The sequence below is a fragment of the Ananas comosus genome, linkage group 1, assembly GCF_001540865.1.
Source record: "Ananas comosus cultivar F153 linkage group 1, ASM154086v1, whole genome shotgun sequence".
In the NCBI taxonomy this organism is placed as follows: Eukaryota; Viridiplantae; Streptophyta; class Magnoliopsida; order Poales; family Bromeliaceae; genus Ananas; species Ananas comosus.
This window is the reverse complement of record NC_033621.1, coordinates 2,817,447-2,889,535: the sequence shown is the minus strand read 5'-3', so window position 1 is coordinate 2,889,535 and position 72,089 is coordinate 2,817,447. Positions and strand designations below refer to the sequence as shown.

The 72,089-nt window shown below is 33.5% G+C and overlaps 7 protein-coding genes across 14 annotated transcripts; 3 read left to right on the top strand and 4 right to left on the bottom strand.

Moving 5' to 3' along the window:
* On the bottom strand, positions 48 to 4,362 carry LOC109718924 (arabinosyltransferase RRA2-like). Its single transcript, XM_020245414.1, has 2 exons — positions 3,945 to 4,362; positions 48 to 1,501 (listed from the first exon to the last, which is right to left on the bottom strand). The coding sequence occupies exons 1-2, from the start codon at positions 4,125 to 4,127 to the stop codon at positions 425 to 427; spliced, it is 1,260 nt and encodes a 419-aa protein (XP_020101003.1). The 5' UTR covers positions 4,128 to 4,362; the 3' UTR covers positions 48 to 424.
* On the bottom strand, positions 16,437 to 21,565 carry LOC109707326 (adenylyl-sulfate kinase 3-like). Of its 7 annotated transcripts, none has more exons than XM_020228511.1 (9): positions 21,124 to 21,565; positions 19,362 to 19,508; positions 18,244 to 18,378; positions 18,013 to 18,090; positions 17,674 to 17,751; positions 17,396 to 17,514; positions 17,229 to 17,313; positions 16,994 to 17,040; positions 16,437 to 16,826 (listed from the first exon to the last, which is right to left on the bottom strand). In XM_020228511.1, exons 2-9 carry the CDS (start codon positions 19,366 to 19,368, stop codon positions 16,728 to 16,730), a joined length of 648 nt encoding a protein of 215 aa, XP_020084100.1. In that variant the 5' UTR covers positions 19,369 to 19,508; positions 21,124 to 21,565; the 3' UTR covers positions 16,437 to 16,727. The 7 variants fall into 7 exon arrangements, with proteins under 7 accessions (XP_020084100.1, XP_020084137.1, XP_020084107.1 ...); XM_020228548.1 differs by having other exon boundaries at positions 16,994 to 17,045; positions 17,246 to 17,313; positions 18,013 to 18,084; positions 18,238 to 18,378; positions 21,124 to 21,564; XM_020228518.1 differs by having other exon boundaries at positions 17,396 to 17,508; positions 18,013 to 18,084; positions 18,238 to 18,378; positions 21,124 to 21,564.
* On the bottom strand, positions 23,224 to 30,802 carry LOC109718340 (BTB/POZ domain-containing protein At3g49900). The gene is given in 6 exon segments (XM_020244530.1): positions 23,224 to 24,289; positions 27,648 to 27,849; positions 27,851 to 28,004; positions 28,007 to 28,166; positions 29,979 to 30,048; positions 30,320 to 30,802. Coding segments are annotated over 6 exon segments (1,515 nt in total). The 5' UTR covers positions 30,529 to 30,802; the 3' UTR covers positions 23,224 to 23,569.
* On the top strand, positions 36,905 to 38,747 carry LOC109716144 (F-box/kelch-repeat protein At5g43190). Its single transcript, XM_020241469.1, has 2 exons — positions 36,905 to 37,249; positions 37,312 to 38,747. Exons 1-2 carry the CDS (start codon positions 36,905 to 36,907, stop codon positions 38,140 to 38,142), a joined length of 1,176 nt encoding a protein of 391 aa, XP_020097058.1. The 3' UTR covers positions 38,143 to 38,747.
* On the top strand, positions 44,313 to 46,798 carry LOC109728161. 2 transcript variants are annotated; one of them, XM_020258620.1, is made up of 2 exons: positions 44,313 to 44,886; positions 46,355 to 46,487. In XM_020258620.1, exons 1-2 carry the CDS (start codon positions 44,425 to 44,427, stop codon positions 46,379 to 46,381), a joined length of 489 nt encoding a protein of 162 aa, XP_020114209.1. In that variant the 5' UTR covers positions 44,313 to 44,424; the 3' UTR covers positions 46,382 to 46,487. The 2 variants fall into 2 exon arrangements, with proteins under 2 accessions (XP_020114209.1, XP_020114133.1); XM_020258544.1 differs by having other exon boundaries at positions 44,323 to 44,886; positions 46,398 to 46,798.
* On the top strand, positions 47,770 to 52,660 carry LOC109722076 (mitochondrial outer membrane protein porin 5-like). The gene is made up of 6 exons (XM_020249963.1): positions 47,770 to 47,994; positions 48,111 to 48,178; positions 49,634 to 49,744; positions 49,832 to 49,918; positions 50,006 to 50,214; positions 52,099 to 52,660. Exons 1-6 carry the CDS (start codon positions 47,949 to 47,951, stop codon positions 52,400 to 52,402), a joined length of 825 nt encoding a protein of 274 aa, XP_020105552.1. The 5' UTR covers positions 47,770 to 47,948; the 3' UTR covers positions 52,403 to 52,660.
* LOC109708729 lies at positions 55,465 to 56,232 on the bottom strand. The gene has a single exon (XM_020230551.1). It carries the CDS (start codon positions 56,005 to 56,007, stop codon positions 55,669 to 55,671), a length of 339 nt encoding a protein of 112 aa, XP_020086140.1. The 5' UTR covers positions 56,008 to 56,232; the 3' UTR covers positions 55,465 to 55,668.

The window sequence follows — 72,089 nt, the reverse complement described above, 5'->3', positions numbered from 1 at the left end:
TCCATTTCAGGCACAAAGGACATTTGCTTCATCAGAAGATCATTTCCTTCTATCGAAAGAGAATTTCATTAGCATCCAAATCCACGTAACATTCATTTCTGTCAAAAAGTCCCAAAATACCACAAAATAGCATAAAAGTTACAATCGAAATCGCTATGCTACTTTTAAATACAATTTAAGCTCAAGGACAAAATTAAATTCGCCAAGTTGACATATAGAAAAGAACACTTCTGAGTGGTAATTCAAACATGCAGTTACTACTACAAAGCGGTTTGGGTGAAAGGCCCAGTAAATATACGGTCAACAATTGTAACTTCACGGAGATTGGTATCAACTCACATGATTCTTTCTTCGGTGCTCGTTGAATCTCAGTATTAAGTTAAGATGTGTTGCTGCGACTGCTGCAATTGAAGAATAAAGTTTATCATGCTGACCCATCTGGGAAGTTTTCGAGCGCGTTTTTCTTTCCATTGACATAAAACTCCACGACAGCTTTCATCCTCTCTAACTTATCCGGATGGTAATTCAAATGAACAATCACTGGTTTCAACGTGCGCAGCTTAGGATCCTTCCTAACGGTTTTAAACAGAACTTTGCTGTTCATGAAGAGATATATATCCATTGTTCTCCTTGCTGCATAAAGGCCATCACGTCCTGGACGGGAGGGGAAAGCGAGCTCTTCGTTAAACACCGCTTGATCCCATGATTTCGGCTCATGAGATAACCGATAAGCTACTCGGTCCAAAAGCTCGATTGAGGGGATGGTGGGTCTTATGTAGAAAAATCCGGAATTGTAAACCCAAATCCGCATAGTATGAGCATATCTTGACCAACCCATCGAAGGCTCATCAAAGACGTCATTATAACCATAGGCTGTCATATTATCGTGACCGTCACTCATCGATTCCACATCAGAATCCCTGTAAAGGTGATCGAATGGGTTTTGCAAGTAAACTATATCGATATCAGAGAGAAGAACACTGTACCCAAGCTGCAAAAATTCCCTCAGAATGTGAAATTTTAATGCAGAAACTGCATGGTTTTGACCTGTCTTTGCAATGGAGTCGATGCCCTCATCTGGATCCCTTCTATAAACAGGAACCTTATTTGATCTACAAAAGTTTTCTATATTCTCATCCAGCGCCACGACTAGGTAATTTGGTATACCGACTCTTTTTATATTGGTAAACCAAAATTCAAGCATTTCTCTCACGTTGGAATTTGCGAGGGCAACTATAAGCTCCTTCTTCACGGCTACCTCTTTGAGTATTTTGGCCAGTCTGGGGTTCACAGATTCATCAGGAGTTACGGTCGGGTTTGTTCTAATAGCCTTCACAGTACCAAATGGACCCGCCTTGATGGGAAGTGTATCTATTCCAGCTGATTGAAGCCTCAAAGTAAGCTCCTTAATCTGCTTTTTCAATTCTGAATTCTTTTCTGATAATGATGCCAACTCGGACTTTAAGGAATTAACTCTCTCTGATGATTCACAACTACCAACCTAAAGATACAAAATAGTAAAAGAAAGCATTTAAAATGACTTAATGACAGATAAGTTTTAACTAAAGCCTTTTATGTAGGTAGAATAGAGGAAAAAGGTAATACCATAATAAAAGAACAAAATAACTAGTAAATGCAAGCAGGATGTCTACTTTGGTACAGGTTTCTTTAGTGCAAAGAAATCTTCAATGTAGCTGTGATTTATTGCCTATAGTGCCAAGAAGCCTTCAATGTAGCTGAGATTAGTTGCAAATTTAAACAGAAAGACTAGGTTGTCTTGCTTTGCAATCTCCAATGCTATATAGATTTGGTGACTCATCTATTTCAAACAGTTAAGCCAGGTTATAAAATGCAAAGCACCAAAAGTTTGATTGATTTGGAATTCTAAAAAAAAAAAAGGTAAAAAAAAAACAAAAAATATTTTGTGGTGCAAAGTCTTAAATTTTGATCGGCAGTTCACTTTTGATTAGAAAAAATTCTGATTGCCAGTTCACTTTTGATTAGAACTCTAACTTTCATAACATCAACAGTTAAAAAAGTTTTGACAAAAAGAAAATACTAAAAAATTATTGGACGCATGGTTTTACAAAATTGCAGGATGAGATATAAAATATTTCGCAAGAAATGATGCTGCTTTACAATATTGAAATTGATACAAGAACCATTATAGAAGAAAGAACAGCATACACTCAGAGGAGTGTAGCAAAGTCAGATGAGTTAACTCTCTATAATGCTCAGATTTTCATTGTTTCCTAATTCGAAAAGAAGAGGAGGTGGTTTTCAATAACCCAATATCACACTTAAATGATCCCAAGTAATGTGGGCACTGCGCAATGTGCTTGACTCAAATGACTCAAACTTATACCGCCAAGGGTGACGATAAACTTCTAATGATGAGATACCCATGAATATTCATGTAACAAATGCTTTATATTCAAACCTTACAAGCATGTTTTCTTGAGTGGCATACGATGACATGCCATATAGTTTAGTATACTCAGCGTCACATTTTTCATGTAATAATTTCCTAATAATACTAACCCCCATTCAACAATATATGTTTCTCTAGAAACGACAGGCTGGCACCCCTGTACCATAGACCCAACGATCACTATAATGGCAATCTTAACACTTCATTAGAAAGTCTCACTAATTTGTTCAGCATCAAAGTTTCATATGTCGTTCCAAATAAATGCCTTTTGAAGATTCCCAAATTGTATGTCTACGTCAACAGATTTTCCCCCTTAATAATGTGCATGTACTAAACTAGCTTGTCATTACTTCACTACTAAACTACGGGCCGTTAACTCCATCACCACAACAAGTAGTCCAAGAGCTGCATTGAGAACAAAATGAAGTAGCGAAGTTTGGCCAACAAAAAGCAATTAAGTCAAACTTGAGACATCATACAATCTATATCGCCAGTAAATAGTAACAACTAGTAAAAGCTCCAAACAACAGCAAACTCCTAACACAATGAGGAAAGTAATTGGAGGTGATACATTGGATGAATTAAGGCTCAATTCATTTGGTTCAGGGTTGATTCTCGGATTGAGTTTTGGTTCTTCTTAATTGACCCATCATCCCATCGGGACGTAGGTTTGAATGACGTCAAATCTGATTTAGGTTCAACTAAGGCTGACCATTCTACTAAAAAAATTTCATGATACCATTATTATTTCAGACTCTACGAGCTTGTTCCGCTTAACTAGAACTTTCACAAAAGTGCTAGATAAGAAGCTATTTCCAAAGCGAACGAATATGTTTTGCTGAAAATATTTCTCAAAAAGAGTCTGTTTAGAGTAGAATATCCAAGTTTTCTAGCAGGATATTTGTAGCCGAAAAAAGCATATATCTCTAGCAAAACATCCAAGTTTTCCAGAGGGTACCTGATTTGAAGGCTAAAAATTACCACTTCAACATTTCAAAGGCACTTGATGCCTCGTTTCAACTGTTCGTAGAAATGCACTACAGTTTTGGTAAATAATTTCTCTCTTACCATATCCTAGTCCACTATCAGGTATTGAATTTAGATCTATAGTTCTATACTTCACAATTGCACTGAATCTTTCTGATACAGAGATCAAAATAAAAGTAGTTCGTGCAGCAACAATCTCCACCAACATGCAGCTCAATGAGCCACACTGAATCAAACAACTCAACACAATACCTGTACATCACACTACTACACCTACATCTCGTTACATCACTATGAGACATACTGCAAAAACCCTAGCAATCCGCGGATCTTAAGAGACGAAATTCATCGTATTCCGCTCAAAAATTCCAAATTTACATCGAATTAGCTCATAAAATCGACAATGGAAGGGAAAAGAGGGATCGAATCAAAGTTATTCATCATATTCCCCTCAAAGATTTCAATTTTACACTCAAAATCAACAATGGAAAGCGGAAAGGATTGGATCGAAGCTGCATATACGTACCTTGATGGTGCGGAGGTAGGAGGAAGCGGAACCAGAGGAGTGGAGGAAGAAACCATCGGGGTAGAGGAAGGCGAAGACGCAGCCGAGGAGGATCCCCACGGCGATGGCCATGGCGATGCGGGATCCGCGCGAGGGCGGCGGCGCGCCCCCCCGCATCAGCGGGCCCTCCCGCCGCCCCGCCATGTTCGTCGCCCCCCCGATCTCGCCGAAGACGAAGACGAAGACGAAGACGAAGACGCAGAGGAGGAGGAGGAGGAGGAGGAGCTTTTACTTCTCTATGCGAAGGATTCAACGGAGGAGGAGGGGGAGAAGGAGGAGGAGGAGGTGACAAAGTAGGGAAAGTGGGGAACAGAGGAGGGTGTGAAAATAAAGGTTACAAATTTGGGAACGATGATCCACGATCAATTTTTTTTATTAGCTTTTTTTTTGCTTTTTTAAAATTTATTTTTTAGTAACTTTGGTTTTTTGATTTGGTAAGAATGTACGAAGAACCCTTCAATTGTAGGTCATTGTGAAAGATTCCCCTCTACTTTTTTTTTTTTTCTTTTTGTATTGAGATACTTCAAAGTTCAAACTCCTAATTACATAGAATTAAGTAATTTTAGTTAAACAATTTGAAAATTTTATTAAATATATTTATAATTTTATAAAATTTAATAATTTGAATTATTTTTTTATAAATAAAATTAGATTAATTAATAATTTATAACTAATGGGGTCATTAATATTTATAAAATTTGTAATTTAATTAAATTAAAAAAATTAGAAGTTGAGAAGATCTCAATAAAAATGAAAAAAAGTTCAAATATACTCATTTTTTCGTTATATCAATGATAAAATTAAAATCACAGGATACTAAAATAAAAACTCTATAACCACATAGTACTAAAATGAATATTCAATAAATCATATGTGAGCTATTTAAAATTTTTTATTTATGATTTGACGGAGAGTTAATGAAGGTGCTTATATAAAAAGTGAAATAAAATTATAGAGTACTAAAGTGTTACACTTTAAATTATAAAATATTGAAATAAAAAAAGTATTAACTTATAGAAGTGGTATTTGAAATTTATTTTTTTTAAAAAAAAAGAGTTGAGAAGGCAATTTCATAATTGTATATAGTTGAGGGGTTCTCCATATATTTAAACCTTTTGATTTGCGAAAGCCTTTGCTCTTTTTTAGAGGTTACATGAAAAGACAGGTTAGACCAGCTTAATTGGTTTGGAATTATTTAGTAGCGTATTATACTTGCTACTTATTGGAAATTAATATTTAGCCAAAGCGATTTGGACTTCAATAAAATTATTGGCGAATATTTGTTCACAATATGTATCTACATTTTAGAATAGTTTTAATTTTCTGGGTCCCAAAATCAGAATTACTAAAACATACTTTTGAAATATGATTTGATTTAGACTTAATTACCACATTGGTTATTTTAATTTTTTAAATTTAATAAATATTATTAGTTTAATTTTAATTTTATGTAATTAATTTCTAAATATTAGATTGCATAAATAAATTCAATTTTTAAAATTTAAAATTAATAATATAAATTCAAATTTTAAATTAATTAAAATTTAAACATAAAATTTAAAATTAAATTTGGAATTTTTAAATTAAGATAAAATTTAAATTATGAATTTATAATTAAAATTTAATTACAAATTTAAAAAATTAAAAATTATAAGTATAATATTTCAAATTACCAAATTACAATTTTAAAATTCACAATTATATACTTTAAATTTTAAATTTAATTAAATTTTAAATTTTATTTTTAAAATTATATATTTAAATTATAAATTTGAAATTTTTAAATATTAATTTTTAAATTTTATATTTTTATTTTATATTTCACATTTAAATTTAAAAATTTAATTTTTAAATGTAAATTTTAAATTAGATTTTAAATTTGAAATTAAAAACTTGCTACTTAACTTTAAAATTCAAATTGTAAATTTTTAATTTTTAATTTCAAATTTATTTTTTAAATTAAATATTAAATTATAAATTTTGCACAAATTTTACATTTTAATTCAAATTTTTAATTATTTTAAAATAAAAGTTAGTAAAAATATTACTATATGTTAACATCAAAATATTTTTGCCAAATAATTTTACAAAATCACTTTAGAAAAATTATTTTTATCTAAATTCGGCCAAACGTTCTATAGTTTTTAGCTCAAATCATTTTTCCAAACCAAAATCAATTTTGTATAAATTATTTTTTCAGGATTTAGGCCAAACAGGCCCGTACTAACTCTACAACTCACACGCGTTATAATGCCTATAGCCTTTAATTCCAGGGTTGAAGATGGCCAATTTGCATAAAAAAATTTATAGATTTTGTATTTTTATAGAAAAAAAGCTAATATTTTAGATTTTACAAATTTAACCTGAATTTTTTATAAACCGAGTAAAGCATCATTACTCATTTTTCTTTCTTTCTTTTGCTCTTGTCCGTCTAAGCAAATTGTCTTCTGCCTTCTCGTTTATTTCTTTTCTTCTCCTCTTGCTTTCTTTGCATTCTTCTCCTCTTCCAACTAGTATAAAATAGTACAATTTAAGTTTTAAATAGTATAATTTAGTCTTAAATAGTATAACTTTGTTCTATATATTATAATTTAGTCTTAAATAATTTTAAATAATATAATTTTCTTTTCAAACAGTGCAACTTTAGTCTCAAACATTGTAACTTTTAGATCAAAGAATGCCATTTTTGTCTTAAAGAGTATAATTTTGATGTTTTTATTTTTTCATCTCTACTTCTTAATTTTTTCTGTAGTTGCTACGATACATGATAATTTTTATAGAAGAAAAAATAATTTTTCTTTATTTTTTCTTTTTATTATTTTTTCTTATTATTTTTTTTAATCTTCACATCTTTATATGCTAGCGCGCCTCCTCCCTTGCCCTATCACAGCAACCACTCTGACTCGCTCTCTTTCCCCACTGACCTCAAATCCGTTGGCGCTCTTGTCTTCATCGCAATCGCCATCACCATCCGCGGCCATGCGCACTCCCGTAGCCTTACCTTAGCGATCTATATCATATTGAAGCCAGTGTCACAAAAGTGTGTTTAAGGTAAAAAAGTAGAACACGATAACAATGTAGAGGCGGTAGAGGAGAAGGAGAAGGGAGAGAAAACATGAGAAGAAGAAACGACGAAGAGGAGAGAAACAAATCGAGAGCGAGAAGTAAAACAAACAAGAGAAAAAAAAAAACAAAAAGAAAAAAAAAATAGTACTATAGTCAGTTTACTAAAAATTTCAAAATAGTGTTTCGTTTCTNAAAAAAAAAAAAAAAAAAAAAAAAAAAAAAAAAAAAAAAAAAAAAATCAGTGATTTTTTAATGCAAAAAGGCCTTTTAAGATGTACCAACCTCTTAAAGTTTTCAGATACAAAAAAAAGTAAAGGTGATGACAAGTAAAAGATATTAAGGTATTTGATAGAAGAAGGTATAGAATTGCTCTCCTTAATCGACTCCTTTATACGGTAAGTGTTATTTTTGTTATTTGTTTGCATAGCTGCGGAACTTAAGTTTTTTCAATTCTACTTTTTTTTTTTTTTTGGATAGAAAGTAAATAACATAAAAATCAAAAGTGTGAGAGACTAATATTTTATTATTTATTATTATTTTTTTTTATCGTAATAGACTTCGGCCTGGAATATGTTGAAGTCAATTACGATAATTTGAAAAGTTTGCATTTTGACCGAAAGTGAAACTATATATGATGAATCATATAACGGAAGTGGATCTTTACGATCTAAACCACTTCACCCCTCCACTTTCGGTTAAACAAATATTTTACGATAAAATCATGTCTATTGTGGTTTTTCTCCTTTTTTTTAAAATTTTATTTGGAATCTTTAATATCACTGTTTAGTGCAATTTGTTGTTATATATGCAGCATTTCTAAAAAAAAAACTTTTAGTGTAAGACGCCCTCAGAAACCTAAAAATACAAAACACAAAAAAAAAAACACTCAATTTAGAACCCATTTTTATCAATAAAAAGTCTTTATATTATATACACCAATACATTATCAAATTATAAAGACAATATTATAAAAAGCTGTTATAGTGCTCTAAATTAAGTTAAATTTATTGAGAACTAAAAATTTTTGTTTGGAATAAATCAGATCCCATATTTTATTTTGTTATTTAGTAAAGATAAAAAATTATTTTAATATCATTACTTTTCAATTTCATCCTTATTGATACAGGAAGAAAGATGATGAAATTAATTTTAGAAAAAAAAAAAAAAAAAGGGGCAGAAGAGAGTTGTTTGTACTACGAAAAATCTCATCAAATCTTTCCAAGTCAATTAAAATCTCCTAAATTACCAATTTGGAGTATTAATATCATATTACAAATAAAATCAAATATGTTGTAAATTTAGATAACAAAATATTCATAGTTGATGCTCCAATTTTTCCTGGGTTCTCTGTAGTTTTTTCTTTGAATGTGTTTATTTATAAGTTGCAACTTTTTAATAAGATACATAACTTGATAATTATCATTATCATAATAATAATGTGTTTTAATAGCAGGTTAATTCTAAGCGAAGACAAAAACAGCAATAATATAAAATAGTGAAGTTTGAGTCCCTTCTGTGAGAGTATATATTCGACTAATATAAAAATTAGGATAATTGTTGGAAATAATAATCCAAACTTAATTATTATTTAATTAGAGATAAGTCTAAATCTTTTATTTGATTCTGGTTAGGATTTCTAGTTATCCAAAGTAAAAGTTGAATAACTCATCTGTTATGATTTGATGGCTATATATAGTTAGCATGGATTAATTAGATGAATAAGCCATAATAGACATGGCCAAGGATGTCGTCCCGAATGTAATTAATTGCTTATTATTTTAGTTATCTTAATTCTTTCTCCTCCAATCTCTCTTTTCTATATTATTTTGTTCTATTTTAGACCTTGGGTTATATAATCGGTATCGGTATAAATACCAGTCCCAACAATTGGTATCTGAGAAAATCACGCTTCTACAATTGGTATCAGAGCCGGAAAGAGCCAGAAAGTATTGTGCAATTCATAAACCAGATGATAGCATATTCGAAAAGTATATAGATCCAATGTACCGGATAGCTAGGTCAAAGACAAGCGACTCGTAGCTCATCAACGAAGGTGACGTTCAGGTGAAACCAAAGCGAAGGAATTGCTTTGAAGAAATTGGCCTCCGCACAACACACGACAGCAGGTGGTTGTGACGCTTGAAGAAAAAAGAGCGAGGAGAGCCCATGAAGAGATCCAAGAAAACTTGACTAGATGGCCAGGAGGGCTAGGCAAGCAAGCCGAAGTACAGAAAATTCGGCGAGATCTAGATGAATTAAGGACCTCATCCAAACAGAGAGATACAAATCTGAAACTTATTTTTCGGATTTCAAGTTTCGTTATGGATTTAGACAATTGGTTTATTCAATCTGGCTGACCAAAATTTGATGGAACAAACTTTAAACGATGGAAAATCATCATTCGATGTTTTTTAGAATCCCAAGATTTGTGGGATGTGGTGGAGAATTGTAATTATGAAAAACAATTTGGTAAAGAAGAATTTAGAAAAAGATATAGAAAAGTTCTATCATATATTTTTCGAGCAATGGATCTATCGTTGGTTAGAAAAATTTCAACGATAATGACGGTACAAGAAACGTAGAGAATGCTATCGAAAATTGGAGGAGAAGATTTGCAGGAAGAGAATGAAATTCAAGAAGAAGAAGAAATTAAACCCAATAGTGAAGATACTGAAGCCCCAATTTGGAAAGAAAAATCTGATCAAAATCACGAAGAAGATCATATATGTGAAAAGTATGTTGATGATCAAAACGATGTGATTCAGGCCGACGAGAAAGTTCACAATGATAATATGATTGAAGAAATTTCTGTTGATGAAAATATAATGCAGCAAAGCAAGAAGAAAATTTACCATTATTTTGAAGTGATCAAATATGCAAATCACAAATTAGATTTACGAAAGCAGAAAGCACATGAAAATTCACACGAGATCAATGTACTGAACAAACATTCGTGTCGATCAGACTTTCCTCGACTACCACAAAATTACAAAATTTATATCAATCCAATTTTTTTCAAAATTATATTTTTCCAAGATATTTGCAGGAATTCACAGATCTTTAAGGATAATGTGAATAATCAAAACTACAGATGGCAAAGATTTTGTGCATGGCAACATCATTGGACAGGCGTCATGCTGCATAACTCGAACACGACGACAACAACAGCAACAGAGATTGCAAAATCAAAGTGCGCGTTTCATGGAGTTCGCGGCATGAAGATGAAGTTTGGATTAAGGGAGGATGTTGGAAATAATAATCCAAACTTAATTATTATTTGATTAGAGATAAGTCTAAATCTTTTATTTGATTATGGTTAGAATTTGTAGTTATCCAAAGTAAAAGTTGGATAACTCACTTGTCATGATTTGATGGCTATATATAGTTAGGCATGGATTAATTAGATGAATAAGCCATAATAGACATGGCCGAGAATGTCGTCCCGAATGTAATTAATTGCTTATTATTTTAGTTATCTTCTTTCTCCTCCAATCTCTCTTCTCTATATTATTTTGTTCTATTTTAGACCTTGGGTTATATAATCGGTATCAGTATAAATACCGGTCCCAACAATTGGTAGTTGAGAAAATCACACTTCTACAATAATTTCATCAATACCCCCTCTAGAAGACGTACTATAATTTCACGATAACCGTCTAAACAAGAAAAGATCATCAATAGATTCAATACACCTCTTAAAATCAAAAATATTTACAGATAGTTAGATACCCTGTAGGTTAACTTTCCGTCAAAAAGTTATCCAATATTTTATAAATACTAATTTTACCCCTAACACGAATTTAACTGTGTAATAATTTTAATTCAAAATTCGATACTTGATATTTGATATTCAAAATTTTAAAATTTTAAAATTTAAATTTAAAATATAAAAATTTAAAAATATAAATTTAAATTTGAAAATTTTAAATTTAAAATTTAAAATTTTCAAATTTAAAACCTAAGTTTAAATTTTGAAATTTAAAATTTAATACTTAGGTTAAATTTTGAAATTTATAATTTAAATTTTAAAATATAAAAATTTTAAATTTTAAAATTTAGAAATCTACATTTAAATTTTAAATTTTAAATTTTAAATTTTATATTTTATATTTTAAATTTAAATCTCGATTCCCGAATATCGAATATTGAAATTTGAAATTAAAATTATTACACAGTTAAATCAGTGCTAAAGGTAAAATTGATATTTATAATATATTGGATGACTTTTTGATGGAAAGTTAATCTAAGGAATATCTGTAAATATTTTTGATTTTAAGAGGGGTATTGATGATATTTTCTAGTTTAGAAGGTTATTCATGAAATTACGTTCTTTCAGCGAGGTATTAATGAAATTATCCCTATAAAATTTATCTTTACGGATTTTAATTTTTTAAACTATCTTTTTATTTTCCTATTCAACGCCGGAATTTTTTTGACTTTGCATGAATCCCACGTTTTCGAGTGTTTTGGTTGCGACAAAACGCGTCAGTTCCTATTAAATTTAAATATTAAATATTATATTTAAGTTTTAATTTTTTTCAAAAAAAAATTTTTCATATAATATTAGAACAGTAAATTCTAAATCCAAATCTAACTAAACTTGTCCTGTTATATAATTTCTTCTCATTTAATTTAAATTCATGCTTTGAATATATTAAAATATTTTAAGTCTAGACACATCAAAAAGTATACTATGCGAACTACAAACTTCCGATTTTAAGCAAATAATACCGAAAAGCTATAAATATTGGTTTCTAAATGTTTCCTACAGTGTAGATCATATCTAACAATAATGATCGTCGATTTAGATATTCGATCATTTATGAACAATTTCGTAGCGCAAAGGTTTTCTTGCTTCTAAAAATTTTGGCCCGATCTCCTCCTACTATGCATAATCCAAGAGCTAAAAGGCTAAAGCATTTAAAACTTCGTGATTCTGGTAGTTTTCCGAGCTAGATTTTCTCATCATGTATATTATTAAAATACCCACCGTCTCAAGCGCAAGTGGTAAAGAATTTGATAATTGGTATCTGAGGTCTTAAATCTGAATCCTAATTTATTTATATTTTCAACTAAGTTTAAAGAAATAAACGAAGCGAATAGTATACTATCTTTTTCTCGAAAAAAAAAAGAGTATATATATTATTAAAATTGAACCGATCTAAATCATGCTCTAAAATGCGGCTGTAACGTCATGTCACTCAAATTTCTAAATAATCTTTTTTTAAAAAAATAAATTATCTATTTCATCATTTTTAAAAAAAAATTATTATATTTTTTTCTTAAAAAGATTTAATTTACTTGAAACCTAATGATATAGTGTTATCGAAAGTATGAAGACTTTCATGCTTATAAATTATTTTTGATGATGAGAAATTCGATTCGATGATAGATTTCATTAGACATGATATATGCTATTAGTACTATTTGTAAACTAAGTTTTATAATTTTTCAATATCATTTTACCAAATGATTAAAATGTCTTAAAAATATCTATTTTAATGATCGATGTGACATGTTTACAAGTTCGACGGTATAGAACAATTAAAATTATGTGAAACTTTAATAGAAAAATCTATTTAACATAAAAGCAAGATTAATACTTCCGGTATTAAATTTAAGTCTTCTAATATTATTTTTTATAAAATTTTTAATTTCAATCGTTTATTTTGAGACTGCTCGTTTATTAGGCAAAAAAAAAAACAAATATTTAGTTTCTATAGAGTTTCAATCATATAGATTATGTCTTATAGAACCGATCGTCGAATTGAATGCCTATTATCAAAAATAATTTATAAACACGAAAAACTTCTTATTTTCGAAAGCACACGAGTCTAGCTCATAGCGGTGGAGAGGGATGCAAATGGATCTAGATTGGTGACGCTCCCGCTCCAATGCACCCCGAATGGAACGATAAGTGAGAACAAAAAAAATAAAAAAATATAATCTATCCCGATCCGCCAAATAAATGAAGCAGAAGACGGAAGACCCTTTTCTTGCTTCAATCCATCCAGATTCATTAAAAATCTGTCAAAAATTCGCTCCCGTCCGATCCGCTCTGAATGGGACAGTAAGTTAGAGCCAAAAATAACAAAAAATAATTCATCTCAAATCAGTCCCGCTCTGATAAAAAATAAAGTAAAAGGTGAGAATCCTCCCGTCTTCAGATCCGCCCCGTTTACATCTCCATCTCCCGACGTAGAGATAAAGCAACGGGTCTATCGAGATTCGCGTTTTCCTTGCTCCCCTTCGTAATTCCCGTAAATACATTTTAAGTCCATGTGCTTTTCCAAGACGACGATTCTCCCCTTTTTTTAATTTTTCATTTATTCCACTCATGGGCTCAACCCATAATTATGAGAAGCAGATATGGCAGGGTCAAAACCTCATCTTCAAGTAATTATGAGAAGAAGATTAGACAATCTTCGGATTTCCGTACTGAAACAAATGCCGATGCCATCGACTTTTTCAGAATCGCGAGTTCAATCTCTATAAAATCCACGCAAACAAACAAACAAACAAACACCGCAGGCGTTGGCCCATATTTGTACAGCCAAAATGAGGCCTCTTGCGGCGGTGGCGGCGCAGCACGTCGGCGTGTGGGTGTCGACAATCTGGGGGCTGCAGGAGCGGCGGTTTCGCATCGTCTACAACGCAGCCGCCTCCGCCGCGCGCTCCCTCGCAGTCTCCCTTATCCACTGCCTCTTGGTGATTACAAGATGATCCCCCCCCCTAAAAATTTTCATTTAATTTCTCTGGTTTTATTGATATATAAGTGCATTGATTGAGTACAATCGGTTGTAGTTTCTGGAGATTCAACTATTGGGTTTGCATTTTATTGTTATTTAAATAATATTATCTGCATAGTGAAAAAAAGGTGAGATCAATAATTTTTCATCAGTTTTATCATTTTCGTTAATATTAAAATTCCAAAAGATATTTCTAAGTCACTGTTGTTATTTTGGAGTGTGGTGAAAGTGAAGCAGGAGAAAATATTATTGCCTAGACTTGGTACACCATGTCTCTTTTTTTTTTGAAAAACTTCAAATATCACCTCCCGTGGTTTCGCACTTTTTTATTTTTGTATCCTATAGTTTAAAGTGTATCAATTTAGTAGCCTATAGTTTCATACTCTCTCATTTTAGTATCCCGTGGTTTAAAGTGCATCAATTTAGTACCATGTGGTTTCATTTTTCTCTTTTCATCGGATCCTCTATTAATATTTCGTTAAATTATATACAAAAAACTTCATATACCCTATCTAGGTTTATCGAATATTTACTTTAGTATCCTTTAGTTTTAATTTTGTGACTGATTTTTTTTCCTTCGTTAATATTTCGTTAAATTATATACAAAAAACTTCAGATACCCTACCTAGGTTTATCGAATATTTACTTTAGTATACTTTAGTTTTAATTTTGTCATTGATTTATTTTTACTCTGTTAATATTCCGTTAAATTATATACAAAAAATTTTAGATACCCTACTTAGGTTTATCGAATATTTACTTTAGTACACTTTAGTTTTAATTTTGTGAGTGATTTATTTTTCCTCCGTTAATATTTCGTTAAATTATATACAAAAAACTTCAGATACCCTACCTAGGTTTATCGAATTTTTTTTATTATTCATTTCACTAATTTTTTCATTAAATCAATGACAATGTTAAAATTAAAGGGTACTAAATTATATACTTCAGATACCCTACCTAGGTTTATCGAATATTTACTTTAGTACCCTTTAGTTTTAATTTTGTGACTGATTTTTTGTCCTCCGTTAATATTTCGTTAAATTATATACAAAAAACTTCAGATACCCTACCTAGGTTTATCGAATATTTACTTTAGTACCCTTTAATTTTAACATTGTCATTGATTTAATGAAAAAATTAGTGAAATGAATAATAAAAAAAGAAAAATGAAACCAAACGGTTCTAACTTGATATACGTTAAACCACAGGGTACTAAAGTGAGAAAGTGCGAAACCACAGGAGCTAACTTTGTGCACTTTAAACCATAGGGTACTAAAGTGAGAAAGAGTGATAAAATTTACTTATTTTTTTATAAGTTACTGGTTGGCCATATGAGTTTTAAAAAGATAATAATTTTCAAAATTTAGAAGTAGTGAAATTTCTCAAATGGTGTTCATTTTAAAGGAGGGATGTAATATAATATAATATAATAATAATAATAATAGAAGGTAAATGACGTGGACGGTCTATGAATGACGTGGTGCACCAAGTCCATGCACTAATTTTCCTTTTAGAGAGAGAGAGAGAGAGAGAGAGAGAGAGAGGGGTGTGTTACATGTTCGGAACCGCCGCGGCCCATGATTGGTGGGTGGGTGGCAACTACTAGGGGTGGCAATTCAGCTCGGTGTTCGCGAGTCAGCTCGTGTTCGGCTCGAAATGAGCTCGAGATCGGCTCTCTCGTTTAGTAAACGATAAACGAGCTGAACACGAGCTGGATTTTTCAGCTCGTGTTCGGCTCGATACAGCTGAATACATATATTTTATATTTATATAATTTATTTAATTATATTTTTATATATAAATAAATAATTATACATAATATATATTTTATTATTTAATTTTTAGTAAAATAAAAATATAATGCAAGTTTAATTATAAAAAGACTCATTTATACATAAAGTTTCAACTATTAGATCAAAGTCTAATGGATAAGATTTTATAAATTTATTTTTTATATATATTCAATCTAATTCGTTTTAACTAATTGTTCTTTAGCTAGCTCGTGAGCCACACGAGCTGAATTTTTCGGCTCGATACTTTAATGAGCCAGCTCGTGTTTGGCTCGTTTAATAAACGATCCGAACACGAGCCGACCCCAGCTCGCTCGTGTTCAGCTCGTTTACACCCCTAGCAACTACCACCTCTTGGGTTGGTGGGTACATTTTTTGATACGCATACGCCGGGCCTTGGGCCCTGGTTGTACCATTATGAAAGATATATACACAGGGATTTGGTTTTTAGGATGAAATTGGACCAGTTCATCACAACTGATTTGGTGCAACGAATCCAAAGGACAATTTGGATATCTTTTGCAATTTGTACACAGTTATCATCACAAGTTTGTAAGAATTAAATTTATTCGAAATAATTCGATGGATTTTCTTATAATACAAATAACTTTCCTTCAATTCCAATGATTTGAAGTCTGATTGTATCAATATTATGATTGATGATTAAGAAGCCGCATCGTTGTCACATCAATGACACATCGCCATTCGGTCAACTAAATTAGACATTAAAGAGCAAACTCTCCTTACATTCATGATCTAACTAACGAAAGCCAAATGCCATAACGTACGGTCCCACAATTACATGCTCGAAGACGACAGAATCAAATGTTGATCCTTAATCTATCTTAAAACCATCAAATGCTACATTGTCATATTATTATTGTACATAAAACAAGACATTACTCTGCTACAATCTGATAACTGCACAATTTAACATATACAAATAAGACCGATGTATGCGTGTGTATGTACGTATGTATGTTAACTTTGAAGGAAGGATTCAACAGATAGTGCAGCAAAAGAAGACGCACCGAAACTGGTTGTTTCTTGTGCTCTACTGTACTCTAATACTTACTGAGTCACTGATTGTATGCGATTAGTGAGTTCACACGTTGCAAAACGAATTCAAAATGATGCTATGCCTTCAAATATCCATTCTCTTCGAGGTAAGTGACTACTTGTTCAGCCATAGCTTTAGGGGTCTGGTATTTTCCGTCTTTCAACTGTATTACTATCTGCAGAAGCCAATTGAAACTCTCAATTTGTAGGTATTTAATCCGCACAAGAAGACGAAATACAACACACAGACATAAGAAACATAAGTAGAATACAGTAATGTGTATATATGGAAACTTGAAACATATATTAACCACAATAGTGTCTCCTCACAATTGTAACTCACCTCACAATCCATGGGTGGCTCATATGGATCATCTATTCCAGTAAAACCTGCGAGAACATCAATTTAGTTTCAATATGAAATGCTCTCAGGAAGCTGATCGATACGAGTATGCATTACTAAACTTAGAAGGTTATAACTGAAAAAACAAATACTTAATGCAAAAGTGACTAGGCAGCATACAAAATTATAATTTTTCTAGGGGAAAAACGAACAATGATGAGATCCTAGAAAAGACCTTTGATCTTTCCTGCGCGTGCTAGTTTATACAAGCCTTTTGGATCCCTTTCTTCACAAACCTTCAGGGGCACATCCATGAAAACCTTAAAAACTCTCTTGTTAGAATACTCATACCAGAGGGTTCTGCTAATTATTTGGGTTTCAAAAACGTAGAAATGTAGTTACTTCAATAAACATAGAATCGGGCACTAGAGCACGGCAAGCATCTCGGTCTCTTCTGTATGGAGAGATCAAACTGGCCGTGCATATTACACCAGCATCCGCAAAAAGCTTTGCTACTTCCCGTACAAAAAATTACACAAAATATACAGAAATTAAAAAGAAAACAAAACACAATAGAATTAGTTCTTTCTCCAAAAGTTCTTTCATAGAACAAAAATGATAAAATCAAGGAAACTAACTTGTAAGAGGAGCTTAATAGAGTACAAGATATCAAATCATACCAACTCTGCATATGTTTTCTGCACGATCCTCTGCTTTGAAACTCAGATCTTTGTTTAGACCATGTCTAAGATTGTCACCATCTGCAACCTCTGCTTTGCCGGTTGCCTTTTGCCTTTTGCCTTTTGCTTGCTGCTTCTCTCGATCCTGTTCTCGATCCTGTTTTGTTTACTCATTTGGAGCTCTGTATTGGGTACTGTTTGTTCACTTCAGTTTGGGGGAAGTTTAGGGGATCTTTTGTTGGCTGTCCATTGTCCTTTGTGGGCTCGAGTGTTTTGAACCACCCTGTAATCTATGTAAAATAGGGTTTACCCCTGTTTAATCAAAAAAAAGATTGTCACCATCAAGGACATAAGAAACATGTCCTCTGCAATGCAACTGTCGGTTAAGCATGGATGCAAGAGTGCTTTTTCCTGAAACTCGCACAGATGGTTAGAGTAAGGAAACCTGATAAGACATTACAATAAGTAAAATAACTAAGAGTTAGAATTTATACTTACAAATCAGTAAATATTGCCCCAGCTGAAAAGTTAAATAACAGAGAATTAGAGTTTTCACCCACAAACCTGAACCACTGAAACCTGTGATCCATATGACACATCCTTTTTGCATCAATAGATTTTGCCTCTCAAGTTTACCAATCGAACACTCATGCCATACGATGTTTGTTGACATTCCAACAGTAGTCCTTACAAGGTTCTCCATCACTGATAAAATGAAATCCACAACCAGGCAAGAATTGATGAAAGTAATATATGAAAGTGAAAATTCTTGCCAATGTTAAGTGCTGACTACACAACCAAAATGCCAAGGAAATTTAGAACTAGAAATCCGACTTTGTCATTTAGGTCCATCCAACTTTGCGTCTTTAGAAATTCAAACCAAATGTAATAGCTACATGAGTAGCTTAACAAGCCTTCCTCACTGACTAGATCATGTAAAATAATGCAAGTCAGGTATGAAATGTGACAATATTCTTTTTTTTTATGCAGTGAGTAAAAACTTAAAACTCCAAATCCTATCTACGCTTCATCAACCATTGTATATATAAATTCTACTTTACATGGTTAGGGAATTGACTGTGTGTCTCAAGTAATCGAAACCTTCTTGATTGATGTCTTGCCAACAGAATCCATTCAAGATATATTCTATCAGTTTACTAGATAATGAAGGCACTCATTTATTGTTTGCAAGACATTAAAGAAAACAATCAGAATATACAACGGTCTTTGTGAACACCTCCTGATTGCTTAATATTCAGATCACACTTTCATATATCACATCTTCCTGTATTAGTATTTGTGATACATGAGTGGAACACATGTAAACTGTTTTAGCAAGGGACTTCCCTGAGGATCCCATTCCATAAAGTGTCATAGAAAGAAATGCAGAATTTGACTGCAGTTACCATTGCCTCACAGCAGCAACCGAAAATTTCCGTCAGAAAAAGATGCCCAACATAGTATGGAGACAATGTCTTAAATTCTATGCCCATGTCATTTGCTGCTTTTCCTGGCCCTTTAATCACCTTCAACATATTTCTTTGTACAATAATGACCCCTATGGCCCTACCTAACTACCATGCTTTACTTAAATCATTGCTCCGTACCATTTCTCAATGTCAAGGTCCTAAATAATTAAAATTTTGATCGATGACTTGCCGACAAACAAAAATTTTCCATGACGATACCTTGCATTAAAGAGCTGAACTATCATACAATAACGGATATCACCAGTATTTGTTCTCAAGATGGCAGACAATTTCCGTTATCACCAATCCTATCTCTCCAACCAGAAAGCGACTTAAGCTCCTTCATATGTACCCTTCATCGCTGGCCTACAGAGTGCACATGGTCAGTTGGGTCTTTTTCTTGAGAAAAGCTAAACAAGCAAGATATTTAATTTTCTATTTTCTAAAATCAAACAGATCGAAATATCCATATCGCATCGAAAAGAGCAGTTAGCCGTTTTAAGTATGCCACATTTTCCAATTTCCCCCTTGACAATTAAATCACTAATCAATAAGTTAATTTGTTTAAGCAGTAGACCGATAAGATTGATTTCTAATGGTTATATCTCAAATCTACCCTTTAAGCATATAAAAATACAACTTGTATAACAAATTAAGAACACAATAACATATACCAATTTATTCAGTTTGTTTAACTCTTTTCAAGAACCAAATTAATAATAGAGAACTGAATGGTAAAATAGAATTGTCTCACATTTTGAGAACCGTCTTACTGTCCCCACCAAATTTTTGTTCCCGAACAAGGCCCTTGTCGCAGCCAAACCCGACTTCTTCCGAAACCAAAATGACAAAGTCAAATGACTAAGTCGGATTGGTTCAGTCCGTACCATTTGGTTTACTGGTTTGGACCAAATAGTCCGAGCCAGTAGTAGAGATGTCAACGGGTCGGGTTCGGAGCGGATTTTCAAAAACCCAAACCCGAACCCGACTCCAAACCCGAACCCAAACCCGAACCCGAACCCGAACCCGAAATTTGAATCCGAAACAATTATTTCTTTTTTCAATATTTCAAAATACATTATATTAAATCTAAATTTTTAAAATACAAGTTCAAATATAACATCAAATTTATATATATATATATTATATAATACAAAATAAATTCGGGTTCGGGTCGGGTACAATCAAAATCTATGTTCGAATCCATATCCGCCGGGTCGGGTACAGTCAAAAACTTATTAGTAACTTTTTTTTGTCATGTCTTTGTTTGTTTTGAAGGAGAAGTCCATCAGCATTTGCCCGAATTGCATTGCAAACTAACCAATGACGACAAGAAAAGACATGTCTGCGGACCCGGCACATCCAACCACATATTATTTTGGAAAGTAAAATATATATAAAAATATGAGTTTTTTTGCATTTAGCCCCCTCTTTATTTATTTATTTATTTTTTGTAAATGATCTATGCAAATTTATATTTGCTGCAATGATTCTCTTCTTGCCACACGAACTATATGATCCACAGGCAATTTGGATACAATAATTTATTTACCATGCTAAATGAATTACCTTATTCTTTATGACTTACGCCCACATGTTTATAAAGGCAAAAAGAATAAGGAAGCTCACGTGCAGCTAAAACAAAGAAAAGACGGTAATTTATTTATAGTATTTAAATTATTATATTCAACTTGAAATTTTAATATAATGCTCGTACGACATTTCAAATATAAATTATATAAAATTGCAGGAGCTATTTGCTAAAAAAAATGAGGGGGCTGAATGCGAAAAAAAAAAATATATATATATATATATATATATATATATATATATATATAGCTAGCACGAGATCTCAAGAACTACTTCTCTCAAACAAAGACACAAACACCTTACACTCAGAAAAAATAAAATAAAATAAAATAAATCTCACATCTCATTCAGTAGTAACTCATCCGAAAACACAGAGGAATCGACCCTATACCTGTCTCGGCCGCATCCCCGCCGCGCCCCCCCCGGCTCCATTGCGACGCTCTCGCTCCGCCGACTCCTCGACCTCGCCACCTCCCCACCCCCGCTCCTCCCCCACCCCCGCAACCCTAACCCCGGCGGCGCCGCCCCGGGAACGGATGCGGCGGCGCACCTCCTCGCCGCCGCCGCCGCCGCCGCCGGCGCTAGGGCAAACGCGAGCATCTCCTTCCCCCGGCACCCGCACTACTACGTTAAGAAGCGGCGAGGAGAGAGGCGGTGGAGGGGGTGATGAGGAGTACGCTAAGGTCGTCGATCTATGCTGGGGCGATATATATATATATAGAGAGAGAGCGAGAGAGAGGAATTGTGGAGGGGGAGGGGTGAGCGGGGGGTGTTGGGTTTCTCTGCATTGAGGTTTTCAAATAATTGTTGATTAGTTAGTATTTAAAGGATAACAAGTTTCATCTGTAATGGATTACAAAGAAAAAAAAAAAACTATCCCTCTAAAAATGAATTATTCTTACATAAACTCTTAGTATGGTTGAAAATTCAATTCTCTGTTCGAAATGAGCTCCAGGCCAATCGCTAGTTTAATAAATGAGTCAAATACGAACTGAAATTTTTTAGCTTGATGTAATTTGAATATATGTGTATATATATGTTATAAAAAATTTTCCTATTTGAATTTCAGGCCAACGCAAATATAAAAAAAATTATATTGTATAAATTTTAATTATTAGATTTAGATTTTAATTTTTTAATTTTTTTTCAACTTTTCATCCTATAGTAAAACTGGCAATTTAGCTTACTGTTTGCAAGTCAAGCCGTATTTAGCTTTTTAATAAAAAAAAGTTGACCATGAGCTGTATTTTTTATCTAGATATTTTAATGAACAAACTTTTGTTCAAATCGACTGTTCCTGATGCAAATGATAAAGAACTTAATAATTGACATCCGAGATCTTAAATTCCAATCTTAGTCCATTCACATTTCAGTACGTGACTGTGATTTTGAGACTTGATAATGTCGTCACATAAGATGAATATCCAATGGAATTAATAATGTCACGTTTTAAGCGTTGGATTTGTGACTTTTCTGCATTGATGGTTGAGGTTGATTATGCAACGGTAAACGTGGGTAAATTAAGAATTAGATACTCTCTAAGCTCCACATACTCATCAAATAATGAGATTGCTTTAGTTAAATCGATTAATGTGGCCTTTTTTTTTTCCCGTGGAATATGAAGTGGCATTCTCTTGTGGTGGTTGAATTGGAATGTTCATGGAATTAACAGTACAGTGTTTTAATTGACCCACTCCATCTGAAATATGGCATATCTTTCAATATATACACTAGGAATTAAAGTCGATACATTAGATCATCAATTACAATTACAACTATGTTGACTCAAATGACTCACAGTACCTAGCATAATTCGAAGCTAATTATTTTATATTACTAACTGAGTTTCTTTCTAAAAAATAAAATAAATAAATAATTGTTGTTTTTCTTTAAATAATAATAATAATAATATTGGTTCAAACAACGTTGAAATACATATTATATATTTTATGAACAAAAAAGTGGAGAAACATTGTTCCAAAATCATTTTAATTAGTACAATAGAAAACCAAACACTATATTTTCCAATAATAATGGGTCATGATTTGAATATAATTAACTTGCCCGTGAATTTGACTGATTACTTACTTTCATTCGGGAGACAGATAAAAGTAGAATTTCAATTTGAATATTAATTACTTTGAACAACATATTGAGCTCATCATTTTCCATGGTCATTTGTAAATTCTGAAATTCTAATATGGCCCAAATTTATATGCAGATAGAGAGTCAGACTTCTTTTGAAGTTAAAATAAATTATGAACCATCAATAGGCTGTGTGAAGGGCAGTCAATGAGCCGAACACATACTATCTCGTTAAAATATCAAACTAAAAAATTCTTTTCAGCTCATTCTTTTAACAACACTGAACATGTGTTGAGCAAACAGTAAACTAGATTGCCAACCCAACTATTAGGTGCAAAATTAAAAGAAAATTAGAAAATTGAAATCTTACTCTAATAATTAAAATTTACAAAATATAAATCTCTTTACATTTAAGTTGGCATAAAATCCAAATAATAAAATTATTTAATATATAGGTATATATATTATTCAAGTTATATCGAGTCGAATACAAGCAAGTCAACCTAAATTCTTGTTTGGCTCGTTTGTTAAACAAGCATATCTGTCTTGAGCTTGTTTTTGAGTCGAATATGTGAGTTGACTTACGAACAGCGAACTGAATTGCCATATCGATCTCGAGCTAACTTTCGAGCTGACTCGTGAACAGCGAACTGGATTACTAGCCCTAGCTAGCTGTGTAGTATTAACATTACTCTAATGTAAATTTGGTACCAAACAAATCACGAGCTAATTAAACTAAAATTATACTAACATCACACCAAAGACCTATTCCTCCTGTGGCCCTTTGGCCTCCTCTCTATCTCCACCACCTCCTTCCCTACAACACCGCCTCCACCATCACACCCACCTCCGCCGCGGAAACCGCTTCTTCCGGCAGCTGCCGCACTCCCCGGCTTCTTGAAGAAGCTCTTCAACCCCCTCACCAGCTTCGCCCCGAAGCTCCACCTATCCCTCCCGCCGGCACCGGAGCACTCCGCGCCTCCGCCGTCTTCCGCGTCGTCCGGCAGTATCCGGAAGCTGGCCGACGACCCCTGCAGCCCCGGCTCGCCATCCTCGACCGACTGCAGGCACCGCCGCAGCGCGGCGATCTCGCGCTCGAGCCCCTCGATGCGGAAGCTGGTGGCCTGCATGGAGGACCGGAGCTGCGCCGACTGGCGGAGCGCCGCGTCGCGGTTGAGGATCGCGCCGAGGGTGGTGGCCACGCCGCCGCCACTGCCGCTGCCGTTGTTGTTGTTGTTGTTGTTGTGCGACGGCTTGACGGCCGAGGACGCTGCGGCGGCGGTGGCGGCAGTGCGGGGGAAGAAGGAGCGGTGGGTGTTGAGCTGCTCGACGAGCATGGCCTGGACGACGAAGCGGAGCGGCAGGCGGGGGTTCTGCACGAGGTGCATGAACAGGCTGTGGGAGAGCTTCGTGCAGTTTACGCTGTAGCAGAGCCGGGACTTCTCTTCCTCCGTTAGCTTGTCTTCGTGGTTCTGTCGTATAATGCAAATATGCATACATTCCGTAGAATATATAGTAAGTAACGCTAGAATATTCTTAAAAGTAAATAATGTAAAATTTTAAATTTCACGTCTCCGTGAACCTATTGCACTACCACTGATTATCTTCTAATTTGTAGAAGACTATCAGATTTATAAGCAGAGAAAAAAAAAAAAACAAAGGAAATGCATTTCAATGAATTGCAGGGAGACAGTATTTAAGTAAAACATTTTGAAAAATCTGAGCTTGATATTGAATGCAACTCCAGGTGAGAAAAAGGAAGTTAAACTTGAACAAGTTTCCAGACAAGTAGCAGCAGAAAAGCAAAAGAACTTTCGTGGGGAGCTCTCCAACAACGCCTCATTGAAGAGTCCCCATTAGCTGTTGCGTCTCAGTTTTTTCTTTATCTAAAAATTATAATTTTTTCTCCAAATTTATTTTTTTTTTTTAGTTTTAGTATTAAAAAGTACCTAATGAATTCTTGATTAGAAGGCAGATCAGAAACTCCCCAACAAAGCATCGTTGAGAAGCTTTCAATTTAGGGTTTAGTAAGTAAGTAAGAAAGAAAAGATAAAAAAAAAAGTGAAAAAAATAAAAAATAAAAATAAAAATCTGAATGCTTTATAAAGAGTGCACATCTAATTATATATTTTATTTATTAAATGTAAAAAAAATTAAATTCATAAAGTTATATTTGACTGATATATTTTAAACTAAAGAATAACATTTTAAAAACTGTCAAAATATATGACTTAGTTACAATCTAAGAAAAGATTAATTATTAACTTCAGAGAAAGATAAACTATTTTAATTTTGAAAAATTAAAAGGAACATATAGCATAATATTTTATATAGTTTTTTGAAGAAAAAATATGTGAAATGCAAAAATGAAAAAATCAAATGCAATCTAAATATAACAAAAATCCCAAACAAAATACTATATATAATACATAAGAAAGTAAATATAAATTAGTTTTACAACAACTTGTAGTCTAATATAATTTTATTTGAAAAAAATTTCATGATCTGCTCCAAAGCAAATGACGACAGAATTCGAATTTACATTATTTTGTTAAATTTATCTTTTTTTATTTCGCATTCACATTTTTTATTATTTGAAAGACGAAATGGATGTTTTTTTTTTCTTTTTTGAACAAAAAAGTATGAGCAATGTAAAGTAAAAAAATTAATTAAGTGTAATCCAAATATACCAAAAGGCTCAAAAAAACCTATATAACATATAAGAAAATAAACATATATACTACGTAAGTCATGTTATAGTGACAGATACTCCACAATAAGCTTTTTTTTTAAAAAAAAAAAATGCATGTTGTTGTGTTCACAGAATATATACAAAAATAGACAAGGGATTTTTTGTTTTTTGTTGTTAAATTTACCATTTTTTAACTCAATCTTTAACCTAACTTTTTCTTATTTATATTTTTAACTATTTTTTTAAAAAAAAACTTTTTTTTTTAAGAGATAGGTAGCACACTACCCACTTCGTTTATTTCATTTAGAAATAAACTTAGCTGGAAATATGAATCAACTAGGATTCGAACTTAACTTGGGTCTCAGATACCAGCCACCAAACCATTTACCACTTGCTCTAGGGACGGTCGGTATTACAAATTAGATTGTTGCCCACTACTTTCTCAGAATCAGATTTTGAAATGCTTATTGTGTTTCGAGTAATACTAAGACCTAGTATGGTTATAAGATGGTTAAAAATATTATTTTTATTTTATAAGAAATCGAAAAATAATTAAAGTGTTATAATTTTTATTTTTTAATGCTTTAAAATTACTATTGTAACAGACATCGAAGAAGGATGCGGTTATATATATATATTTTTTCTTTTGCAGTGGTTGCAACCATAATTTTATAGTATAAAAAAAATAAAGAGTAAAAATATTTTTATAATTTTTAGACTTTATATAGTATAAAAATAATATTTTTAATTGGACATTATATTTTAAAACTATGTCTAAGCTTTAAAGATGTCCGTGAACCGGGTCTGGTCTAAGTAATTAATATACTGTACCTATACCCTAAAAAGAAATGATTACAAAAAAATATATATACCCTACCCATTTAACTTCAGGTCGGATTCGGATTTGGGTACTAAAGTTACTAATACACCCATCGGGTCTATTTGAGCGGGTCTGGGTAGTGACTACCCGTATACTACCCGTTCAAGACCGGATATGGATCGGGTCTAGATTGGATACGGATATCCGTATAAATATATTTTTTTTATAAACTTTATTAAATTGTCAATAGACAAACTATAAAGCCCACCATAAAAAAACTCGCATTCTAATAAGTTGTACCGTCCAATAAAATTTATTCAAAAGAAATATTGTCGCTGATGATGATGATGACACTGATGATGATGACGACAATGAAATATTGTTGGCGGAGATGAAATGAAAAAAATGAGTAGAAAACAAAGAGTAAAAAAATTAGAAAAAAGTAATGAGTAAAAGAGACGGCTAGGGTTTCATTAGGATGAAAATACGTAGTGACTCAACATCTATAAGTCATATTAAAATTGATCCTTCAACTTTAAAAGTTTATTTTTTTTTTATTTACTATCGGATATTTCATCGGATCCGGGTCCGGGTCCGGATTTGAAAACTATTCCAGACCCTACCCATTTAAAAGTTAAGTTTGGGTCGGGTCCAAATCGGATATGGGTATAAAATATCCGGACCCATACCCGAAACTTTAATGGGTAATTTTTTTTATCCGTATACTATTCATTTTTTATCGGGTCCGGTTCGTGTCCGGTTCGGGTCCGGATAGGGTCCGGGTCGGGTGTGAGATATCGGATATTTTGGACACCTTTACTAAGCTTACTTTAATATTGTAGTGGCTAAAAATAGCTATTTCAGTTTTTTTTTTTTTAATGCTTTAAATGTTCACGAATTTTAAAGTACTTTTTTTTTTTTTTCTCATCAACTTTTTTGATGGCATCGCCGACCGTAAGTTTATAATTTATAATATAACATAAAACAAACTAAAAAGATAATGAGGAAAAAATTTAGGAAGCTCTCCAACATCTCTTTTCGAGGAGTCCTAATTTGTCATCCCATATCATTTTTATCTTAATTTAAAAATTATAATTTTTTCCTAAAAAATTAAATTTATTTTTAAATTTTAATATTACAAATATATAACGAACTATTAAATGGAGACTAATACGTGACCACAAATCGAGAGCTCTCAATCAGCTCAAGTTCTATCTCAATAATAAAAGCGATTCACCACATTTCCTTTCTGATATCGTAATTTTAATTTAAAAAATTAAAAAAAATAATGGCGAATATAGAAATTAAATAAAATTACCTCAAGATAGTGATCGACGATCCGATAGAGCAGGTCGTGGTCGTGCGCGCACCGCGCCCGCATCGCCTCCGCCACCGCCCCAAACTCCTCCGGGGGCAGCGCCGCCACCTCCTCGAGCCACCCCCCGCCCCCTCCGTCCCGTCCCGTCTCCGGCGCCGGCGCCGCCGCACCCGCGAGCGCCTCCACGCACCGCGCGAGGAGCGGCGCCGCGGGGGGCGGCGCCGCCGCCGAGGAGCGCCGCGCACGATCGGAGCGCCGCCGCCGCGCGCGCGCGCGTCCGTCGCCACCTCCCGGAAGAAGTATCCTCCGTGCGCGCCACCAGATCGCCGGCGAGGTCGAGCCACTCCGCGGCGGCGCGCACGCGGGGAGGGTGGAGGGGGTGAGGGCGACGCCGGGGCCGTAGCCGGAGATAACGGCGGCGGCGAAGGCCTCGCCGTCAGCCCTGACGGCGGGATCACGGCGACGTCGAGGACTCCGTTAGCAGGCGTCGCAGGTAACGCTATGCGTTACAATCGGATCCTGCCCATTAAAAATTTTCAGGTATTTGCGTAAAAAACAAAGCATCATTTTTTGAATAAAAAATATTTCAAAATTTTAAATTACTATTCTACCGTATGATTTTTTATTTAATTTTAAAATTTATATTAATTCTTATTTTTAATAAATTTATTATAAGAATTATATGAAATATACTAAATTAAATCTATAAAATTAACGACACATTCAAATTTTAAAATCAATTCAGAATGAATATAGTTCAAACAAGTTATATACACTTTACCAATGTTCTTTAAAAAATTACAAAAAATTAGCACATATTTCTGAAAAAAGAGCATAAAAAAAACAAAAAATTCTGCTCAACATAAAAACTTTTTTTTTTTTCCATACTATGTGCAATTGTAAGCAAACGCTTTATTTTAAAACTAAATTCAATAAGAAATATTAAATAATCAAACTCTGAACTTGAAATCTCGAGAACTAATCATCAAACAATTATAATTAACAACTATTACATTTGTGTAGAATAAAAGTTTGGCGTCCAATTTATAGAAATAGCAATTTCAACTTAGTAATTATTCGATCATGCATTGTCTTGTAATAGTTATTATTATTATATACATGTTGGAACATTTAACATTTTTAACATTTAAAAGAAAATACCAAAAAGAAAGGTATTACACTGTTCCTGATATTTTTTTACCCTGAATTTTTAATAATTAAAATGAGTAAATAGCTCAGAAAAAGGAGAAAATTATTATATAATACTAAACTTAAAGTAACGGAAAAAAGGCCATTAAATGAGGGAAATAAATGAGTTTGGGATTCATCATAAATTGTTGTCCAAAAAAGAATTTCCTGTCACTGTTAGAAGTAAAGAGAAGTGTCGGGTACTTTATGTGGTAAACGGGGCCCGATAGAATATGAACCGTTGGATCTCGAATCAACGGTGATTAGCTCCTCTGCTACATTTCGGGAGGTGGACCCCCGTGCCCTTCTTTAATTGGGAATTAATTAATTAATTACTTAGTTAATTAAATTTGCTTTTATTATGTAACTGCAGAGGTGGAATTTTATTGGACCAAAATAGGAAGGTGATGTGGTGTGACATGTAAGAGGTAAAAATGTGCGGAGACCCCTCAATTTTTGTTTTTTTTAAATTGACAATTACTTAACTTCAAAAAAAAAAAATTTCATTTGAGTTTTTTATTGTTAATTATTATTACGTTAATAATGTTATCAAATTTGATGATCCAATTGGTTATTAACTATTAATTAATTTCTTAATCTAGTAAAATTATCAATAAATTTGGTAAAATTTTAATACTTTTACTAAACTTACTGACTTTTAAGAAAATAAAAATAAAGCGGTCTCGGTCAAAAAAAACAAAATTGAGGAGGAATTGAGAGGATCTTCATATATTAATTTCAAATTAAGATAGAAGTAAATTAGATTCGTTAAATTTGATAAAATTCAATCGATAAATTATTAAGCTCTAGAGTTTGGTGTAAGAGTTTGAGAAAAAAGATCTTACAAAAAGATTAAGCAATGTTTGAAGCGGAAATAGTTGGAAATAGTAATAAAAAATATTGTAGATGTTTTTCTTTAGCAATTTAATTTTTTAGCTGTAGCAATTTTATAGGATATGATCATAGAATGTTATTTCTTAGGACTCATCTTTTATTATAACAAATTTCTATTTTCTTAGCCAAACACAACCAAAATAATTAATAAGCGACGAAACTAAAATTCTATTTTTAAATTCACCTCAAAAATAAAATTAATAAATAAACACTAAATTAGTATTTATGTTTGTAGAATTGAGATCTTACCCTGTGCAGATGAAAACATTGATCGTCTAATCGGATCACGACGTCGGTATTGCATCCATTAGCCCGCGACCTTCAAAAATCAAAATAACTATTTTTTTTTCAAAAAAAAAAAACTTCACAATACATTTTTTTTATTTACACTATTACTTTAAGCCAAAGTTTTAGTACATATACAATTTTTTATAATAAAAAATATTAAAAAATACAAATCTTGTTTTCTTTTTCCCTCCTAATGAATATTTGAAATTTTCAAATAATTACAGTTTTTGATCCAAAAATTATAATTCGACGATCCTTTCTGGTTTGTAAACTTAGCATTTCTCATAAAATGAAGGCCATACCAAGCGGAGACTACGCTCCGTAGCGACAAGGACGGCGGCAAACAAGAGGAGCGGAGACGAGTCAAGGCCGACGACGACGGCGACGAAAGCGAAGGCGAATTGAGGCACTCTTTCTCTTTCTCTTCCGGTTCGTCTCCTTCCTCCTCTTCTTGATCATCTTCATAAATTGTTTCCACCACACCCAAATCTTGCCACCCTCTCATCTCCATCACCTGGTGATCTTATTTTCTCTCTTTTATTATTATTATTATTATTATTATTATTTTCTCCTGGTAAAGAGAAGTGCTTTTGCAATGGGGCTTTTGTGCTTCTATATATCTACTAATTATTCCATTGCAAAAATTAAAAGTGGGGGGAGTTAAATTTTTTTTGGGGGAGTTAAAGGGGGGATGATGCATTAAATGCATGCATGTGAAGGAGTAGGGCCATAAATGAGGTACAAACCCATCTCTATCTCTTACACTCTGTGCTACATACGGAGATCTTGGCACAATTTTTAGTTGTTTGAGTTAAAATTTGTTTCCATTTTTATTTTTGGCAAAGATATGCTCCAAAATTTGCTACATTAATTAATTAGAGAATTAAATGCGCCAGAACAATCCCAAATTCTCCTAATTCCATTTTTAATTGATGCACTACAATATAAACTCATGTCAAAATATTTTGATTGTAATTAACAATTTATAAATTTGGTTTGATTTTTTTTTTTTTTTTTTTTTTGTGGGTGCAAATTTATGCTCCTGGATTTGCTGCACTGATTAAATTCCTTGTTTGGTTTGGTCAAATGTTTTTTTTTTTTGTTTTTTTGTTTTTGCTGTTAAATTTTATTTTAATGCAGTTGCCATAATTAGTCCAAGTTTCCAGTTCGAGCGCCACAATTTAACCTTATTTTGACTTGTAATTAATAATAATATTTAGTGTTAATTGCATATAGCTCTTTATAAACATATCGACTAGCAAATAAATTTCTATACAAGTTAACTTTTTATTTTTATCCTTACAAATGTTAGTGATATTCATATTTGTCCCGCTGGTTTGCTACCGTTAGAGCACCATTTATTTTTTAACAGCAGTTAAGTGAAATGACATTTTTTCACTTACAAATATTTTTCTCAAAATCCTCCCTAAAAAATATTTTATCTAATAATATAAGAGAGGTAAAAAGATCAATTTTAACTCAATCGCTAATCAGAATTAAATATTTTACTAATGGTTAACTATTTTTTTAACGAATCTTAACAGCAAGTGTATATTTGAAAACGGTAGGACTTTTATAGGGATAAAAATAAAAAGTTGAACTTCATAAAAATATATCTGCTATTCGATAAATTTGTAGAAAACTGTATGCAATTAACCCTAATATTTAATTATTTATTAAGGAGGAGGATAGAGGGTAACTAAAATGATTATTGCCAATTTTAAGTATAATTCATTACAACTTTTATTTGTAGGACTAGTTTCTTTTGCCAGAGTGTTTGGTAGGAATGCCAACTTTTTCTTTTTCTTTTTCTTTTTTGTTTTTTTGAGAGATAGATAGCACACTACCCACTTCGTTTATTTTATTTAGAAATAAATTGAGCTGAAAATGTGAATCAACTAGAATTCGAACTTGGGCCTTGGATACCAACCACCAAACCCTTTGCCACTTGCTCTTGGGACGGCCGGTTATACCAACTTTTTCTTAAAAACAAGATTTTAAGTTGAAAACTGATATTTATCATAGCTATTTTTGATTATGCTAAAAAATAGGGTTAAATGCATACAGGTCCCTACAAACATAGTCAATTGCGGAAATATCCCTGCAAAACGGAAACTCCATAAGTTATCCCTGCAAAAGTCTAAAGTTATGCAGATATGTCCCTGCCGTTAAGGACTGTTAGAAAATTTTCGTTAACCACAGTTAAAGTACTTAACCATGGTTAATTATAAGGTAAATTTACGATCCTACCCTTCTTCTTCTTCCTCATCTTCTTCTTCTTCCTCATCTTCTTCTTCCCTCTTCTTCGTCGCCGGCGAGGGCGGTGGCGGCAGCGACGGCGGCGACGGCGAACCCTCTCTCTTTCTTTTCCTCCTTCTTCCTCTCCCTCTTCCCTTTTCTCCCTTCTTCTTCCTCTCCCTCTTCCTCTTCCCTCTTCTTCATCGCCGGCGAGGGAGAAGATGCGACGGCGGCGGCAAACCCTCTCCCTCTCCCTCTTCTTCTTCCTCTCCCTCTTTCTTTTCCTCTTCCTCTTCCTCTTCCTCTTCCCTCTTCTTCGTCGCCGGCGAGGGAAGAGATGCGGCGGCGGCGCGCGGCGATGAACCCTTTCCCTCTTCATCTTTCTCTTCCCTCTTCCTCTCCCTCTTCCTCTTCTTCTCCCTCTTCCTTTTTTTTCTTCCTCTCATTCTTTCTCTTCCCTCTTCTTTGTCGCCGGCGAGCTCGACCCACGCCGTCGCCGCCATCCGCTCCGGCGGCCCGAAGAGGAAGAGGAAGAGAAAGAGAGGGGGAAGATGCTTTTAGAGGGATATATTTTGTGAGGGCAAAATGGTCATTTCACATAAAAACTGTTAAAAAATAAACAGTTCTCTAACAGATGTTAATTAGAGGGACATATCTGCATAAATTAGGACTTTTGCAGGGACAGCTTATGGAGTTTTCGTTTTGCAGGGATATTTTCGCAATTCACTATGTTTGTAGGGACGTGTATGCAAATAACCCAAAAAATAAAAAGAGATAAAATAATGGTTATATGTAACGTAATGTGTTTGCTCAAGCAATATCAAACATAGATTTAGCAATATCGATTTTGTTTTATATTACGCCAAATTTTAAAGAGAACGCCACTTCACTTTCATCTTCCTATCAAAACTCGATTTTTCAATATCCTCTCCTATCTTTTAAAAATCTATATTTTCCCCTTCATCTTCTTCAGTTTTCCCTTACTTTTTATTTGTTCTTTCTCCATTTTTAAAAAAATTTAATGAATACGAAGTATCAATTTAAAGCTTAACTTAAAATTTATAGATTTTTCAATTTTTGATTTTCACACCAAAAAAAAGTAACAAATTAATCACATAACCATAATCCGCAAAACAAGTGAAGCCCCGACATCAACTATAAATTCTCGTACAACCACAATGAATTCTCATGAAGTTATAACTCAACGAGAGTATGTTTTTGTGTACGCATGAACTAAACAGCGTTTAACAACCCAGCCAGAGATGCAAACCGGGCGAATCCAGGGGCGGGAGCAATCTCCTACCTCCCACTCCATTTCTTGTCAGTGTGGGACGGATTTGGGGTGGGTTGATTTAAATTCTATTTTCTGTCGTCATTTATTGCTCCATTAGAGGCGAATCAGGACAGGAGCAAATTTTTTACGAAGTTTTGATGAATTGAGATGAATTGAGGGAAGAAAGAGGTGTCCCGCCTCCCGCTCTATTAATTTGACGGATGGGAGGGGATTTAGGGTGAATTATATTTTTCTATATTTTTTTTGTTCTCACTTACCGTACCATTTGAAATAGATCGGGACGAGAGCTCCGTCAACCCGCAGATTCATTTGCATCCCTAAGCCCAACACACTACTAGGCTGACGAAGATCAGGCCGAACAAATGGGGTTCTAAGTCATAAATCAAACAAATGAGGAGCTCTCAACTTTTTTTTTTTTATTTAGCTAATATTCTATTAACTTTTAATAATTTTAAGTTAAATTATTTTTAAAATAAATTAGAGGTTTAACTAAATTAAAGGTTATAGCAACTCTGATGGGTTGACAGTTAACAAAATTCTTAATTTCATGGACTAAGAAAATTTATTCAGAACAGTTAAATTCGATGAAATTACAATCATCAAAATTAACAAATTCTCTGACAGAAGAATTGATAAAATAACTTAATACAAATAGCCCGTGTAAAATTATAATTGTAAGAATGACTCTCTTCTTATCCATGCAAGTGCCACGCTGGATTCTAAGAGACAAGCCGTGATGTTTAATTTGAACACAGTAATTAAATTATCATGTTCTCTTTGGCGTAGAAATTCAAAAAATTTTAAAAGAGTTTGAAATTATCGTGACTCGGTATAAAGAATGTGATAGTTAGATTACTATGTTCCGAATAAAATAAAGGAATTATTGTATTCAATTTAAAATTCCCTACCGACCCTTCCTATCCAGTGTGGCGCTTGCGTGGACAAAAAGAGGGTCATTCATGTAATTATAATTTTATAAAAATTATTTATCAAAAATAAATTTTGAAAGAACTAAATGCCCAAAAAAAATTCATTAATGCCTAAGTAAAAGAAAGCTAATGGACAAAGCTATTTCTAAGAATCCTATAGGAGCTCGATTTAAAAAAAAAAAAACTCCTTATTTGTTAATAATGGATGAATTCAAATAATTCGATACAGACAAAATAGAATGCAAAAAATATAAGTCGTATGCATTTCGCCGTTGATAAGCAGCCGATCACCGAACATACAAGAATTTCACTAGCAGCAAGATAAGCGGAATACTATGGTTGTAGCAATTTCTTGCATACAGGGGTTGCACCGGATGAGCCCTCTTTGGAAAGACCCTGTACGTTTCCATATTTCATCGATCAACGGTACTTTGGGGTACATTTTGGGTACCCCTTACCGTTTTACACGGTAGTCTTAGCCCTCGTGTTTTGACCACCGTCTGAAACAATCTATAAACCGCTACTTTTTTCCTGCACCGGGCCTACGAATACATCTCATACACCATGCACCGCGCTGCTAAAAAAAACCTGTAATATAATACTATTTTGGGATTAATTTCATACATGTTCCTACAAAAATATCAAATAATAAATGTATCGCTTTAAAACTAAAGTTATTAGATTTATTCCTTTAACTTTTTTTTGTTTGTAAATATATCCATCCAAAAATTTAAGTTCGTTCATATATATTTTTGCCGTTTGATAACTGTTAGTTTTTTTTAACGGTCTTTTCTCTCTCTTTGCTTTTGCTGTAGCACATCCCGCGTATCTCATTTTTGCCGTGACCAAGGGCCTCACTTTCGACGCCGCTGCCGTTGTAGATCTCGTCGTCGCTATGAATAAAAAAAAAAAAAGAAAGTGAAAAAAATAACGAGACTCAATATTGAAATACAAATTATATAAATAAAGGATAAAAAAGTTATTTTACCTCTAATCTAACTGTAGTTGGTTTTTTTAATTTATGGTTATCTAAATTGTGTTAACAGAATCATATGTTTGTAGACGGAAGGATTTTTGAAAGGACAAATTTGACAACTTAAGTTTTGTAGTTATATTTTTGATATTTGATACCTTTTTAGGAATCATATGCAATTTCCTACATTTTGTGACATTTTGAAAAGTTCATTTGTCCAAAATTAAAAATTTGGACATCAATTTTTTTCACACACCAAGCAATAACTCATTTTCTAGTAATGTAATTATGAAAAATATATAATTTGTTATATATCAGTTCTTTAAAAGTAGAAGATCATTTTTCTTAGATAGATTTTAGTACCAGTTTGATCAAGTGATGTGACTCGCAATTGTTGCTATGAGAACTACATTGAGCTAATTTGCTCCAACGGTTTGATTCGTAATTACTAATTTGTAGCAGCCTAAAAAATTTTGATGCTTATACAACAGATGCTCTACCCCGCTCAGCCAAATAAAATTTTAATTTTAAATAAACTTCAATTCATTAATGCATCTTTATTTCAGCATCATGTGGTTTAAAAGCTTACACTTAATTTTTTTCTGAAAATATATGTTATCAAATAGGATAGCAAAATAAATTTCTTTAAAAATTATAGAATATATAGTACCCTATTTAACAATATATCATTACTACAGAATAATTTTGTATAATTATTTGAACTATAGAATGGCAAAACAAAAAATGTACTAAATTATAGAATAATTAAGTATAATTTTTAAAATAATAAAATAAAAATATGCTAAATTATAGTAAGATAAATTGATGTTTACCCTTCAATTTTAAAACAAACAATCATCAAATATGAGGAGCGCTGAAGTCAAGTGTGCGCGTACATAAACCAGGTGCAGGCAATAATTTATCGTCTCCTCCCACACTGTTTGACCCCTCACCTCCCCATTCCCCGTCCTCACCCACTTTCATTAATTTAAAAAATAGGGTTAATTTCATACAGATCCCTATAAACATAATAAATTATATATATATTTGTATAAAATTTAATTTTCATATATTATTCTTACAAAAGTCTTAATATTTTTCAAATATATCTGTCCCTGCTGCTGTTAGAAAATTTTAGTTAACTATAGGTGGTTAACTAAAATTTTTTAGCGTTACGAATATATTTGAAAATATTTAAACTTTTATAAAAATAACATATAAAATTAAATTTTGTAAGAACATATTTATAATTGATTATATTTATAGAGGACACTAATGAAATTAAACCTAATAAATAAATGAGAACAACCACACAATCAAACACAGACAAATTTCCATCCCCTCAACGCCTCCCTCGCCGTGCGCGACCAACCACTCCCCCAACCTCACACTCAACCTCCCCCAACAACAACTACAACGACGACGACGACGACGACGACGACGTAGAGCGACGATGGTGAGAGTGGTGGGAGAAGAAGAGGAGATGGAGGCGTCGATATGGGGGCGGCTCCCCGACGAGCTCCTGGAGCGGGTGCTGGCGCTGCTCCCCCTGCGCGCGCTCATCTCCCTCCGCCGCACCTGCAGGCGCTTCCGATCCCTCCTCCTCACCCCGGCCTTCCTCTCCCTCCTCCCCAACCACGCACGTCCTCGTCGTGCTTGTCAGTCGTCGTCGTCGTCGTTCTCCTCCTCGCCCCGCAGTTCCCCACCGCTTGCCCCTCTACGACCCCTCCTTCGATCATGGGCGCGCCCTCTCCCCTCCCTCCTCTCCTATTTTTCCTCCGAGCGCCGCGCCTCCTCTGTCTGCCTCTCCTTCATCGGAGATCCTCTGTTTCCTTCTCCCTCAACCCCACACCACAGTAGCGCTCCTGCTCCTCCTCGATCCACGCGACTCTCCACACCAACCAGCCCCTCCCGGCCGGCGGCGGACGAAGCGAACAATGGACGATCGCCGGCGCCACCCTTTCTCCCGCCGCGTCCCGCCGCCCGACGGCTACAAGCGCTTGTCCCGCCCAGGACCCCGCCCGGTGGTCTTCCTCTACGACTTCCGAGGCGACTCCTGCGGGCCTGTTCCCGAGCGCTTCGAGCGCCTCCTCGTCCCGTCGGCCGGCCACCGCACGACGAGGCGCGCTATTACCGCGCGGCACCCTCTTTCGCCACCACGGAGCCCTGCCGTTAGTTCCTTCGACCTGGGCGCTCCAAGGCACCTGGTTCCCCCCCCGGCGCCTTTCGCCGCTCCCCCCCGCTCCCCGCGGCCTCGCCTTCGCGCTCGTCGGCCGGCAGGCGCGCGCGGGCGCCGGCGGCGCCGGCGAGCGGCTCTTCCTGGTGGGCGGCGTGGGGCGGGACGGGATCACGCGGAGCGTGTGCGTGTGGGAGCTCCTCCCCCTGGGCGGCGGCGGCGGCGGGTGGCGGTGGGCGGAGGCGGGGCGGCTGCCGGAGATGATGTGTCGGAAGCTGGTGGGCGTGTGCTACCACAACTACGCGCACGTGTACTGCGCGTGGCACGGGGGCGGCGCCGCGGGAGCGGGTGGGGCGGCGGTGTGCGTCTGCTGCGCCACGTGGCCCGAGGTGCTCGCCTTCCGCGTCGGCCGCGCCACCTGGCACTGGCTCCCGCGCTGCCCGCTCCTCCGCGACAAGTGGAGCTGCGGCTTCCGCTGGTTCTCCTTCGCCCCCGACCTCTACGCCCTCGTTTAAGGTTTAATTCAATTCACTTCAATCCAATCCAATTCAATCGATTGACTGATTGATTGACGATGCCCACACACACATTTTCGATTTGTTATTATTAACTTCAAACATTATCATCATCATTGTTGTTGTTGTTGCTGCTGCTGCAGCCGCCGCCATTAGGCCCATTACATATCTCTATGATTGTGTGAGTATACATATACATTAGCTTAATATATTTATTTCTTGCTTTTGATATGTGATATATATTTTTTATTTTTTAATTTTGGTGTATATTAAAGCAGAAGTTCGTTGTGGTGTGGAGCTCCTGGTGAGGAAAAATTCTAGAATGCAACGGGTATATTAGTGACGTGGCGTAACAAACCAATCAAATTAATCCTTTTAAGAATATATGTCCCATCATGATTGTAAAAAAGTATTTTTATTGTACTTTTGTTTGAAAAGAAGGAATGTGATTGGCTTGTTATTGATGACGTGGTGCAAGTGTGACAGTGTAGAATACCTCCCTGGTGAGGAGGGCTCTGTGTGAATCGTTAGATAAAAAGCAAATAAAATGTGATCTGACGGTCCACTGCCATCCTCCTTAAATAGAAGTTCTCTAATGAAGTTTTGTTCAATGGCTTGCTCAATCTTATCGATTTTATTTTCAGAAAGAAAGATAGTATAATCTAATGGATAAAAATAGTTAAAAAGTTAAATTTAATGGCGAAAAACTCGGTAGCATCAAGCGCATGGTGATATCGATTGTATCCTAGCCAAACTCGAATATAAAAGTGAAAATTCGATAAACCACATAATACTAAACTGAATATTCAATAAACTGTGGATGGAGTACGTATCCGAAATATTTTTTGTATCTAATTTAACGAAAAGTTAACGAAGACGCTCACACACAAAAAAAAAAAAGAAAAAAGAAGAAAAAAAAGATAAGATATTAAAATGAAAAAGCGCGAAATCATTACCTTTTTATTTAAGACAATTTGTGTGATTATATGGTACATAATTATTAAACAGTTGATTTTTCCGTACACGTCACTGTTTTGGGGCTTCTAGAACTAAAGCCAATTGTCCAGGTCTCTTTTACCAGATATTTTGGATTTAAATGGTATACAAATATCTTTTGTTGTGTGGATGCCACATTAGTATATCTGGTTGTTTTGTTTGTACTAATCTTTATTTAGAATAATAATTTTTTTCTAAACTTTGTCAATCACATTTGATAAGGACCAGTATGGAAAGATATTTAATCAAATTGGACCTTTTCTAAGCAACCTATACTTTTCATTGTAACATCACCTGTTGCAATTTTCTCAAATCTCGTGTAGTTTACATTTTAATTTCATAACCTCTTCTTCTTTTTTCTTATTTTTTATTATTTAGTGTTTAATTCAATGCAACCATTTCAACGTACAAGTAGGGGTGGAAATGAGCCGAGCTCGAGCGAGCTTACCTCAGCTCAAGCTTAGCTTGAAATTAATTTCGAGCCTAAATTTAGGCTCAAGCTCGTCTTGAAATTAATTCGAGCCGAGTTCGAGCGAGCCTAATTTCGAGTCGAGTGAGCTCGAGCCCTAAACGAGCTGCTTGAAATTCTTAACATCGTGCAATCTATAGTTTAATTTTTGTAAAATATTATCTAAAATTCGATACAAAAAATATCTAATAGCTCAACATACAAAATGAATGCATGAAATACGATATTATAATATTAAAAAAATTTGGAAAAACAACTCTATGAGCGAGTGAAAAAGAAAAAGAGAGAGCAATTAAAGTAGGATTTTACTGATTTGGTTTTATGGGTCCAATAATCTAAATTCTATATACATATAATTAAAATACATAATATAAATTTATATAATTAATATATATATTATATATAATTATATATAGAGAGTTCGGCTACTATACTCTATTAGTATAGACCCTTTTATACTCATAAGTTTTTTATCGTTAGATCTATACTTTTGACAATTTCCATCCGTAAATCATGATATTCAACCAATCACCCACTCAATCCTAGGGGACTACTATTATCCTAATTGCACATCCAACGGCGAAAAATTTATAAGTATAAAGGGGTCTATACTCATAAGAATATAGTAGCCCTAGCATATATATATATATATAGAATTAGATTACAACTTATTAATAGTATCAACTACTTGCTATTAGGTTTTCGGCCCTTAGATAGTTATTATATGATGATAAAAGAAAAACATTCTAATTACTATCATCCTAACCGCACATCCCTTCATCCAAGGGCCGAAGACCTAATAGCAAGTGGTTGGTATTATTAATAATATAGTAGACTTTTTCCATATATATATACATACATATATATTTCGAGCTTTTCGAGTCTAATTCGAGCAAGTCCGGTAATACTCAAGCTTGGCTTGAAATTAATTTTGAGCCTAAATTTAGGCTCAAGCTCGATTTGAAATTAATTCGAGCTGAGCTCGAACAAGCCGAATATCGAGCCGAACGCGAGTCGAACACGAGCCAGCTCGCTCATTTGCCAGCCCTAGTAATAGATAGCTTAAATTCTCTTGTATTTGTGATTGCCTCTCACAAANAATATCGAGTCGAACACGAGTCGAACACGAGCCGGCTCGCTCATTTGCCAGCCCTACGTACAAGACCATTTCTCATGCAAACGACAGTGAGTATATATTATACCAATGATTTAAAAATTGGTTTGATCCGTCCGAACGTGATTCGGCCTATAAAACAGTTCTGTTTAATCTTTTGAACCATGTAAGTTAAAAAAATATTTAGAACTGTTTAAACCGGCAATTCAACTACCAAATCGATAAACTGGTCCGATTTTAATTAAATCAGTTGGATTTTTTTTATCAACTTATATTAAAATTCAATGATTTAAAAATTAACTTAGCTTATTTTATATTAGTATATATTAGTCTTTTAAAAGTAAAACTTGAAAATTTATATCTATTTAATTTGGTTCAGAAATTAGTATTTTCATAATTAAGTAAAATGCATGAATAATAATATATGCATATGTTTCCAGATTATAAAATTAAAAATAATGAATAAATATTTATAACGCCATGCTGATATTACTAGCTTAACTAGTTGGACCAATGATTTTTCACCGAGTAATATTTTTAGATCATCGTTTGAAGCGATTTTTAAAATATTGATATATAGAAGTGACGACATAGCACGGCACGGCCCGCATTCATATAAACAATGTTAAATGGTCTCATAGCAAATCGGATTAGAATCCTACTGATTTTGTATTTGTGTTGGATTGAGTCCAATAAGAACTCGAAATTGAAAGTCCAACTCTACAAACAGTTCACTTGAAAAAAAGTTTTTTTTTTTTTTTGAAAAAAAAGAAACTGTATACTTTTATGAAAAAAAGATGGCACGCTATCTCCTTCATTAGTTAATAAGATAAACAAAAAAAAAAAAAAAACACCTATATACTTTTGAGTGGGAAAAGGATTGATTAGATAAAGGGGAAAACTTTTCTGGTCAACTAACACAATAAAAGCAATGAATTGTAGTAGTTCAGATTTGTAGACTAGTTTGCAGAAAACCGAAAACTTGATAGAAATTACTGCGAACTTCTATCAATTATTATTCGGTCGTTTTTTTCTTATCTTTTTCAGTGCACGTGATATAATTTATTTGAAATTTCTATGCACGTGGCTAATGGTGCTAAGACTATATTCTAAAATTATTTCATATAAAATTAATTTTCCAATATACAATAGTACTTAGATGATTATCCTTACTACGTAATTGTTCCAAGCGAGGCTACCATGCTTTAAAAGTATGTGACTTTCATATTTTTATTTGTTTTCGATGATAGAATATTAAAATTAACAATCTGTTCTGTTTAATTTGATTTATACTATTTAAAAAATCTAGAAGCCAAATTTTATTATTTTTCGCTATTATTTATACTTATCTTATTTTAGATAGTAAAATAATTATTCTATCAAAATTTTATGTAACTTCTATATTTCTATACCGTTAAACTTATAATTACCGCATATAGATCATTAAAATAATTAAGTTTTAAATTTTTTTGATTGCTAAATAAATAATAATTAAAGTTAATAATTTGACCTCAGAGATATTTTAAGGAAAAACTTCAAATACCATCCATGTGGTTTCGTACTTTTTTATTTTAGTACCCTATATCTTAAAGTGTATTAATTTAGTACCCCGTTGTTTTATTTTTTTTTATTATCTCCTTCACTATTTTTTTTAAAATTAGTGACAAAGTTAAAAATAAAATGTATTAAAATGAGTATTCGATAAACCTAAATGGGCTATCAGAACTTTTTTGTATATAATTTAACGAAATGCTAACGGAGAAGCTGGCGAAAAAAAAAAAGAAACCATAGGGTACTAAATTGATATATTTTAAATTACGAAATACTAAAGTGAGAAAGTGCGAAACTACAAAGATAATATTTGAAGTTTATCCATATTTTAAATATGATTTTTTTTAGAGATAAATGGCATGCTATCTGCAATGAAATCATAGGGTACTTAATTGCTATATTTTAAAGAGCTAGGCTGGTATACTATCGGTAGCACGGAGGCCTCCATTCTACCAAGTTGTTTTCAATGATGCGACTTTCAAATCGACGATCGGCTCCGTTAGACTTGATCTACACTATTGAAAGTACTTAAAAATTAAATTTCATAAATTTTTACCATCATTTATCTATCAAACGAGTAGTCTAAAAATGAACAGCTGAAAATAAAAATATCCTAAAAAATGATGATAAAAGACTTGAATTTAAGATCAGAGGTACTGATTTTACTCTAAATAGTGAAAAGAATTTTCTATAAAAATTTCATTAGATTTGAATTGTTTTACACCGTTAAATTCATAAACGCATCACATCTATCATTAAAATTATCAATTTTGAGACCTTTGATCACTAGCCAAATGATGTCGAAAAATTATGAAATTTAGTTTCCAAACATTTTTAATAGTGTAGATCAAGTCGAACGGAACCGATCGTCGATTTGGAAGCCGCATCATTGAAAACAACTTGGTAGCAAGGAAACCTCCGTGCTACCGATAGTATACCAGCCTAATTCTATTTTAAATTACGAAATATTAAACTGTGTTTAGGGTACTAAATTGATATGTTTTAAATTACGAAATACTAAACTGTGTGTTTTTTTTAAAATAGATAGCATGCTATCCGTCTTATTTATTTTATTTAAAAATAAATTTAGCTGAAAATGTGAATCAACTATGTTTCGAATTTGAAATCTCGAATATCAATAATTAAATTCTTTATCACTTATGCTAGCGACGGTCGGATGGTCGGTTTAGATATCTTAATATGTTTGTGTAGTAGAGCGGATGGTCGGTTTAGATATCCATCATCATTTAAAAAAGAGAAAAAAGAAAAAAACAAAGTATGAAGGCCCCCTTGCCGACACTCTAGGGTGTGTTTGTTTTGGTGAAAGTGAGGGAGAAGTGGAGAAGGGGGAAGTTGTTTATGCCGTAGGCTATTACTTTCGTTTTTTGTTTTAGCGTAATTTTTATTACGGCTGAAAGTCGAGTTCACTCAAAATAGGGTAATTGACTTTGCCCTCTCACGAGACGAAATCAATTCCGGCAATGTGCAAAGAGGCAAAGGAGTTTGTTAAATTTGATTAGGTAATGTGATCAAATTTGATTAGGTAAGTTTTAATATATTTTTTATTTAATTTGTATATTTAGAAAATGATGAAAAATGAATTTGTTAAATGTTAATAATTTTTTAACTTTAGAATTTTATTTGTTGTATTATTATAATTTATATGCAAACAAATAATATAATTTTTTAAAATTTTATTTTATAATTATACATATATATAATTATATACATATATAATTATATTAATTTTTATTTATTATAATTTATTATTCACTAAGTTATAAAATAGACAATAATATTACTTCGGAGGTAAGTATACATGAGATAGAGAGCTACACTTTTTATGTAATCTATTTTTTATCAAACAAACAACAAAATTCATAGAACTGCACTTCCAAAATTAAAAACAAACCGCGAACGTGAATTAATTTCCACCTAAATTTTACTTCAACCTAAAATCCACTCCCACCCCAAGTATACTTACGTTGAAACAAACGTGACCTTAATTGTAACTACTTTCAACCATTTATCTTCTACTTTTCTCCACCAATCACCGCCGCTAAAAAAAACCAAAAATAATAAGAAAAAAATAAAATAAATTATGAAAAATCGCAGAGCTAATACTTAGAGATCGAGCTCGGCGGCACCGCCCATGGCGGCGCTCATGGCCTCCGCCCCCGCCGCCGCAGCGGCGTTGCACCTCGCCCCTCCGAACCCTAACCATCGAGGAGACGACGACCCCTTCGTCCCCACCATGGCCGACATCATGGCCTCGTCCCGGTCCCAGGGCCTCCACATCGAGCTCCGCACCGCGGGCCCCTTCTTCCGCGTCCACGCCGTGACCTCCTCGCCGTCGTCGTCGTCGTCGTCGTCGTCGGCGGCGGCGGCGGCGGAGGAGGTGGGGAGGGCGGAGGGCGTGATTCGGCCGTGGATCGGGGGCGACGTGCTCCACCTCGACTCGATGCGGATGAGCCGAGCGACACTGGGGATGGACCGGTCCATCTTCGGCTTAGGGCTCTTCCTCGGCGCCGTCGCGGTTCGCCACGGCTTCGACCGGGGCTGCGCCCGCGCCGAGCTCCTCGCCATTAACGACTCCCCTCTTTACCACTCCAAGGTATATTCATGGCAACAATGCCCTGCAATTTTTTTTTTCTTTCAATTTTATCAATTTTCCATTTCGTATTCTACTTTGTAGCGGACACTTCGTTGTTTGAAACACCATTGCTTTACTAGTTTGTTAGAAACTTTTTGTGTGCGCATACAAAAGCATATCATTGTACTCATTATGAATGAACATGAGATTGCTATGTAGTAATTTAGTTAAAGAACGCAGAGGAAGGATGGAACTGAACGTGTAAAAATTTCGACCCAAATTAAGAAACCTAGCGAGAACAAGGTTGTTTTGTTCCATTTGTCTCAATATACTTGAAAAATTCGCTTAGGTAAGAAATTTATTTCTATCTTTGTGTCCACAATTAGAGTATAGTTTTGATGGGGAGAGAGACCTGGTTCGATATTTTATCTCATAGCGGCGTAGCGATATCGTAGTGTGCTGAAGAGTAGTTCTGGATGCTTTGTGTGATACTGTTAATAGTGTCAAACTTAGTTTCCTTCAGGTTTTTTGCCTGTGAGTTTCTCTAATTCTAGACCATTACCATTTTTATAGGAATATGAGTGTATACCTTCCTTGGTCTCATCGGCCGGGTGTAGAAAATGTAGTTGGGCATTCTTTCAAAGCTTAAGCTTTCGATTGACAATCTCATTTTATATGGCATCGGAATAATGTGTTTTGTTTCGCATCTTGCCGAAACATTTGTTTGAAATTTGAAACCACGCCGAACGACCATCAAATATGAGGGGAAATTTCAGAGACATGTAATTCTAGCTCTTTCTTGGGGAGAACATGGTTGATTACATGGTCTCGAACTTGAATGGTCATGATTGATCCATCCTCTTCATTATTCCATGGTAATGTACTAGACCTGTTTTAACCTTCTATACTGATGAGTTTTGAACTACATTTTACCTTTTCAGAGATTAGAGAGTCTAATTCATGTTTATCACATCGTAAGCGTGTGCAAATGAAGGAGCTAGTCATGTAACCAATGCGGCAGGGTAACAGCAAATTTTTAGATGAGAAAAAAAATTATTTTCATACAATTTTGGTTGCGAGGCTTAAAACTCTATGCTTCTTTCCTTCATGTGGTGACTTATTTTGTCGCTCTCTTGTGTAAGAGATTGAACTCTTTTGTTTTTAAACTTGAAGCTTCTGCTTCTAGCTGCAGTAGAGAGCTGGAAATTAGTGCTTTGCCAAGCAGCTCTGCTCAACTAGCAATTTTGCAGAACTCTAGCCAGGGCAAATAGGCCCCAAGTTTCTAAGATGATTTATACACGTGACCTATATAATCGTTACATAATGTGTGCTCTTTGCCGATACGTATATCATCAATATTGTAGAAAAGGAATACTTTGAGATTTGTAGCCTTTGGATAGGATGAACTCTTAAGACATTGTGTTCTGTGTCGAAATAAGGATGTGAAATGCAATTTACCTACTCTTTGCATGACACAATAACACTGCAGTGCGCGAACCTTGATTTCTTGGTGTAATTTTTTGCGATACTAGCTTGTTCGATTCTACACAAGGATGGGTTTCAGCATCGTGCACGAGGTGGATGGATCGTCGATCCGAGACCTGGCACACATGTTGGTGTGGGGAGGTAGAGGGACCAGAATGGATGCGGACATCGAGCAGCTACTTATTAGATGGGGCAAAAGGTTTAAACCCAAAAGCTGACACTCTTCATCTTCTGTATTAAAGATAAATGTACAATCAAATTCAGCGATACCGAATTACTCGCAATTACATCAGATATTTTTTGACGAACCATTTCGAATGTTATTTCCAAAGCTTTTGATTACCAAGAAAGTTTAAAGATTGCTCTTTACGACGCTGCGTCTTGGTTATACTCTGTATGGTTACTTATATAGTTTGCTTCGGTACAATAAATTGTGTGAAAAAGGAAATCTTCAATTTGTTTTTAAATTTTTCACTTTCTAAAATATCAAATTAAATACATGTGCTCAGCACTTTCTCAAACTTGGCCTTATTTTCTTCCGTCGACATCTGAAAAATGTAATGTAGAGATAATATTTGATGCGATAGTCGTTGGCTTGTTTTGAATTCGAATTTCTTTATAATTTAGTGTGCAGTAATTTTCTATGCTCGAAATGTTTGTGCTAATTTTCGATCCTATAGTTGTTGGCTTGTTCCGAATGCGAATTTTTTTATAATTTAGTGTACAGTAATTTTCTATACCCGAAGTATTTATGCTCGAGATAGTACAAACAGCTAAAATTCAATTCCTCCGTAGATCACATGCCTAGATTTGCAGAAAATGTGCTCTTATCTGTCGTGCAGCAGAATCAAATTCTAAATTCTGAGTCGAGTTCTTCGCTGATCCTTCATAGTTGTTGCTTTTGATCGAAAGAGCCCAGTGACTAATTAATTACTGGTTATTTTTTTAAGAAAAAAAGCTTGAAAAAAAGGAACAAAAAAAGAAAAAAAAGACAGTTTAAATTTTGTCTAAATATAATTTCTCTTTCAAGTTAATAACAAAAATATAAATGATATTATTGAGCTCCGAGAAGTTGCTACTTAGACTATATAGAAAAAAATACTTCTCTATTTTTCAGCATCTTACCATATACGAAAATAGACGGATTATTTTTTTAAAAAATAATATTAAGAGAAAATGTTGTGTTTATTTGTTTTTTTTTTTTTTTTTTTTTTTTTAAAATCTCTATCTATGCCCCGCCTTTTTTACACTCCAACCGTTCATCCGACCGGACCATTACCTGCTGTGATTTAAAGTTTCACTGTTCCAAATTAACAGGAAAAAAATTCAAATTCAAATTTTATTTTCCGACATCAAATTTAAAAAAAGAAAAAAAAGAAAAAAAAGGAAATAGAAAACAAAACGAGATATAAAATAGGATTCTCCCCTCCATTTTTGTGGCACCCCCGACCCCTTTCGCAAGCCACCACCGCTCCTCAAAACTCCCTCTCATCCCTTTTCCCCTTCCTATCAAACCCTTCCTCCTCCTCTCCTCCAAAACCCTAACCCAAACCCCTCTCTCTCTCTCTCTCTCTCTCTCTCTCTCTCTCGAGACGAAGATGAAGGGGCCGGGGCTATTCTCCGACATAGGAAAGAAAGCCAAAGGTACGATACATGATATTGATCTAAAATCCGAGCCCTCCTAGCCGTGTTTCGCCCAAACCCTAACTCTTTCGCCTTATTTTGTGTTATGTTTTGCTAATTTTGGCTTATTTGGTCAGATCTGCTCAACAAGGACTATAGCTACGACCAGAAGCTCACCATCTCCACGTTCAGCTCCACTGGAGTGGTAATCTCTAGATCTTCTACTTCTTCTTCTTCTTTGTTGTTTACGCTTAGTGATATAACCAAAATTCTTGTATGAATTTTGCCACTTGGTTTGTGAATATTAGTTTTTAGCTGTCGCAGCAGTGATTTCGTTGCCCCCCCCNGGTTCTCCACATTCCCCCCACCTCCCCCCCCCCCCCCCCCCCTTTTTTTTTTTTCTTATTTGTGAACGCAGTGAGAAAGTGAGGGTTTGATTTGTTGTTAGCATTGAGATTGAAGCACATTAACATTCTGTTTGGTGTTTGACCGAGATATGGTTGTAGTACCCTGAACTATATGTCTCTCTGTGGGTGTAAGATCTTGGTACATATGTATGGAGAAACCCCCTCAACAGTAGTCAGTTTTGAAATAGGTCCCTAATTTTTTTTTTCTTTTTTTTGATGCCCTTCGAGTTTTTAATTGTTTTGATTTGTATTATTTACCTGAATTAACTGGTTGTTTTGTGAGAATTAAAGACTTCATTAGCTATCATCCGTCAACGGGTGCAAAATCCGCGGTTGCATCAGTTAAAAAATTGTATAGAGTAGTTAAATCTAACATTTTGCCGTTGAATTTGACAAAATCCCGATTTATTTGATGAGATGACTAAAATCGAAGCAGTCAAAAGTTGAGGGGGCTGTCAGTCAAAATAAACAGCTGAGAGCCCTATTTATTCAGCAGTACAATTTTATCTTTTCTAGAAAGCAATTGAAGATAAAAGAAATGCAGAACTGTTAAACTACACCAAATTGCACGTTAGTTCGGTTTCCTCCCTACTTGGTATGGTTCTGGTCCTTATTTTTAGAAGCAGCATGCATTCGTTTTATTAGTTTTCTCTAGTAACCGAACTGAACCCTGCACTCACCTGATTGCTGTGTACTTGCTGTTGCGGACTTTTTATCTCATCTCTGCTGCGTTATGCATGAAAATAATTTGGGGAATCTACTTTCCTAGATAAGTGGATTAGCCCATATTGTCCATGAGTTTGTTTATTTTGTAAAAAAGTGGACCAATAGCAATTAACTAGACGGAGGAGCATAGTAACCAATTCTAGCTGTAATTATTCTCTATATAATCGTGGTCGTTTTCCACAAGCGCTTTGCTTTCATCATGTCTCTCTGGTCTAGGTTGGGAACACGATGGCCAAATACACCTTCTTTCATACTTCTCCGGTAGTGAGTCCACCGCCATTTTGTCGCATAGGATGAGGGAAGCTGCTTTCAGGGCTCCCCTCATTTAAGTCACCCATCTTCTTAGGAGATGGGAGCTGGTTTTATGGAGTTTCTCATTTTAGTTGCCCATCTTGTACCCTTGTGTGTGTGTGAGCACCAGGTTGCCTTCATTGCCTTCTGATATTACGGACTAAAATATTGCTGATATTTTCATTGTCTATAACCATCTACAGGATTAATGCTGATAACTTCTGATTTACTTTCAGGGCCTTACGTCTGCTGCTGTGAAGAAAGGTGGACTTTATACTCTCGATATTGGTACCCAATACAAGTACAAAAACACTCACATTGATGTCAAACTTGACACAGACTCAAATGTATTTTTCTGTCACCTTTTCTTTTAGATTTCTTTTGAAATTTTATCTGTAAGTAGTCCTAAAATGCCCCTTTCCGTGATGTGCCAGGTCTCCACTACCCTCACCATCTCAGAAGTTCTGCCCTATACAAAAACCATTGCTTCTTTAAAGTTCCCCGATTACAAGTCTGGAAAGGTACTTAGTTTCTATGTTTCAATTTATCATATTAAAGGTTGCTTTTGTAGATACTAAAAGTTCAATTCTTCTTTTTTTTTTGTCCAGCTGGAGTTACAATATTTTCACGATCATGCTAGTCTTGCTACTGCTGTGGGTCTAAAGGCATCCCCAGTTGTTGATCTTTCTGGGACTGTAGGTGTCCATGGAGTTGCCTTTGGCGCAGAAGCTGGTTATGATACTGCCTCAGGGAATTTTACCAAATATAGTGCTGGAATTGGGTTATCGAAGCCAGAGTATAATATTTCTGTCGTTTTGTAAGTTTCCCAACTATCTGTGCCCATCTCTTAATTGACATCCCTTTATACACACACACACACACACACACACACACACACACACACACACACACACACAATACTATAATATATATATATATATACACACACACACAATACATATACATATGCATATATATATATACACACACACACAATACATATACATATAGTAGGTCTTGTGTGCTATTAGGATCACGGAGGCCTCCGTGCTCCTAAGCCTCGAATCAACGATCGGCTCCGTTAGACTTGATCTAACGTATTTGAAGTATCTAGAAAATAAATTTTGCGATTTTTCGATATCATTTATCTAGCGATCAAAAGGGTTCAAAATCAATAATTTGTAATGGTTGATGTTTGCCATTGCAAGTTTAACGGTGTAGAAGTATTCAAATCAGATGAAATTTTGATAGAAAATTTTTTATACTATTTGCAGCAAGATCAATATCTCTGATAAAAAATTTTAGTGCTATGTCACCACTTTTTGTGAGATTTTTATTTTCAGCTGTTGATTTTGAACCATTTCGATCGCTAGGTAAATGATATTGAAAAATCGCAAAATTTATTTTCTAGATACTTCAAATATGCTAGATCAAAGTCTAACAGAGTCGATCATCGATTCGGAAGCTCCATCATCGAAAACGGCTTAGGAGCATGGAGGCTCCTCCGTGCTCCTAATAGCACACAAGACCTTCTCTCTCTCTCTCTCTCTCTCTTTATATATATATATATATATATATATATATATATATATATAGAGTCCGGCGACTATACTCTTATGAGTACGATCATTCTCGTACTCATAAGTCGTTTTCAATGTTAGAGCTTCCGAATCGACGATTCATACCGTTAAACATTATCTAGAGCATTTAAAATATCTAGAAATCAAATTTCATAACTTTTCGACATCATTTACCTTACGATCAAAATGTCACAAAATTGATAATTTTTAATGGCCGGTATGGGATACTTGCTAGTTTAACGGTGTAAAATAATCGGAATAGGTTGAATTTTTGATAGAAAATTCTATTCACTACCTAGATAAAGATCAATAACTCCAATCTTAAATTGAAGAATCCGATCATTAATTTTTAGGACGTCGTTTGATTTTGACTGTTCATTTTATGCCTGCTTGATAGACTTTATTATGATTTCGAAAAATTACGAAATTTATTTTCTAGAAGTTTCAAATATTCTAGATCATATTTAACGGAGAGGATTGTCGATTCGGAAGCTCCATCATCGAAAATAACTTATGAGTATGAAGGGCTCTATACTCGTAAGGGTGTAGTAACTCTACTCTCTCTCTCTCTCTCTCTCTCTCTCTCTCTCTCTATATATATATATATATATATATATATATATACATACATATACAATATATGTATTTGTCCATGAAAATCATCTATCTGGATATTTCTTTTGTAAAGTTTGGAGTCGAAAGTGCAGTTTCTACATATACATATAGATATGAAGGCTCTATACTCGTAAGAGTGTAGTAGCCCTACTCTCTCTCTCTCTCTCTATATATATATATGTATTTGTCCATGAAAATCATCTATCTGGATATTTCTTTGTAAAGTTTGGAGTCGAAAGTGCAGTTTCTACCGCCCCCCGGCTCCGCCCCCCCCCACAAAACCAATAATGTGCTACCTAAATGATAGAGGGAGGTTGGGTTTCTGTTTAAATGAAGTTTTTCAAAGAGGGAGAATTTTGTTAGTACAATCTATGTGAGCTAGCTTTTGAAGGGTGTATATGAAAATTTGTATCCTGAGTATTTCATAGGTACATGAATTTGCATAGATTGCATGCATATATTGTTCTTTCTTTTGAAACCCTAATGAGTTTCCCAATTTTCACTAGAGGGGACAAGGGAGACAGTCTAAGAGCTTCATATGTGTACCTTTTCGACGATGAACAGAAGACATCTGTGGTGGCGGAGGTTACAAGGAGATTCTCGACTAATGATAACACCTTCACAGTTGGTGGTTCCTATGCAGTCGACCCTTTAACCACCGTGAAAGCAAGGCTCAACAATTCTGGTAAGCTAGCAGCTCTTATTGATACAAGGGCCAAGTCGATTTTGGCCACCATCTCTGGTGAGTTCGATACCAAGGCCTTGGACAAGCCTCCAAAGTTTGGTTTAGCACTTGCTCTGAAGCCCTGAATGTTCTGTCGATAGAGGTTTAATCTAAATTTGGATTTTTTTCAGTTGGGTCGAGAAACTACAAGCAATAATGTTTGTTCCACAGACATTTAGCTGTTGAAGTTTTGGATTACTGTGGAAAACTTGTCGATTTGGATGGATTTTTACTTTTTAAGTTGATTCTTTCTAAATTTTTGAAAGCATTTTGTGTGCGGTGGTTCCCGTTATTCTTTTATTCTGTAAGTTGGTCCTTTTTAAGTTCTTGCTTTTTAGCTCTCACTCTCTCTCTCTGATTCAGACAGTAAAGCATCAGATTGTATTTGCGATGTAGTGAATTATAATTCTCTTTCCAGCCCTTCTCTTTCTGGTCCAAGTGGTGGTTAAATCTCCAGTTACGAGATCACTTATGAGATTGTTCGCTAGCTCATAATTTGGTTTTTGAAGAGAAATTATCCAGGTTCTAAAGTCATTTATAATTCACTTGTGTAAAGCAGCTGGTTTTTCATCATCTAGGATCTCTGCTTATATTGCATCTGTTGATGATTATGGTTCTCAACTGTCTATGCTTGTACTGCTTAGTCTGCTTATCATTTGATGATCATTGAAAGAGCTCGGCTGGTTTGTTTGCTTCGCGTGCTTCACCGTCCCTCCCGCTGTGAGGCGCAGGAACTTTTGCTAGTTCACGCGAGAAGAGTAAGAAATATGGGCTTCTGCTCGTATGGCATGTTTGTTCGACCAAAAGTATAAGTGTAGTTTAGTTCATAATAGATTTTTATATGAATTACAGTTTGAATGAAAGTTTTTTTCTTTTTTTTCGTTGTTCGGTTGTATAACTATGGAATTAAAGTTGTTTTAGTTTTACTGTTTATTTGGTAAGAAATAAGGCTTCGTTTGGATATTCTTAAAAACGTAGTATAGTTAAATTATACTATGCCGGTAAGAAAATTATTCTGTAATTTTGAAGTATAGTTAAACTATATTTTAAAAAATAGAGTAAAATTATAATACACTCTAAGCAAAAAAAAGAATTTCACCATTCTAAGTTCTAAATTTCAACATAGATTTTAAATTTTAAATTTTATAATTTAATTTATATTATATTTTTAAATTTTAAATTTTAATTTTAAATATCAAAAATTAAAATTTTAAACTGTTTGGATGCGCATTGTGCAATTTCACGAGGTATTTCTAAATTTTAAAATTAAAAGTCAAAATTCTAATATTTAAAATTTCAATGAAATTTAAAATTTAAAATTTAATATGTGAAATGTGAAATATGAAATTTTAAGATTTTAAATTTTAAAATTTTAAATTTTAAATTTTGAATTTTTTATTTTAAAATTTTAAATTTAAAAATTTAAAATTTAAATTTAAATTGCACAATGCGTATCCAAATAGTTTAAAAATTGAACCCGTAGAATTTTTTAAAATTACAATATTCTCTATTTCATTTGGAACAAAAATCACAGTTTATAAATTCGGTGAAAATTTTTTTACTGTGCATCCAAATAAGCCCTAAATAACGTAAAAATCAAAAGTGTGAAAGGTGAGCTTGCATTTTTTTTTTTTTAATTTTTTTTCCTAATTGGCTTCGGGGGAGTTTTTAAGTTTTAATCAGGGAAATTTATATAAACGAAACAATGGAAGTGGGCATTCACATTTGAGATTATTTAACTTCTATTTGTCCCAATTGATGCATCTGAGTTTCAATTTCTACATCAATCGCGTCGTTCCATTGTTACTTTATTGCCCCAAGTAACTTTTACAAATTGAAAATTTAGTGCTCCAAGTAACTTTTACAAATTGGAATCAACAAATATATATTTTATTATGTATGGATTAAACTTAGTTTGTAAATAATGACTAATTTGAATGAATATGTGTTTCAAAATTAGTAGTATCAAGAAAATCAGTTGAAATTTTGTTTTAACCCGTGCGATATACCTCAAAGACCTTATGTGGTGCCAACTATGGCGTAAATGATTTCAGGTTGAGAGTTAACCCTCACTCGAACTAAAATTTAGGTGATTTTTTTTTTTTTTTTTTTGTCCACAGCTGTTTGTTTGATAGCAAGTTAATAACTAAATTTATTACATTTTTGTTGAAATTTTTTACATTAATTATAATTAATTTTTTAAAATCTTTTTTTTCTCTTTCTTTGTTGTAATAATCTTCGACGTCACTCGGAGAAAGGACAATAATGATATTTTGAAAAAAAAAAAAGTTATAACTAAATAATATTTCTCTACTCTACTTTCATAACAAAAATAAATAGGGGCAATTTATGCTGCAAATCTTCGCTACACGCCTCCCTTTTTTTCAAGTATTTTTATAATTAATCCGTAAGCGAAATAGAAAAATAATTTTTGTATAATAAAAATACTTTTTGTACACCCCAATCGAAATATATAGGATACGCTCCATCCATCTAAGAATAAAATATTATCCATTAATTATCTGATGTGACTAATAGACAATACTTCCATCGAAGAGATAAACAGAGTGTATATCTTACATCTAAAACAAATGTACCATCAGCATTACTAGGCTAAATAACGCTCCACTCGCATGTAATTAATAATGACAAAGAAGTTCCCAAATTGTAGTTTATCTACTCGCGCAAAAATAAAAATAAAAATAATGATAAGTCCAACTCAGCTCAGCACCAACTCCACCCAAGCAGGCCTGCCTTAATTGACTCAGATTCCAAACCTTTCCGCATCAATCAATCATGAATCACCCCCCAAACTTTCTAACGAAAAAAAGCTGCACATTCAGACATGAGAGAGGCAGAGAGCTATCTACTTCGTTACGGGAGTAGAATATTTTCAGCAAACTTAGCAATTCCCATATTTTTCTTTTCTTATTATTTGATCCAATTGTATGTGTAAGATTGAATACATCCTCAGTCTAAAGATAATCTACTTATTTAAATATAACACGCCAATGTAAATCTCATGTACTCGGATAATATATAGAAATATATCTTATCTTAAACTTGTTCTAAAGAAAAAATATTCAGTAATATTAAGCAGCTCTCAATTTAAACTATTATTATGTTCCAAAAAAAATAAAGGAAGCAGTTTCAGGGATACCGAATCACTTGTTCTAATTTTTATTATACTCTCAAATAATTATAGAGCACAAACAACAATACAAAAAATGGATCTTTATACACTTCAATACAATTACCAAATAATAAATAAATAAATAAATAAATAAACAAACAATACAACTAAGATCCGGGGAGAAATTTTGTATGTATGGGTCACCTCCGCTCCTCCCTCTTACTCTCGCGCGTAATAAGCCCTAACGGGGCCCTTCTCCCTCGTGCTCCGCGACGCCGCAGCGCGGAGATCCGATTCGGGGAACCACTCCGACCCCCGCGCCGGCGCCGGCGCCGGCGCCGGGAACTCGGATCTTGCGCGCCGGTGGCCGCCGCGGGGCGCGGGCGTCCACTCCTCCTCCTCCTTCGCCCACTCCGCCGGGCCGGCGGCGGCGGCGACGAGCGGCCTCCGGCTCCCTCCGCCGCGCGACGAGCCCTCGGCGACGGAGAGGCTCCGGTACCTGCTCCTCTCCCGCCGCCTCTTGATCGCGTGGATCACGTACGGTATCAACCCTTCCATTGCTCTTCTCCTTCTCCTCCTTCTTCTTCTTCTTCTTCTTCTTCTTTTTCCTCTCTCTCTAGATCGAGATCTGTGTGGAAATGAAGAAGGGTGTGATTAGGGTTTTCTTTTTATAGTGAGAAAAGGGGGCGAACGAACGATCACGAAAACGAGGATAAGGACAAAAACTAGGGTTAGGGTTTGTAGTGTGCGAGTTTTGTAGTTTTTAGGAATCAGTGGGAGGAGTCACGGGACCACCCAGACCCAGATCAGAGATAAAAAGTAATTTGACCAAAATTTTTCTCCTTCGCTCGTCTCTTTTGAATGTGTTTTATTACTTTTGACCCACACTACCATGTAAATATGTAATGCATGATGCTGTGTTTTGCGATGACCATCTAATAATGTTTGAAAGTTTTGATTTTTACCCCTTTTTTTTTTTTGTTTGAATAGATGTGTTTGGAATTTTTGAATTTTATTCTCTGGTGTTATATGATATAATTTGAAATATTTTGGAGCAAAACAAAAGTACTGAATGATTTTTTGAAAATAATTTGAAACATTTTCTCAATGATTACCAGATCACAGAAAATTTTTGGTGATTTAGAATTTTTTGCCTCCACCAAACAACTTGAAACCAAAGTTACTAAAATAAAAACATTAAATGTTAGTTAGTGATCTTAAAACTATCCCATATGTTTGACAACTCATGTCACGGATTTATTTATTTACAATAATTTTTTCATTCATTTTAATCCATCTGGCACAAATACTAGTGGAACTGGTACTGTGAACTTTTTTTTTTTTTTTTTTTTTTCAGATCAAACAAATCAATAATTGTTAGAAGTGGTACAGCCATGTGATTCGTGTGCGAATTTTAAAATCAATTTAACAACAGTTTAACAAATTTTTCGAGAGCATGCTCATGAATTAGGGTAAACTTCAATTTGTCCATACCTAGTTTAATTCATTTTTTATTACTTTGTCATTCTATAATTTTAAAAAATATACTTAACCATCTCTTCGTTTCATCTATATTTTTTACTTTACTACCAAATAGGATAGCATAGTAAAATTTTTTTGACAACCATAAGATAGTGAAGTATAATTATCAGATAACAAATTAAAAATAAGTTAAAGCATAGAAAAATTAAGTGCAATTTTTTCAATCACATATTGACAAAGTAAAAATAAACTAAACTCTATATGAAGGTAAATTAATCTTTTACTCTATAAATTATGATGGTGTCAGTTTACTAAGATTGAATTTGGAATTACCAAAAGAATACTCACCTACGGCGAAAAATACGGTAAAAAAATATTTCATTTATTATTTTATAAAATAATATTATAAATATAATAATTTAGTTACAATATATATATAATTTTTACGGTGCCACCTAAAATGGAGGAGCACTGCCACCTAAAATGGAGGAGCACTGTTGAGCGTTTGTTTGTTTGTTTGTTTTTTTTTTGCCTTTTCTGATGTAGTTTTTATTTAGGCCACCGTTGCCTCACCTCTGTAGCCAAATTTATCTATTCAATGAATAAAGCAGGTAGCGTGCTTATTATTCTCAAAAAAATTATTTACTATTTACATTGTGCCCGTGATCTCATGAGTTTGTACGCAAACATTGACTCGGATTAAACTTGGATTAAACTTTGGCTTGCGCCCAATTGTTACACGTTTCTTTTCATAAAGCAAAATATAACTAGGAAAGATCCCTTGTTTCTAATTCTCTCACGTTTTAAACAACGCTTTTTATCGTTAGGTTCAGAATATGAAGCCTTTTTGTCTTCTATTCAACTCTACTATTTTCCTCCATGTTGATAGCACTTGACCAAAATTCCATCTTAATTAACGGGTGATTATTTTTCCTCGTAGTCTTAGAAAGTTCGAACTAGATGATTTGATTATTAAAAATAACATAACAAAATAATAGGCAAAGACTCTTTTCTTCGCGTCTGAACTTGAGACTTGCAACCGAATCTAAATAAAAACCCGAAAACTGGCGTATTTGGCCTGATCTTTGCTCGAAATTATATTAGGATAAATGGAGATTCAGCTGTTCAATATTATTCGCCCAAATCTTGAACAGTGTTACTGATTCATTAATGAATAATGGTCCATGAAACTTATATGATGCTACAACGAATTTCACGTGCGTCAATGAACCGGGAAGGATTGGGCCTATACATGATCAAGCTTTTATTAGGGGCTATTAAAGCAAAAAAAAGAGAATATTGAACCTTTAGGAGCCCACAAGTGCTACATCAATTATTTGTTTGAATAATTTTACCGTTACCGTCTTATTCGCTATCGTTATCGACTTTTTCATTATCTTCAAGCACAAATGTGACTAAACTCTTCAGTTGTTATCCTCATAAATTATTAACTTATAATGCACTTCGACCATGTGAAAAATGACGATCTCTTTTGTAAAAAGAATCAAAGAAATATTGTTGCCAAACCGCCTGGGTTAAATAAACTAACCCAATTTCTGTGAGAAAAAGATAGCACGATCTTCTTAGGTAGAAATATGAATTAACTGGAATTTAAACTTGGGACCCGAGTATATCAATCACTAAATCCTTTACCACTTGCGCTAGAAAAACAGTTACTATTATTTTTTAATCCCATGTAATCCTATTTGAAATAAACTCTAAAAAGCAAATTGTTTTATACGAAGTAACAAAAATAGTATTTTATATATATATATATATATATATTATATTATATATATATATATATTATATATATATATATAGAATTAGGCTACTATACTATTTATAGTACCGGAGTTTCGGTACTATAGTCTTGTTTTCGATCTTAGGGTATTCAAATTAACGATCCACACGGTGAAATATGATCTAGGGTATATGAAGTTCTTAGGAATAAAATTTTAGTTTTTTTCTACATCTTTTACTTAGTAAATAAATTATGTCAAAATGACGGTGAAAATTGAATAATCTTTAAATTTAAGTATAAGACTTTTAATTCAAGGTCAAGAATGTTACTCTAATCTAAATAGTTTAAAGTATTTTCTATCAAAATTTGAAGAAATTTAGATTCTTCTACACCGTTAAACTCAAACTCGCCATAGTAGCCATTGAAATTGACAATTTTGAAATGTTTGATCATAAAGAAAATCGAAATTTGAATATAAAATTTTATTTCTAAAAACTTTAAATACCCTAGATCAGTTTTTATAGTGTGGATCGTTGATTTGAACACCCTAAGAAAAAAACGAGACTATAGTACCGGAGCCCCGGTACTATAGATAGTATAGAAGACTAGCTCGCGCGCTCTCTCTCTCTCCTCTCTCTTCTCTCTCTCTCTCTCTCTCTATAATATATATATAGTACGGCTACTATACTCTTATGAGTATGATCGCCCTCGTACTCATAAATTATTTTCGATGATAAAGCTTCCGAATCGATGATCCATACCGTTAAATATTATCTAGAGTATTTAAAACTTCTAGAAATTAAATTTATAATTTTTCGATATCATTTTACCTTACGATCAAAAGGTCACAAAATTGACAATTTTTAACGGCCGGTATGAGATATTTGCTAGTTTAACGGTGAAAAAGAATCGAAATAGGTTGAATTTTTGATAGAAAATTCTATTCACTACCTAAATAAAGTTCAATAACTCCGATCTTAAATTTAAAGATCCGATCTTAAATTTAAAGATCCGATCATCTATTTTTAAGATGTCATTCGATTTTAACCGTTCATTTTATACTCGCTTGATGGACTTTATAATGATTTCAAAAATTTATGAAATTTATTTTCTACAAGTTTCAAATACTCTAGATCATATTTAACGGTGTAGATATCGTCGATTTGAAACTCCAACATCTAAAACAACTTATGAGTAGTAAGGGTTCTATACTCATAAGAGTATAGTAGCTCTACTCTATAAATATATATAAATGAGTTGAGCTAGGATACTTTTAGAAGCACCACCCACTTGGTGCTTCTAAATTTCTAACCCTTTGATCCACTCCATAATTACTAATATCCCTTAAATCAAACACTATTCAACCTACCACCACCTACCACCATCATCTCAACCTCACATCTATCCATCCAAGGGCTAGAAACTCTAAAGCACCACCCACTTGGTGCTTTTGGGAGTATTCTATCTCCACTCTCATATCTATATATATATATATAGGCTAGGGCTACTATACTCTTATGAGTATAGACCACTTGGTCTCATAAGTTGTTTTTAATGATGGAGCTTCCGAATCAACGATCCACTCCATTAAATATAATCTAGAGTATTTGAAACTTCTAGAAAATAAATTTTATAATTTTTTGAAATTATAAGAAAGTTCATCGAGCGGGTATAAAATGAACTGTCAAAATCGAACAACGACTTAAAAATGAATGATCGGATCCTTCAATTTAAGATCGGAGTTATTGATCTTTATCTATATAGTGAATATAATTTTTTAGCAAAAATGCAACTGATTTCGATTCTTTTACACCATTAAACTCGCAAATATTCTATACCGGCCGTTAAAAATTGCCAATTTTGTGACCTTTTGATCGTATGGTAAATGATGTCGAAAAATTATAAAATTTGATTTCTAGACGTTTTAAATGCTTTAGATAACGTTTAACGGTGTAGATCGTCGATTTAGAAGCTTTATCATCCAAAATAACTTATGAGTACGAGGGCAATCGTACTCATAAAGTATAATAGCCGGACCCTCTCTCTCTCTCTCTCTCTCTCTCTCTCTCTCTCTCTATATATATATATATATATATATATATATATATATATATATATATATAATGACCGGAAACTAGAGTGTAATACATGTGAAATGAAACCATTCGAGTGAGAGTGTTTTCCTTTATTTATTTATTTATTTATTTTTTTGAGAGATAGGTAGCACGCTATCCGCTTCGTTTATTTCATTTAAAAATAAACTTAGCTGGAAATATAAATTAACTAGAATTCGAACTTGGATCTCGAGTACCAACCACCAAGCCCTTTGCTACTTGGTATAGGGACGGTCGGTTGTTTTTCTTTATTATGATACTTTGATACTATGTTGGGATGTAAAACGGGCAAGTGGCAAACGGTCTGTGGGCTACACTTTGCAGGCCCGCGGCCCAGCATGGCCTAATAATTTTTTTAGTAAATAAATTATATTTCAAATATTAATATTGAAAGACTAGAAATTTTTTTTTTTTTTTTTTCCCCGCCAAGGGAGGAGGCCATTTTGGAAACTTGGATCCCCTCTCCCCTTGCGACTGGAGGTGCCACCGGTCACCGGTCCCAAGGGGGAAGGGTCTAGCCCCAAAGAAAGAAAATATTCAAGTTTTGGATCAATAACCACTCAAACAGACAAAAAAATTGAACTATTAAAAGATATTTTAATCTTTTATTTTGTAAATTAATAAATTTTAAAAAATTTTAAAGCTAATGGGCTAGCACCGTGGCACGGGCCCAACTTGTGCTATCTGGGTTGGGCGCCGTGCTGGGCCTTAGGTTTGAAAAATCCGGCTAGACACCCCTAACTAGGGATGCAAATGGATCTGGGTTGGTGGAGCTCCGCCCCGATCCGCCCCGAATGGGGTGGTAAGTGAGAACAAAAAATATAAAAAAATATAACCCGCCCCGAATCCGCCCCGATCCGCCAAGTAAATGGAGCGGGAGGTGGGAGACTCTTTTCTTCCTTCAATCCGTCCCGATCCGTCAAAAATCCGGCTCTCGCCCCGATCCGCCCTGAATGGAGCGGTAAGTGGGAGCCAAAAATAAAATGAAAAGTAACCCACCCCGAATCCGCCCCGCCCCGATAAGAAACGGAGCGGGAGGTGGGGGAACTCTCCCGCCCCCGGATCCGCCCCGTTTGCATCCCTACCCCTAACGTAAGTGGCTAGATATGCCCATAAGTATATTTATATACAATTTTGACAAAATATTATAATTTCTATTTTTTTAGTTTTTTAAATTTATAAATCAATTTTACTGTATATTTTACAAAATTTAATATTAGACACTAGAATGCTTTCTTAGATAAAGTTCAACAAAAAAAAACTGCTGGACAAATTAGAAAAAAAAAAGAGCTAAATTATAGAAAACTTTCAAGTCAAAATTCGATTTTTCAATTTTTCTTCCTATCATTTAAAAACCTACACTTTGCTCTCTTATAAAATAAAAAATGTTCAATTCACTCCCTACCGTTAGTTATCCGTTAAGGTTTCGTTATAAAATATTTTTTTATGCCAAAATACCCTCCGTCATCTCTACTGTGCTTCGCCCTCCTCCGCCTCGCCGCCTCGCCCTCCTTCACTTCCTCGCCCTCGCCCACATCTCCGTCCACGCCCACAAACACCCTTTCGCTCTCCTCTGCCGCCTCGTCTCGCTCTTGTTGCCATTGCTCACCTTTCCATCCATATCTACCTTGATTTTCCCTCTATTGTCGCCGAAATGGAGGGGTGACAAGAGTGCAAGAGGAGAAGAAGAGCAGGTAGAGAAGAAAATGGAGAGGAACCGCGGCCGATCGCCGATCGAGACGGCGGATGAGCAAGACGAGGGAGAAGGCGAAAATGGTGAGAGGCAAAATGGTCATTTTATCATCACATTTCACACTGTACCCCTTTGTGAATATTTTTTATTTTACAAAGAGACAAAGTATTGATTTTTAAATGACAGGATGAAAAAATGAAAAATTGAGTTTTGACAGCAACGTTTTATGTAATTTAGCCAAAAAAAGAGAAGAAGAAGAGATGGAGGTGTTTTTCTATAAAATTTGTGTTTAGGTTGGCATTTGTTCCTCACAAACGCGTTTGAATCATGTTCGTGTGAATATAATCTAAACATGACAGCTGCTACCTAGATGTTTAGGTTGGCATTTTATCCGTAATAGTTTGCGTGGCGGTGATATGAAGAACATGACCCTTAGGCTTCATTTGGAATTTGTGGGCATGATGTGTTACATGCGCGGAGAAACTGAAGTAGGAAAAATATTTAGTTTTTTTTAGTAAATAGTAACATCGCGGTGATCATGAGAACACGACCTCTTGGGCTTCTAACGGGATTTGTGAGCACGGCATGTTACCTGCGTGAAGAAATAGCAATAGTAACATTGCAGTGATCAGGAAAACACGACCTCTAAAAGCTTTATTTGGAATTTGTGACTACAATGCGTTGCATATACTGAGAAACTGTAATAATATATATATATATATATATATATATATATATAGAGTTATATATATATATATATATATATATATATATATATATATATATATAGAGTGTGCTTGTAAGTTTTTTACCGTTAGATCTACTTCTCGGATTATTTTTAACCATTAGATTATACTATTCAACCAACCACTGACTAAACCCTAGGGAGCCCACATCATCCTAACTGCATATCTCTTAATCCAATGGTTAAAAATCTACAAGCACCAATAACTTGATACTTTTAAAAGTATAGAAGCTCAATTTTATATATATATATATATATATATATAGANTATTGATTTTAAGTAGAATTTTCTATTAAATTTTCATCTAATTTGGATACTTCTATACCGTTGAACTTAAAAACGCATCATATCTACCATTAAAATTGTTAATTTTGGAACCTTTTGATCACTAGCCAAATGATGTTGAAAAATTAGGAAATTTAGTTTTCAAATACTTTTAATAGTATAGATCAAGTCTAACAGAGCCGATCGTCGATTTGAAAGCCGCATTATTGAAAACAACTCAGTAGCACGGAGACCTCCGTGCTACCGATAGTATACTAGCCTAGCTCTATATATATACTCTTTGTTTCAATAAATAACAACACGCTGTGCATATCGTACTTGCTAATTCAATTAAAGATTTAACTTCTGCGCACATCCCAATGCGCTTTTGCTTCGACTCTATTGGGCCGAATATTTGAGCGCTGGATCGTCAGTAGCAATCCGTCTCTTTGAGTTGACAATGCCAGAAACTGAATCTGATACCATATTATCGATCCAAACATTTACGATCTATTCGAAAAATAACCCGAAAAGATCCAAAGATGATCAAAAGTTCATTGTCCATCGATCCTCAACTCCCCCCTCCACCAGATATCACCTCAATCCACCAGATATTCCAAAGAAATCTATCCATAATCTGCAGGTATGCACAAACTTGCAAACTAGTCGTCGCAAACAACCAGGATCCTTCACTGTTAGCTGCAAAGACTAAGCTGATTAAAATATTTTCACGTTTATATCGTGAATACGGGTGTAAAATTGCACCACAAGTCCCCCATCTTTAATTAATTCGACCGAGTTAATTTCATTTTGATTCTCCGATTTTTTATTTTGATGTTCTTATTTACTATTATTTAGAGAATAAATTAGCTTACACCTCACCTGGTGCAAATTTATATCTTTTTCATCACGCACTCCAACTCTACGGTCCCAAATTAAGGACTAAAATGAAGCACAATTTTTCAAAAATTCTATTCTCGAATTAATGCCCAAATGAAACTAGACCCGAAGTGCAGGACTAGTAGTGCAATTTTCCCCTTTTGAAAATTATCCCTTTTATTATTATTATTATTATTATTTTTTGAAAGATAGGAAACACGTTACCTGCTTCGTTTATTTTATTTAGAAATAAACTTAGCTAGAAAATGTGAATAAACTAGAATTCGAATTTGGGACCTCGGATACCAACCACCAAGTCCTTTGCCACTTGCTCTAGGGACAGCCGGTTATCCCTTTTATTATTGCTCAATGATCATGTTACAAGCTACATACGTAATGATGAGTATAGGTTACATTCATATGATTGCAACAGTGGTGGTGCATTTCGAGCGACAAAGACATGCAGAAACTTGCTCACTTCGGGACAGGAACTCACTTGATCACATGCGTTCACATCTGCTTGGACATGAGAGAGAGGAATCTTTGGATGAGAGTGAGAGCGAGAGATTCTTGTGGACGCAGTTTGAAGGGCTACTAAAAGCCGCGCCATGCTTATGGTCAAGGGCGCATTTGTGAACGAACGACGATCACCGGCGACCTTCTCTGTCAGGATAGATGATCGACCTTCTCTGTCACGGCAGCGGTAGGTTTCAAATGAAAAAAAAACCTTTGGTTTGACAAAAAAAAAAAATTATAAGATTGAGTCTATATATAACTTTTGTTTGAATTTATGAACATCTCCTTCGATTATATCTATTTTATTTATAAATTATTTTTTATTTTAGAGTTGAGAATTTAGCTTGCTAGCTGTTCGGAAGCCAGTTTGTGATCGGTTCGAAATAAGCTTAAGATCGATCGCTCTTTTAATAAACGAACCGAACACGAGCTGATATCAGCTTGTTTGTGTTTGGCTCGTTGATAGTCCTGCTTTATCTACCAAATCATAACAGTGCAGATCGGTCCGCGGAGATGATATAAATTATGATTGGATAATTTTTTCAAGTATATGGACAAATTAATCATTTGAAAATTCCTGCATTATATTCCTAAGTACATTAATAATATATAAAAATAGTATTTTGAGGGACCACATTACGTTTCAAGAAAGAATAGGACGAGAATTGCAATAGGCTTTAGCTATTTAGTTCATCAGCAAGGTACAATTATTGGAAAATACACAGATAGTCCCTGAATTCTTATTACAATTTCAAAACTTTTTTTTTTTTGTTATTATTCAAGCATCAGCTTCTGACAAGCTTCACTGAATTTTCAAGAAAAACCAAAAAAAAAAAAAGAAAGAANAAAAAAAAAAAAAAAATCAAGAAAATCTGACTTGTAAATTTTGTTTACAGTAATGGATGACCGAAAAATAAGCCGAGTCGGTAAATTAAATAAAATTTCTAATTCAATGATTTTTCACTTCTATAATAATAGAAGAATATATTGTTGGAGAGTTTCAGTCCGGTCCGTGACCTATGTGAGTTCGAGATAGGAAGTTCGAATCCATCAATATATATCAATTACTTATTTTCTTATTAATTATCCGATTATTTGCGAACTCTTAACATAAATCGCCGATCGATCAATAGTTTTCGTATGTCTGCAACTTAGCTGTAGATTCTGCAAAGCTGTCACAATTGCATTTGCAAGATTAAGACAAATTGTTTGAACCTTATAAATTAAGTTTCTCGAAATGGTCCCAATTTGGTCTCACCAGCATTCTAATATTGTTGGCCCAGAAAAATAAAAACCGAAAATTCTGCCCCTGTTTTCGTCGAGATCACTTCTCTTGACCAATGGAATCTAAAAAAGTAGTCGGTAGAGACAGCGAGAGAAAGCGCCTCTTGTAGTAGCTGTTAGGAGACGAAGGAACAATCATGTTGACGATCTATATATAGATAGAGAGAAAGTTCGGCTACTATATTTTTATGAGTATGATTTTTTTTATATTTATAAATTTTTGGTCTTTAAATCTACTCGTTTGATCATTTTTTATCCGTTGGATCATACTATTCAACCAACTACTCACTCAATCATAGAAAAATATTATCATCCTAACCGTATATATCTTTATCCAATAATAAAAAATTTATGAATACAAAAAAACTTATAGCCTACATATATATAAATATACATATATGTATAAAATGATGGAAAGATAAAAACAAATCAATGGGGCCCTCGATTTTTATAGTGATGGTGATTATTTTAGAAAGAATGGGATGAGATCAGGTGTTGACTTATTTCTAAAGTTTCTGCAAAATATTTTCGATTTTTCTATATATTTTTTAGTATAAACTTTAAATACCTCCTATGGTTTCATACTTTTTCATTCTATGATTTAAAATGTATCAAGTTAGCCCATATTATTTTGCAGTTTCTCACTTTAGTATCATGTGGTTTAAAGTGTATCAAGTTAGTACCTTATGATTTTATTTTTCTCTTTTTATTATTCATTTCACTAATTTTTTTCGTTAAATCAGTGAGAAAGTTAAAATTAAAGAGTACTAAAATGAATATTTGATAAACCTAGATAGGGTATCTGAAGTTTTTTGTATATAATCTAACAAAATATTAACGGAGGAAAAAAAATCAGTGACAAAGTTAAAACAAAAGGATACTAAAGTAAATATTTGATAAATCTAGATAGGGTATCTGAAGTTTTTGTATATAATTTAATAAAATATTAACAGAGGAGCTGACGAAAAGAAAAAAATAAAATCACAGACTACTAAATTGATGCACTTTAAACCATAAGATACTAAACTGAGAAAGTGCGAAACCACATAGTACTAAATTAATACATTTTAAATCACGAAATACTAAAGTAAAAAAATACGAAACCACAGAAATTGTATTTGAAGTTTTTTCTTTTTTTATTTTATTTTGTTGAACATGTCATTCCTTTAAAGATTCTTATATCCCACCAACCCCCAACAATAAGGGTCCATTAAGGCATCAAATTTTTCCATTCAAATAGGGACATCAATGATTCACTGATGTTGGTTTATCCGTAAGTGATTTTTAAATTAAAAATATTTTTCAGTTAAACTGATCACGATCTAAAAATTAATTTTTTATCTTTGCTTGTTTGATAAAAAGTTAATAATAGCTTTAAAACTGTAGTTATTTCTTTTTTTCTATTTATTATATCGAAAATTTTCACATCAATAAATAAAAGAATAAAGAAAAGTTACATCAGTTAATTTTGTATTAATTTATTTGTCTCTTTCTCTTTCATAATTTATTTCAACACGTAGTTAATTACGGTATTTCCAAAAAGTATAATTACTGGTAATATTTAATTAACGGCAGATCAAATAATAGAAGTTAGGATTCACAGTCGAAAATAACTTTCCCACTTTCACTTTCCGTGAAACAAATATTTTCTTAATCACTATTTATAAAAATACAAAAACATTAATATCAGGGCTATTTTTTTTTGACTAATTTTTAATCAATTTAATAATAATTTGATCAGCGAACAAGCTCCGTAGCGTCTTCACCAGTTTAAAGGATTTATCCATGACACGATTACCAAGTACGACATATTAATATATTTGTCACCTGTATCTTACTTTCCATCATAATTAGTTAATTCGGATCCGACAAAAATTCGACACGAGTAGTGTGATACGTATAAAATTTATTTTTTAATTTTTAAATTTGTTAAAAAATTCGGCTTAAAAAATAAATTCGATATAAAATATAAAATATAAGATATAAAATATAAGATAATTTANCAAAAATTCGCGATTAATTTTTTTTAAAAAAAAATCGTAAATAGACTGTTTAATTTAAATTTTTAATAATTCGTGAATAATTTGTGAATTAACTAACAATGCTCCAATTTCATATATGTTAGATGATAGAAATAACTATACATATTAAAAAAAAAAAAAGAACTTTTCCGAAAGAGAAAATAAATATCTTCTGTACCTACCGACATGCCTAAATTATGTAAAATTCTTCCTAAGAGAGGACAAGGAAAGAGGGAGAAAAAAAAAGAAAAGAAATATTCTAAAACAATTATAAAAGTTAAAAAGCAAATATTTTTTAATGACTTAAGCGTTGGTGCAATTCACTTCGAACAATAAACAAAATAAAGTAGCTCCCTAAGATGAAGCTTTTCCACCGTACTCTTCCATATCTTGGACCAAATTGTGAGACCAAGTGCATTTGAATGGCTCAGCGTTGTTTGTGAAAAATGTGAAGTGATTGGATGGTCCTTTCACTTTATGATGATGGAGATATAAAGATTATCTAAAGTTTCTAAACTAAAACTAGGTCAAAAGCTTTCATTAATTTAAAATATTTAAGTTAGTTTTGATTAAACCATGACTTGACTAAACAAAATTAAAGACTAAAATACATAAAATTTTCATGTAAATATTACTCTAGAATTTCAAAAATATTTTCAGAGGATTGTGCTATTTATGGAGAAGACGAAATGGCCAAATTACTCTAACTTATTTTATGACAAAAAATAATTCTTTAATATATTTTGTTATGCTTTTTTTTTTGGGAGAGAAAGGTAGAGATTTTGTTATGCTTAAAGTTATTTTCGGTATAAACTATTAGAAATAAATAGAATAGTAACGAAACTCTGAGGCTAAATGTATCAACTTAAAATTTTGAGGAGAGTAAAATATAGAAAAGCCAGAAAAGAAAAATAAAAAAAGGTATACTTATAGAAAAGTTTACTGTATTTCAACTAAAATTTATGTATGGAGAGCTTTCCTATAGCGTGATAGTTTAATTTATCGTGACACTCTCACCCTAGAAAGGGCCATATAATACTTCTTTGTAGGGATAGCAATTCAACTTGTCATTCGCGAGTCAGCCCGTGTTCGATTTGAAATAAACTCAAGATCGAATAGCTCGTTTAGTAAACGACCTGAATACTAGCTGAATTTTTTAGCTCATTTAATAAACAAGCCAAACATAAATTGAGATCAGCTCGCTCATCTTATAATATATATTTATATATATAAATAATTAATTATATATATAAAATATAGTTTTTAGCCTAACCTAAATATAAAAGTCTAACTCAATTATAATTATAAAAAAGTTTATTTATGCGTAAAGTTTCAGCTTATTAGATCAAAGTCTAATAAGTAAGATTTCATAAAATTATTTCCTATGTATATATCCTTTTAAATCTTTTTGATTTACTGTTTCATAAGTCAGATCGTGTCTAGCTCTTTAATAAACGAGCCGAACACAAGATGAATTTTTCGACTCGATACTTTAATAAGTCAGCTGATGTTCGGCTCATTTATGAAACGCACCGAATACTAAATTATCCCAGCTCACTCATGTTCAGTTTGTTGACACCCCTACTTCTTTGGCTAAATTATGAAAAGCACTCTTGCACTTTAGTCCTTACCTTAATTACACTTTGCATTAAAAGTTGTATCAGTTTTCCCTTTACAATTTGCCATGATCTCAAACAGATTGGGCTATTTAAAATAATTGTTAAATCTAGCTATAAAATTTTATAAAAATAAATTTACTTACTAACGTGACAAATTGAATAAATAGCTTCATAAACTATTAATTTTGAGAGTATTAGTAATAAAGAAGATATCTTTTATAAAAATTTTGTAACTGCTTTTTTTTTATTCGCAAATTAAATAGATATTGATGTGTTAAACAATGTGATATATCAATTCGTTTTAATAAAGTTTTACAGCCTATTTTGCCAAATATTTTCAAATATTTAAATTTATTTAAGATAATGGTAAAGTGCAAGATGATAATTGATACAATTTAATGGCAAGGATAATTACGACAAGGGGTTAAAGTGTAAAGTGCAGTAATTGACGTAATTTTTAGTGCACGAAATAATTAAGGTAGGAGCTAAAGTGTAAGGAGCTTTTTATAGTTTATATTTTTTGTTTTATCTCCTTAGAAAATCAAGTCACTCAAGAGGTAACTAAAAAAACAAACACTTAAATGCGTGGAAAAAAAAAAAATGGTCCAAACAATTTGAAATATATTTTAGACTTAATCAAGATATTTTTATTTTAATCTTGTTAAACTAGAACTTAAATTTTATATATGTCTCTTTGAAGGTACAGATACAATGTTAAGCATAATTTAAGCACCCTGTTTTCATGTAAACACTGCTCATTTGAGATAAACATAACTAATTCATTGCGAAAATATTTTAATATACAACTAAATTAATTAGCCTTACCCAATTGGCCACAGAGATTTATTTATCATAGGCAAACAAAAATGAGTTCTCTTAATCAAATTCAATAGTATTATACTAAAGTTTTTGCAAAAACACAATTATAAATATGAAGAAAATTTGAAGGTTCAGATTGATTTTTTTTTTTTTTAACTTTTACATGTGCTCCTGATTTTTACAACAAATTTAGAAAAGTTCCTAACAATTTATCTTTTCGCTAAATTGTATTTTGATCCTCAAATTTTAGTTTATTGCATTCATAAATTATTACAATCAAGGCGTAATAGATTGATAATGATAATTATGTAATTACTAACGTATAAGAAACGACAACACTATCCTGGTCACATCAGTTATACATCACCATTCAGTCAATTAAATTGTACAGGGAGACTTATTAAAAAAAGCTAAAAAGTTTGAGTTAAAAATTATAAAAAATTAAAAATTAAGGATCAAAGAGTCGCGCATCTTATAGTTTAAAAGTAAAAAGTTAGAAAATTTTTAGAGAATATCTGAAATGTAAATGACATTTAGGAGAATTACCCAAAAATATTATCCAATCTAAAATATATATTATATAAGTAAAAATATATAAGACTTATCTTTACTATCACACTTTTGAATCTGACTGTCTAACGTCCCTTGTAAACTTTTGATTTTACTATATGATCTTTTAATTTATTTGATTTGCGGCAACTAGTGATTTTAAAATTTTAAAATTTTAATGCGATATTTATCTTTAATTAGTATATTTTATGCAATTTATATAACTATAAATTTATTAATAAGCAATTAGTTTAAATTCTGTATCCGACGAATCATCAAATTACCAAAAATCCATCAAATTATTAAAAATCAAACAAATTAAAAAAAGTGAGTAATAAAATCAAAATTTTAAAAGATTGAGTTGTTGAACTAATATAATTTATAGTTTAGATAAGTTTTATATATTTTTACTTATTATATATAAGACCTAATACTAGGGGTATCAGCGGGTCGGAGGGCTTGTGTTTGGCTTGTTTCATAAACGAGTCGAACACATGCTGGCTTGTTAAGTATCGAGCCAAAATTTTAACTCGTGTTCGGCTCATTTATTAACGAGCCAAATACAAACCGGCTCATGAATAATAAGTTAAAAGAATTATAAAAAATACGTATAGCAAAAATATATTTATAAGATCTTACCTATTTGATTTTAATTTAATATTTAAAAATTTACATACAAATGATATTTTTATAATTGAATTAGATTTTATATTTAGGTTAAACTGGGAACTAATTATTTATTTATATATATATAAATATAAAAAATATATATTCGAGATGTTATCGTGTCGAACAAGAGCGCGTTCGACTCGATTATTAAATGAGCTGAAAATTCAGTCTGTGTCCGTGTTCGGCTCATTTATTAACGAGCCAAATACAAACTGGTTCATGAATATCAAGTTAAAAGAAT

Excerpts from the sequence above, each read along its gene's own strand:
- LOC109718924 (XM_020245414.1), bottom strand. The coding sequence starts at position 4,127 with ATGGCGGGGCGGCGGGAGGGCCCGCTGATGCGGGGGGGCGCGCCGCCG. Across the intron at positions 1,502-3,944 it reads CCTACCTCCGCACCATCAAG|GTTGGTAGTTGTGAATCATC; the intron begins GTACGTATATGC and ends TTGTATCTTTAG.
- LOC109707326 (XM_020228511.1), bottom strand. Across the intron at positions 17,752-18,012 it reads TGTTTCTTATGTCCTTGATG|GTGACAATCTTAGACATGGT; the intron begins GTGACAATCTTT and ends AGGTTGCAGATG. Across the intron at positions 16,827-16,993 it reads AGCCACCCATGGATTGTGAG|ATAGTAATACAGTTGAAAGA; the intron begins GTGAGTTACAAT and ends TGGCTTCTGCAG.
- LOC109716144 (XM_020241469.1), top strand. The coding sequence starts at position 36,905 with ATGGTGAGAGTGGTGGGAGAAGAAGAGGAGATGGAGGCGTCGATATGG. Across the intron at positions 37,250-37,311 it reads CCGAGCGCCGCGCCTCCTCT|CGCTCCTGCTCCTCCTCGAT; the intron begins GTCTGCCTCTCC and ends ACACCACAGTAG.
- LOC109728161 (XM_020258544.1), top strand. The coding sequence starts at position 44,425 with ATGGCGGCGCTCATGGCCTCCGCCCCCGCCGCCGCAGCGGCGTTGCAC. Across the intron at positions 44,887-46,397 it reads CCCCTCTTTACCACTCCAAG|CTTGTTCGATTCTACACAAG; the intron begins GTATATTCATGG and ends TTGCGATACTAG.
- LOC109722076 (XM_020249963.1), top strand. The coding sequence starts at position 47,949 with ATGAAGGGGCCGGGGCTATTCTCCGACATAGGAAAGAAAGCCAAAG. Across the intron at positions 49,919-50,005 it reads CCGATTACAAGTCTGGAAAG|CTGGAGTTACAATATTTTCA; the intron begins GTACTTAGTTTC and ends TTTTTTGTCCAG. Across the intron at positions 50,215-52,098 it reads TATAATATTTCTGTCGTTTT|AGGGGACAAGGGAGACAGTC; the intron begins GTAAGTTTCCCA and ends AATTTTCACTAG.
- LOC109708729 (XM_020230551.1), bottom strand. The coding sequence starts at position 56,007 with ATGGAAGGGTTGATACCGTACGTGATCCACGCGATCAAGAGGCGGCGG.